This window comes from Haliotis cracherodii, unplaced genomic scaffold (genome assembly GCF_022045235.1).
Source record: "Haliotis cracherodii isolate W230 unplaced genomic scaffold, xgHalCrac1.p SCAF_3, whole genome shotgun sequence".
NCBI classification, from domain to species: Eukaryota; Metazoa; Mollusca; class Gastropoda; order Lepetellida; family Haliotidae; genus Haliotis; species Haliotis cracherodii.
In genome coordinates, this window is record NW_027266286.1 from 64727251 (window position 1) to 64799339 (window position 72089).

General features: G+C 44.2%; 2 protein-coding genes across 2 annotated transcripts; both read left to right on the plus strand.

Annotated features, from left to right (window-relative positions):
• Window positions 1-25886: 25886 nt before the first annotated feature.
• LOC139475627 (mucin-12-like) lies at window positions 25887-27389 on the plus strand. Its single transcript, XM_071258815.1, has one exon. It carries the CDS (start codon window positions 25887-25889, stop codon window positions 27387-27389), a length of 1503 nt encoding a protein of 500 aa, XP_071114916.1.
• A 113-nt stretch (window positions 27390-27502) lies between these two features.
• On the plus strand, window positions 27503-28402 carry LOC139475629 (MAGE-like protein 2). Its single transcript, XM_071258816.1, has one exon. It carries the CDS (start codon window positions 27503-27505, stop codon window positions 28400-28402), a length of 900 nt encoding a protein of 299 aa, XP_071114917.1.
• Window positions 28403-72089: the final 43687 nt, after the last annotated feature.

Below are 72089 nucleotides of genomic sequence, written 5' to 3' on the forward strand. Positions count from 1 at the left end.
ACATACCAAACACAAAGGTTAAGATGAGTGAATAAGTGTTGGTTTACGCCGCTTTGAGCATTATTCATGCATTTTCACGGCGGGGGACACCAGAAATGGGCTTCACACATTGTACACATGTGAGGAATCGAACCCGGGTCTTCGGCGTGACGAGCCAACGCTTTAACCACTAGGCTACCCCGCCGCCTGTGGTTAAGATTAACGCTCTGCCAATTCGACATCTAATTGTTGGAATGGCTAGAGCTGGAACAACATCAGTCGACATTTCAACGACAGTGTGAGAACAGCCCAAAGATATGAAACAATCCTTTACAAATGACAATATTCGGTCACTCCCAAAAAGCGCCAAGACCGTCCTAAAAAGACCACAGTGAGCGATGCTCGTGCGTTGTACCGTCTTACAAGACGCAACGGACGTTTATCAGGATTTCCACTGACGAACAGATGAGGAATTTATATTAACTATACAAACAGTGAATCGCAGTTGGATTGCGAGGGAATCTGGGGTAAAACGCCCTGTCCGTCAACCGTTTTTGACGATTTAACATACACTTTTTTAGGTCACCGGAATGGAGACTAAAACAATGGCGTCACGTCATCTTTTCAGATGAATCACGTGGCCTGCTCCACAGGGTACGCCGAGTGACTGATGTTCAATGATGGTTGTGATGGAGGTCATGTCACAGAGGCAGTGTCGCGTCACGGATGTGTAGTTGTTTTGGGCGGTACCCATTATAAAGGCAAAGCAGTACTTTTAGTACTCAAGCACAACGTCAATTAGCGGTCGTATACAGACGTGTTTGGGGGACACCTGTCTACCACATGCTGACGGGGTGTGTGGTAACCACTTCATTCACAGGACGACAATGTTCGACCCCAAGAGCCAGGACTAGCCTTGCTCCATGTCTGTCCTGAATGATAAAAGTCCATGGATGTATGTTAATTCTATCCTTTTAGTAGGTCTAGGTCTATATATCCTGATAACTTATAAGTTTTGATGTTTTATGAGAGGACAACTTGTCCCTGTTATTCATATAATCTACGAATTATTATTTAAGCTAAATAATAATTGTCTTAGTGACTTGTGCAAGTCTAAGTCAGGACCATTAATGACTTTTAGTCTTTTTGCTAGTCGCTGAAATGAACATATATATAGATGAAAATAATTGTTGAAATATAGGTATGAAATATAATAAAAAGGAGCCAAGAGGCTTTCTTCATTCCTGACACTGCAGTTATCTAGACTTGCTAAGTATTATGGACTTGCATGGGCTGTATTGCATATATTTGTTTCAGATTGTATGACAGATTAGCAGGCAGAGGTAGTTGACACACAATGATCCGCATAAAACCCTCATATGAGGTGAGGTGAAATTGGTTTTAACGTCGCGTCCAAGATTATTGCACTTATATAGCGACGTTCATGCACGTGTGTGTGTGTGTGTGGCTGCTTGTACTAGTCCGGACTGATGCCGATTTATAGTGCTAGCTCACTGAGATACCATGGCGCAGTTTAACATGAATACCCCATTCAGACACAGTATACTGACTCCGAGCCGACCTGTCCTTGTTTTAGCACCTTAATGCCGAGCGCCAGACAGGGTAACAACAAGTACCATCTTTTAACGTCTTTTGGTATGACGCGGCCGGGTATCGAACCCCGGAACTTCCGCTCTGCGGACAGACGCTCTACCACTAGACCACGGAGGCGGTCACCCTTATATGAGTCCAATATAGCATGCTTGTGGCCGTCTTGAGCGTTCTGTCACGCATTACCAGCAAACAATGTGGCAGCATTGGGCGATGATGCGCTGGGTCAGAGCATGACACCAGATGGGCTCGTGACATGTTAGTCGCCTTATTGACAGTATGCCCAGACGGATCATCTCCCTTGTCGAGGCGCGTGACGCTCTCCCGCTAGACCACGGAGGCGGTCACCCTTATATGAGTCCAATATAGCATGCTTGTGGCCGTCTTGAGCGTTTTGTCACGCATTACCAGCAAACAGTGTGGCAGCATTGGGCGATGATGCGCTGGGTCAGAGCATGGGACCAGATGGGCTTGTGACATGTTAGTCGCCTAATTGACAGTATTCCCAGACGGATCATCTCCCTTGTCGAGGCGCGTGATGGCGCAACACATTATTAAACTCTTTGATGCAGTAACTGATGTGAGTGAGTATGGTTTTACGCCGCTTTTAGCAATATTCCAGCAATATCACGGCGGGGGACACCAGAAATGGGCTTCACACATTGTACCCATGTCGGGAATCGAACCCGAGTCTTCGGCGTGACGAGCGGGCACTAGGCTACCCAACCGCCACTTAATGAGGTAACTTCGCTGACTTTATCTGATTGTGATCACTGTAGACTGACTCATACTTTAATCATACACACAGCTTTCGACGTCTTCTTTTATATGGACAATAACTGTGGTTCGCGTTACTCAAACAACCTGTTTTGGGATTCATTGGTTGTGTATATAGTTATTCTTGTGGAGCAGCTATAACAGCTATTTAGCAAACTCCCGTACAGAATGTTTAGCCTTTAGCTGAATAAATGTGTTGACGACAGGGCGTTGACGATTAATATCAAGCGATAATAGGATAGAATAATATGATTTGTTTTTTATTCATAATGCTATGATTTAGGAACAGAATGTGTTCTAAATATATATCGACTAATATAAATGTTCAATACATTTTCTCTACACGGACGATCAGGATTTTGGTTTGGTTTGTTGTTTTACGCCGCACTATTCTTGTTGTAAGAGGCGACTAACGGGATCGGGTGACTCGCTGACTTCGTATGTCATCGTACCCCAATTGCGTATATCGATGCTCATGATATCAATCACTGGATTGTCTGGCCCAGACTCGATTATTTACAGACCGCCGTCATGTAGCTGGAATATTGCTGAGCGTTAAACAGCAAACGCACAAACAAAACCACTGTACTTAAGGATTCGAACCTGGATTCTGTACGACGAGTGAACGCTCCACCATTGAGCTACCCCATTGCACCTTAATGTAAGAACAGTATCGATCTTCGCTAAACCATCGGTGTACATCGGAAACGCGTCATCCTAACATGCCATGGCCTCTGCTGACGGGAGGAAACATGCGGCGGACATTGTAACACAGTACAGTAAACTACGGTTATAACGAACTCAAAGGAACTACTAATTTTAGTTCGTTATAACCGTAATTCGTTATAAGCATATATACAGTATAACTACAGCAAATAGTCGGGACAAAACAGTTAGTTCGTTATATCCGTTAGTTCGTCATAAGCGTGTTCGTTATAACCGTAGTTTACTGAATCGTAGCACTGTATTCAAAAACATCGGTAAGTAAAAAAGGACGTCACATACACGGCATTTCAGTTGGTATCAAGTACATGTCGGCGGCGGTGATGTCGTAACACCGTCCATGCTGAGGATGTCATAATTAGTGCTGCCGTTATCCCTTCTACGTGTTTCTCTACGTTCCTGTTTTGTCCCGGGTCGGGTGATGTTGCTACACCGTTAACGGAGGCGTCATCTATTTCTGCCTATGTCAGATGAAACTGACCTTCAGGAGACATGATGACTCACGTTGATTGTGTCAGCCGGGGACATCTCCGAGGTCTGTGTGGGAGGGAGTCGCTATATCGATAAAATGCATTACTGGGTATTGAGAAGAGGGAAAGTTGTCACGTCATCCTTGAATAGTTTGTCATACTTTCTTTACATGCAATTGGATCCCGTCGCCATTCCTTATATGATTATTTTTCAAAATTTTTGTTACCTACTCGTGTCCTTTAAAAGGGGGTCGTCAGAAGTCGGCTCATGTTCGTGTAGTTGTCAGGATCGATATGTGTGAATATATGATTATATTTCAGGATGAAATAACAAAGGCACCCCGATACTGAGGGTTTTGTGGGTATGGTGACTCCATGTTCACACGATCTGACGCTTCCCGCCCTTCCCAGGAGAGAGAGAGAGAGAGAGAGAGAGAGAGAGAGAGAGAGAGAGAGAGAGAGAGAGAGAGAGAGAGAGAGAGAGAGAGAGAGAATTCGCCATGCAGGACACTTTCCCCTGACCGCATCAAACAACACCAATTTCACGACGTAAGACTTCGGTGACTCGCACACAAATTACGAAAACGAGATGTATTGATACGTCGATGTAAATTTCCACGGTGTACGTGCTGAAGTCAACGTCGTCGCTTCAAGATAGGTCAGTTCACTAACTCATCTCGGCCGCTCCGTCTTCGTCAAGAAACAAAATCGATGTCGCTCACTCGCGCCGGCGTCATGGACGTGCGTCAATCCTATTGTACAAGTATGTTGAGGCCCAGCAGTTAGTCACCAATCTGTAAAGAACTACACACTAATGATAGTTATCTACCGCTATCTGTTGCGAGAGCAAGGCAATATTTGCCACATGCCTCTACATAACAACCTTCCTTGTCGTGTGTACCCTCCGACCCTTTCTCCTACGCCACACAGGTCATTGGGTACAATACATATCTATACTTATATCTTACATACATCTGTCTGCGGTCGTGTCAAGTCGCCTTCATCCATCACCCCCTTCAGGTTCGGAAGGCTCTACACTCATCACTGTGGATCCGTAGTTGAAATTGACATAATGATTAAATAAACAAAACTGTCGCTCCATGTCGTGGAAATTTAGTTTCTCATCGCGTCTGCATACCGCAGAAATTGTTTTGGTGTCACATTGCTACATCACGATTTTGTCATATAACTGACAAAGACACACACACTAACACAAACACTGAAAACGTTTGTATTCACAGAAATTACAGTAAATAATGGAGCCTGGACCAGACAACCCAGTGATTGATATCATGAGTATCGATCTACGCATTTAGGATACGATAACATGAATCAACCAAGTCAGCCTGAACTCTTACGACAAGTATAGTCGCCAGTAAATATATTGAATACTGTATATATTATTAATAAAATATATTTTTTATATTGATATTTATTTTATATATTTCTAATGTATAGTGTGTGCGCGTGAGTGTGAACCCGAGGGGATTCTGGGATACGCTCTTCACGCCGAAGACGTGTTATATATAAATAGCTGTTATAGCTGCTCCACAAGAATAACTATATACACTACCAATGAACCCCGAAACAGATTGTTTGAGTAACGCGAACCACAGTTATTGTCCATATAAAAGAAGAAGTCGAAAGCTGTGTGTATGATTAAAGTATGAGTCAGTCTACAGTGATCACAATCAGATAAAGTCAGCGAAGTTACCTCATTTAGTGGCGGTTGGGTAGCCTAGTGCCCGCTCGTCACGCCGAAGATTCGGGTTCGATTCCCGACATGGGTACAATGTGTGAAGCCCATTTCTGGTGACCCGCCGTGATATTCCTGGAATATTGCTAAAAGTGGCGTAAAACCATACTCAATCACAATCAATCTTGGATACGCTTTGTCCCCAGCAACCTATGCTATTAGTAGAAGGGGCGACTTAATGGATCGGGTGGTCAGGCTCGGAGACTTGGATAATGGCCTGTCAACGTACTACGATAGCCTATCGCTGTTATCATAATATCAATCACTGGTTTGCCTGGTCCAGACTCGATTATTTACAGGGCGATACCATTCAGCTGAAGTGTTGCCGAGTGTGGCGTTAAACAACAAACAAACAAACACATTGAATAGGCGTGGTTGATGACGTCTGTCAACGCCTCTCGCGTACAGGTATACGCTGTCGACTACCACGCCGCTGTACACAGACCCCGTTCGTCTGGTGAAGCCGCCGTCATTATGTATATACCTATAGAATCCTTACCACGCCTCCCTCTCGAAAACACGGTGTCTTTGACTTTCCCAACTCCATTAACCGGAAAGCCCTATTTAAGCAAAAGCAAAACATATGTGTTTGTGTAATACTTTGCTTTCGTCGTTCCTTCTTTCGTTTGTTCGTTCGTTCCCTCGTTCGTTCGTTTGTTCGCTCGTTACGCAATCCCGTTCACTACTAGTATACACAGAGAGCTCGTTCCATTCCATTCCATTCTGACAAATACCTCGGACCCATTCACTACTATAGATTCGTTTTGAGCCCGAACACGACACTAAAAATAACATTCCAAATAAATTTCAGGAGAGAGAGACATTCTTTGCTATGTTAATAATGTGAGAGATGTTGTTTATTTTGTTTGTTGTTTAACGCCGCACTCAGCAATGTTCCTGCTATTTGACGGCAGTCTGTAATTAATAGAGTCTGGACCAGACAATCAAGTGATTGATATCATGAGCATCGATCACGCAATTGGGATGCGATGGCATGCATCAACCAAGTCAGCGAGCCTGACTACCCGATCCGTTAGTCTCCTCTTACGACAAGCATGGGTTGCTGAAGACAATTCTAACCCGAATAGTCAATGATATTTGACATATGTAGATAATGACGTCACATTCGAAGCGAATGTTTGATGGCGAATACCTTTCCAGCTTTATCAAAATAGAATGGATATATAGTACCCTGGATAATGGAGGATTATTCTCTCCTGTGACCAGCTGATTTAATAGTTGTGTAGCTGTATATCACGTCGTCCTAAACTAGGGGTCAATAGTGTGAGCATCGATTTTGCTGTTTGTCTACGAACATACAAACAGGTCACAGGCCTGGTGATTCCTTGTGGTTTCTTGAGGTCATTCCTCTAAAAACAGGCACTTCCGTTTAATGAGGATCTCACGTCACTATCAGAACAGTTTGTTGTAGCACTGTGCAAAGTTGCGCCCCTTTGCTGCATGCCAGGATCCGTGGGTTCGTATGTCAGATTTGTCTCAAAAGCGTGGTAAATGTAGGGACAGACCATTTGATAATATGGGGGTTTGGGAAGGTAGTTTGTATGGAGTTTAGATATTTTTTTAAGCAACAGCTACAAAGATAGATATTATTAGTAGTAAAACTATTAGCTTAGATATTTGGATTTATTTGGCAACAGTCTGAAATATGTTTCAAGCACATTCTGGGATGATTTATCCAAACCCACCCCACCCCACCCCAGAATATCAAATGGTTGGTCCCTTACGACCTCCGTCAATTGGGCTTTCCAATCACAAATATGAAGTGGCACAGCATGATATGAATGATATACTTGTCATAGCCTTAAACAAGTACTCACTGACTAAACCCTATAGCTCAGATAGTGATGCCTAAATAATGCCTTCTCCCTATTTTGGACTGGGTCCCGTATCACAAAACGATCTTAACGCTAAGACGATCGTAGCTCCCGTACTTTAACACAGACATATGACAATCATTGCGCTAAGATCACTTTGTGAAACTGGGCCCTGGATTGTAAAAATTATACTCAGCGACACTAGTGTAACTGCTTCCCCCCCCCCCCCCCTCAACCCCAACCCCCCTTCGATTCCCATGTTAGTCACCTTGTGACAAGTGCGAGGTGACTGACTCCTAGGACGCTTTCCTGTTACACCACCTCGCGTATGTGTACTGTGTCGCCTGTGGTACACAGGTGTTAGCCGTCAGAGACCATAATGGGGGCGTGTCGTTGACAATGACGGGTATTACCTATCGTGTTTATTCTAGATGTTGATTGTGTTTGTACCGTTAAGAGTTTGCATTAATTTAAGTCATAATCTGCTAGTAATCTACCAACACACCAATCTGGACTCCTCTGTGTGTGTGTGTGTGTGTGTGTGTGTGTGTGTGTGTGTGTGTGTGTGTGTGTGTGTGTGTGTTGTTTAACGCCGCACTAAGAAATATTCTATCCATAAGACGGCGTCATGTAAATAATCACGTCTGGACCAGACAATCCGAAAATTGATTGATACCCACGCCGTCGGAGTAAGATGAAATGCAATCAGCCAAATCAGGAGCCTGACCATCCGATCCATTGTGTCGCCTCTTACGACAAGCATAGGTTAATGGGGACCTATTTTAACCGGGGTTCTCAACATGGATGTGTGTTAGTATAAGCGTCCTGTGTCCGGTTACTGTAATGCCGTCTCACTCCGCGAGTTATTCTGGGATATGGAGGATATCTACGTACAGTGCAACCTCTTTAATCCGGAATACACCTTCTGGACGATTACTGTTGGGGGCGTCTTAATGTGAATAAAAGGACTTGCTGCATACCCACAATTCGTTAATCCGGCGAATCACTGGCGAACCGTCCGGATAGACAAGGTTCCATTATATACAGATATGGGGATACCGCGGACGAGTGGTAATTATAGTTGTTATATTGATTTATGTTTTTCGAACTGACATATTTAATTACACATTGTAATTTGTCACAATTTCTCACTTTTCGGGGTCTAGTATATAGAATATTCGTCTTGAGTGAAAGGGGGTGGTCGTTTAACCTAGTGGTTAAAGAGTTCGCTCGTCACGCCGAAGACCCGGGTTCGATTACAGACATGGGTACAATGTGTGAATCCCATTTCTGGTGTCCTCCGCCGTGATATTGCTGGAATATTGCTAGAAGCGGCATAAAACCAAACTCACTCACTCATCACTTGAGTGAAAAAGTTGCACAACTCGAACTGACCACTGACCAGTGGTCAAAGTCTCTGCACAGGTGTTTCAAGAGGCGTTAAACCCATTCTCCTTTCCTCCATACGTGCCCATAGGCAGAGTGTAACACTGGTGTCCATGTGGTCTGTCTCACAGTCCCTAAACCATATCATTTATCTCTCGCCTAGCCCTTCCTGTAATCCTGTAGTCCTAAATGAAGCAAGTCTAGATTTTCCACAGGTTCTGAATCTCCCATCTCACCGGGTATCCTTTTCAATTTAACTTTCGCCGTTCGTTTCTATCAAACTTATATATCTTCAGAGATTAAGCATTAGCTAGTGTGGAAACTTATGACCACTAATAGTATAAGAGATCAAAAAGGCCTTTCTAAATTGGTGAATTGTAATAGTATTCACGTATCTTATTTGTATTATTATTGTTAAATTACAATTGTATATATTGGTATCTCATGAACCACCGTGTGTGGTTTTCCTGAGAAAAAAGGAGCGGTGGGGTAGCCCAGTGGTTAAAGCGTTCGCTCGTCACGCCGAAGACCCGGGTTCGATTCCAGACATGGGTACAATGTGTGAAGCCCATGTTGCTGGAATGTTGCTAAAAGCGGCGTAAAACCATACTCATTCACTCATTCTGAGGTCAAATGAGTTTGAGGCAGCAGTTAATCCACATTCAGGGCAATTCCTGTTTTGAACGTCTACATCTAGTCAAGTGTTCATAAATCCGCACACCAATAATCCGTTAATCAGAATAATGTTCAAGGCAATGACACTTTCACGGAACTTTGCCCTGTTCTCATGATGTCTGGTATGTCCCTCAATCGTGCTCAGGAAATATCGGTACAAGAAGTTCCGCCCTGAACCGTTCATTCACGAAGTCAGTCAAGGACCCACTTGAATAGGTCCCCCTTCAGCTGAGAATCTGTGTAATGGTTTGTATGTCCGTCCATCAATGAACAATGCGGTGATGTGACAACGAATACGTCACAAAATACAGTCAATCATATTCTGCTCAGCCAATATTTATTTTAACAAAACAACGGATATTCTGATTCATATCATAAATTTTTTTATAAACTCATGTTGTGTCGTTATCAATGCAAATAAAGTTTTTTTAAATACTTAAATTAAGACCTGTTGAAGGTTTGAGAAAGTATTTTTTCATTATATTCTTTATATTTTTTCGACCTACCGACCAGAATTTTGGGTCCAAATTCCGTAAACCAAAAAGTATTAAAAAAAGAAAATTATTTTATTTTGATGTCACATTTGTACATGTCACATATATATAGTTCATTAAAATATTCATTGTTAAAAAAATGTAGAATATCCGGTTAGAGGACCTATGATACCCCGGCTCAATAATAATAATAATAATAATAATAATAATAATAATAATGATGATGATGATGATGATGATGATGATGATGATGATGATGATGATGATTTTTATTATTAAAAAGTAATGTATCACAATCTTGTCACATTGTGGCCAAAAAACACCACACACGTAATATTGACGCACAAAATCAGTCACACACCAAACATATCAACTCGTACCTCTCCTCCATCCATTCACATCATCGGCGAAACGTGTAATCCGTCCACTTAAAGGGAGGGAAATCTGCCCTAAATTGTCAGTACAGCACTTCCAGCCGTTCGAATGTAAGCGTCGAGTAATGCTCCATTAATTACCGCCAAACCCCCTTTAAAGAAATTGTCAACTTTGGGCTAAATTTTTCAACTTATAAACCAATTTACCAGTTGTATACATGGACGTTTTACTTGTTTACCTGAACGAACTCGACATGCACTGACTGAAGGCTGCGGAAAAAAGCAAATTAATGTTTTTTCTTGGCCTGATTTATTACACTTTTAATGTTCAAGTATGCTTTTAAAGCACAGGTCCAACAATTATCATACATTAACAATGTTTTGTTGGAAATTTGCTGGCAAAATAAAGTTTATTCATCCGAACGTATCTATATTTATATTAATAATGGACCCAATATGCATATTAGACACAGAATTCCCTTTATTTTCAAGAATACGACATGAAAGCCCATACAATCACTCAGACAGTATGCGTGGAGATAAAATATGATGACGTTATGGTTATTCAGGGGTGTTTCACACATCGGTTTGCGAATGAAACGCCTGCAAATAAAAACAGCTGGAAAATTATTTGATGAATTTCCTATGTCAACTTTGTACAACCTTACGGCGACATTGGGCTGGCGCCACGCCCTCTGGCGAACCGTTGGCAATCAGCTGGCAGGCCATCAGCTGCTCGGGGCAAGTGCCGGTTTCCGACCTTAGAGATCGCCTACCATAGAGATCACGCCATCGCATACGTACCGTAGTTACCCCCAAGTAATAAGCTGTTAGAATGAAAGAACAAAATGATGTTTACGTCGCTTTTACCACACTGTGCAGCTATTTCGTGATAAATAGCGGCACTGGACGAAGCACGGACCTTCTGAGGAACGGACGAGCGCACGTGATTAACGCGATACCCCCAACGTATCATATCGAGTATCCATTGTATTGCATCTCTATTCTGTCCCCAGCCGTGGTATTGCTGGACTATTGCTAAAAGCGGCGTAAAAACTTACTCATTTAATGTTGGATAAATACCCTCGATCCATTCGCTTCACCTGCATCGGTTTTAGTCCGATTCGAAAGACAAGCCAACATGCTTGTCTTATTAATGCCATCAAGCTGACTTGTGTTGTTCAAGCCATCGAGCTTATTTGTGTGAATCAAGCCATCAAGCTTATGTAATCAAGCCAACATGCTTGTGATAACTAAGCCATGATGCTAGTGGAAAAATAGCCCTCAAGCTTTTCATGATCAAGCCATCAATCTGGTGATAATCAAGCCATCAAGCTTAAGTAATCAAGCAATCATGCTTGTGTTAATTAAGCTAGTGGAAATCAAGCCATCAAGCTTGTAGTAACCAAGCCATCAATCTTGTGATAATCAAGCCACAAGCTTGTGATAATCAAGCCGTCAAGCTTGTGGTAATCAAGCCACAATGCTTGTGTTAATTAACCGACAACGCTTGTGATATCAAGCACTACGCTCCTGATAATCAAGCCATCAAGCTTGTGATAATCAATCCAGCAAGCTTGTGATAATCAATCCATCAAGCTTGTGATAATCAATCCAGCAAGCTTGAGATAATCAATCCATCAAGCTTGTGATAATCAATCCAGCAAGCTTGTGATAATCAATCCAGCAAGCTTGTGATAATCAGTGCTCGGGCCAAAATATGCATGATTTGCACAAAAGAGAGAGTTAATTGGTTTGAGTGAGTCAGTGGGTGAATTGTGTTTAATGCCGCTTTGATGAGTATTTCAATTATTTCACAACGTGTCAACTTGATGGGGAGGATAGCCCAAACTGAGGCATAACATCAGTGAGTGAATATGGTTTTACGCCGCTTTTAGAAATATTCCAGCAATATCACGGCGGGGGACGCCAAAAATGGGCTTCACACATTTTACCCAGGTTGAGACTCGAACCCGGGTCTTCGGCGTGTCGAGCGAATACTTTGATCATTGGACTACCCCACCACCCCGATCCTCACGTGACAGATTAGGTTCGAAATAGTGCAGATATAATTCAGGCCATTTATCGTGTCTGGACCTGGCAAACCAATCGTTGATATCGTGAAGAACGATCAGTGATCCTCTTTAGAGAAGGGTGGTCGGGTAGCCTAGTGGTTAAAGCGTTCGCTCGTCACACCGAAGACCCGGGTTCGATTCCCCACATGGTTACAATGTGTGAAGCCCATTTCTGGTGTCCCCCGCCGTGATATTGCTAGAATATTTCTAAAAGCGGCGTAAAATCATACTTGCTCACTCACTCTCTCACTCTTTGGCGAAAATACAACTAGAGTTACCTTCTAAGTTAACTGTCTTCCCAGGGCTCTGTGGAGAGATTGTTTTCAGTAAACTGCTTTATCCACAGATAAAATACATAATTTTCATGGCATATTCGAATTTAATAAATAGTTGAATTTGATATAATTTACCTGGGACCTTTACACTATATACGGTATATGTTGCTGGGCAGTGGACCCTTCACGCCAGATTGACGCCGCGAACGCTCGTTGCTGTCAGGTGTGCTCAGGTGTAAGGCTGGCCCTTATAGTCAGTTTCTCTGTGTTTTGTCCCCTTGTCCGTTCAGCCAATGACTCGACACTGAACCATTACCCGATACGCCACCGGTTCATGACGAAAGAATGTTTGCACAACACTTTCGCCAGCTTCAGTGCATCAGGTATATGAATTCTGAAACGCACACTTGTATCTCCCTGTTGCTAATTAAGGCGGTCTTTGTGCGTAGAGCTTTCAAAAGTACGAATTATCAGTCAAATTTAAGTGTATGTGTCGCTACATTAAGGACGATGACTGATGTTGTGTTTTCGTATTCTTTACTTGCATTTATGCTCCGTTTAAAGAAAATATGTTAATAATTAACTGAGGTATTCAGTTCATCCAGGTGAAATTTATCCAGGTGAAATGGCCTATAGATCGGAATCTCGCTGAAGCAAACTCAGCAGTCTTTGTCCAGGTAGGAAATATGAAACTGTGGCTAGTTCGCTCTGCAGTGACATGACCTACTTTGAGGGGTGACCGGGTTGAGACAAAGGAGAGACGACGGGGGACCAACTCTACCCACCCCCCACCGTACCCTACCCCCGCACCCTACCCCAACACACATGTACAACGCATACCTCGTTCTGGCAGTTCAGTTATTTCTGAAACGGACCAAATAATGATTAGAAACTTGAAATTATATTATAACATATGCATATTGACCCAGGACAACGACTCATTTATGTCTTTACTTATGTATTTGTTTGTTTGTTTGTTTGTTCGTTTAATAGTTCGTTCGTTTATTAATTTATTTATATCTTAATTTGTTATTCATTCGTTCGTTCGTTTATTTCTTCACACACTCATTATGTATCATATTTATTTAATCTATTTATCGCTATTTCATCGTTTTATTCCAGTTTGTGTCCAATTTGATTTCGTTTTCAAACGTCCTGGTAAAATATGCACATTCGAAAAACCTATCCTTCCTTTGTTTACCCATATAATTACGTCTAATGCAGCGCAAGTGAGGTCTGTTTGCTCGTCTTCACGCCCGGAGAGCCGCAGAGACGCTGTCATATAGCATGTATTGGGTGAGTGTGCGGAAGGATTTGTGGCATTCAGGATGACAGAGGAGACGCTAATTGTTGGCTCATTTGAACAACTGCCTCCAACATCCATTATGTATGTACATGTAGATTTGCTTTACTCGACAACTGAGAGCAGCGCCGCCGAGGTGTGACGCCATTTACGTGTCGAACACTTTCACCATCAGCCTGTGGCTACATTCGCCCGGGTTACTGAAATTCACATATCTACATATTATGTTAACTGACCAATAACGAGTTCCTGTGCTCTGGAATCCTTGATATACGGACTGATGTCGACAGCTGGACATCTAGGCAAAGGGCTAGGCTCTCTCTCTCTCCGATTATTGGAGGCATGTATTTAATTTAAATAAATAATATGTTCCCGAAAACGCTGGAAGAAAAACCCATTCTGTCTCCAATAAGACCTTGCACAACCGCCCCTTTCCCCGGCCCCACCCCCACGCCGTCTCTCTCTCTCTCTGTCTGTGCTTGTGTGTGTGTGTTGTGTGCGTGCGTGCATGCGTGTGTGTGTGTGTGTGTGCGTGTGTGTGTGTGCGGGCCTGCCTACCTGAGTGCGTGCGCGTGTGTGTTAGTAGGGGAGGGGAGGGTGCTTGCCTAGACTAACGCTTAGTATCTGAAAATATAACATAACTTAAATGGAGCCAGTGAGATGGTATCTGAACCTGGGGTAAATCTAGACTTGCTTCTTTCAGGGCTATAGCATCACAGCAAGGACTGGGTGAAAGGGGAAATAATACTAGCCCAGGGACTGTAAGACTACTGGACATCTTGTATTTGGCGGTGTCGTCTAATGATCTTACGTATGTCAGCATGATGTGTGAAGGACTGGCACCATCAACTCGTGTTATTCCGACCGGGTTCCGTCTTAGCGGAAACGGGCATACCTAAAACAATTGTCAACTCGTTCCGTAATTGCGTAATCGTTCACATATATTTCCCCATACATTATATATATTTCAGATGCATTTTAAGGCACATCTGGACATGCGGAATTATACAGTATGATTGAACACATTTAACTGTGTCTTGGGTATATTTTTAGATGCAAGAATCGAAAAATTATTTCTGAGGGATTCTTTGACGAGGAACTTGAAATCATACGCGCATTCTGATTGGTTTGTCGTATTTTCGCACATAACATTCATCGATAGGGGGACGAGTCTTCTGGTTCAGAGAAGTTAACATGCGATCTCAAGTAAGCTCGATGCTGGCTTACAATGGCGATTATCTATGTATACTGTAAACGTATTTTAACACAACTACAGCTTGGAATCGAACCACAGCCGTCTGACGTAATCCCGCCATCTAAGATGTTTTAGATATAACGACCGCTTGACCCGCCCCTGACTTAAAAACGCCGCTTTACGCCGCTTTTAGCAATATTCCAGCAATATCACGGCGGGGACACCAGATATGGGTTTCACGCATTGCACCCATGTCGGGAATCGAACCCGGGTCTTCGGCGTGACGAGCGAACGCTTTAACCACTGGGCTACCCGACCGCCCCTTTAGAATCAAGAAGGATATTGTGTAACATAAGATTTCATAGACAAAATGTTAGTCTAGTGAAAGACAAGCCGTTAATGATATCTACATGTAGGGCTGAGCGACTTGGGTTTTAGCTGGATTGGTTAGCACTTAAGTGAGAAGAGGTATCAGCAACCTTGGATGGTCGTGAGAGCAAGGAGACCCGTGGGGTGCCGGGATAGAATAGATCTCCAACAACCTTTGATGGTCGTGAGAGCAAGGAGACCCTTGGGGTGCCGGGATAGAATAGATCTCCAACAACCTTTGATGGTCGTGAGAGCAAGGAGACCCTTGGGGTGCCGGGATAGAATAGATCTCCAACAACCTTTGATGGTCGTGAGAGCAAGGAGACCCGTGGGGTGCCGGGATAGAATAGATCTCCAACAACCTGGGATGGTCGTGAGAGCAAGGAGACCCGTGGGGTGCCGGGATAGAATAGATCTCCAACAACCTGGGATGGTCGTGAGAGCAAGGAGACCCGTGGGGTGCCGGGATAGAATAGATCTCCAACAACCTTTGATGGTCGTGAGAGCAAGGAGACCCGTGGGGTGCCGGGATAGAATATATCTCCAACAACCTTTGATGGTCGTGAGAGCAAGGAGACCCTTGGGGTGCCGGGATAGAATAGATCTCCAACAACCTGGGATGGTCGTGAGAGCAAGGAGACCCGTGGGGTGCCGGGATAGAATAGATCTCCAACAACCTTTGATGGTCGTGAGAGCAAGGAGACCCGTGGGGTGCCGGGATAGAATAGATCTCCAACAACCTTTGATGGTCGTGAGAGCAAGGAGACCCGTGGGGTGCCGGGATAGAATAGATCTCCAACAACCTTGGATGGTCGTGAGAGCATGGAGACCCGTGGGGTGTCGGGTTAGAAGAGATCCCCAACAACCTGGGATGGTCGTGAGAGCAAGGAGACCCGTGGGGTGCCGGGTTAGAAGAGATCCCCAGCAACCTGGGATGGTCGTGAGAGGCGACCCGTGGGGGTGTCGGGTTAGAAGAGATCCCCAGCAACCTGGGATGGTCGTGAGAGGCGACCCGTGGGGGTGTCGGGTTAGAAGAGATCCCCAGCAACCCAGGATGGTCGTAAGATACGACTAAATGGACCGGGTCTTCATGTTCAGTGACTTGGTTGATTGCGTGTCATCGTTCCTCGACGACGTGGATCGTTGCTGACTCTATTCATCACTAGATTGTCTGGTCCAGACTTGATTATTTACACGCAGCCGTCATATGTGGTAGTGCTGTAATGTATTTTGTATGATCTGTTTACACACTTGCTTGAATAATCACAGCTCTCTACTCTCTTGTTTCAACAAGAGCTCCCAATAACTGATCCCCCATATCCCCCCGTATTTTGAATAACTTCAAAGCTATCTAACCGAGTACGATGTCAAACAACAAACAAGCATTAGGAACAGATCACATTCTATATGATTTTACCGTTAACGGTAAATCATTATTAAATCAACTCAGCATGCAAATATATATACAGTTACTGTATATTTCCATTGTATTAGGGGCCGGGGGCCTGAAGTGCCGAATACATGTGTCTGTCTGTCACATTCTATATCTAGTGATCTAGATTTTTCCCAGAACTGTTGTGAAAATAATTTAAAAAATAGTAGAAAATCAATTCTTTACTGGACATGTTGAATGTTTTGAAAATCATGTGTCCAAAACAATTGAGAGAGATAAACTCAGTCTTGAAGCCCTGAAAAGCATCATGTCTTGAAGCGGAAACAATAAAAATATATAGCAAAACATGATAATCCTAACAGCGCCTTGTTCTGTATAACAAGAAACATTACAGGGTCATCGGCTGGACAGAAAACTCCTTAAAACTTCGAGTTCAGTGAGCAGGTTAGACGTGATCCCAGCCACATCATGTACCTCTGGCGGAGTGGCCGCTGTTTTCACCTTATCACCCTGTTGAGAGTTGTCACCGCCCCTGGCGGTAGATGCGGGTTGTTTATGTGTTTTTCATGACCTCACAAATCTTGTAAATCAGTGAATAAAGACGGCAGTGTCACCATAACACCTGAGACAGCCTCAGTCTAGTGATAGAGCGTCCGCCCGGAGAGCGGAAGGTCCGGGGTTCGATCCCCGGCCGCGTCATACCAAAAGACGTTAAAAGATGGTACTTGTTGTTACCCTGTATGGCGCTCGGCATTAAGGGGCTAAAACAAGGACTGGTCGGCTCGGAGTCAGTATACTGTGTCTGAGTGGGGTATTCATGTTAAACTGCGGCATGGTATCTCAGTGGGCTACCACGATAAATCGGTATTAGTCCGGACTAGCACAAGCAGCCACACGCAACACACGTGCATAAGTGCAATAATCTTGGACGCAACGATAAACCCAATTTCACCTCACCTCACCTCACCTCACCTCACCACCTCACCTCACCTCACCTCTCCTCACCTCACCTCACCTCACCTCACCACCTCACCTCACCTCACCTATCCTCACCTAGAGGTTTAGAAACATCACCCCATCCCTTCCAGGGCTCACTTGCACAAAGCGATCTTAGCGCTGAGATGATCGTAACTCCAATACTTTAACATTGGCTTACAATAGTCTTAGCGTTAAGATCGCTTTGTGCAAGTGGACCCAGGAATTGAATAGTTATTCAACCACAGGATTGGGTAGCCTCCCATCCACCCCATCAACCCTGGCACAGCAAGCAGTATCTCTTCCTTCATCCCTGCTAGCAGTATCTCTTCCTTCATCCCTGCAAGCGGATACCCCACATCCCAGCAAGGCAGGGCAGTGACCGCGAGCAGAGTTTCCCAACCCACCCACCTGATCCACAAATATAAATATATTAATTAACGAGCTTTATCCATATTTTTTACACTGGATCAAAATCGTCCCCTCTCTATCGCTGGCATATTGACTACAATCATCGACACTTCTATCATGTTTTTTTTCTATCTCAACACCCCTCGGATAAAGAGTCCCACAATGATCTTCAATCAGTCACCATAGGTAAATCTCCTACCCACAATACCCCACGCAGTTCTCTTTCTGTACAGATGACCGCCTCCGTGGTCTAGTGGTAGAGCGTCCGCCCGTAGAGCGGAAGGTCCGGGGTTCGATCCCCGGCCGCGTCATATCAAAAGACGTTTAAAGATGGTACTTGTTGTGACCCTGTCTGGCGCTAAAACAAGGACTGGTCGGCTCGGAGTCAGTATACTGTGTCTGAGTGGGGTATTCGTGTTAAACTGCGGCATGGTATCTCAGTGAGCTAGCACTATAAATCGGCATCAGTCCGGACTAGTACAAGCAGCCACACACACACACACACGTGCATGCACGTCGCTATATAATAGCGTGCAATAATCTTGGACGCGAAGTCAAACCCCATTTCACCTCACCTTACTGTACAGATGGAAATCATGTCACCCAAACGCAGCAAGTAGGGGTATGCTTTTAGCGAATGAAGTCTCCAAATAAAGATTGATTTGCCCATATAAATTTGACATTTATCTGTTCAGGTCACTATTTAGTCATCTAACTGATCACCTTCCGCACCGAGCCGTTACAAGTAACGAGAGCCAAGCTAATTGATCGCGTTGAACATGGTCACGTGTCAAGGACGCGCCGCATCCAATCCGAAATCCAATCCCGATTAAGTGACATCTGGCATACGTTTCATCTCTACAGTAACCTGCTGAGGTAAATAGAAACTTGGCACTCAACAGTACACATCGTTTCGCCTACCTGCTCTTCGAGTGACCTCGATGTTTAATATTTGATAACGTGCGTTTAATTGCGCCAAGGTCGCCGACGTTCGACAGGCCAAGAGGCCGCCATGTTGGTCAGTGCAGGTCAGTGTGGCCTTGCACGTGCAGGAATTTTCCCCGGACGTAGGGCGAGTGGTTTTCATCACTCCATCAAATTACTGACAGATGCGCGGATGTTAGAGCTCGTGACATGTGTTCCGTACACTGTGCAGCGGTGCCGTTCCAACGTATTATGTTCCTGTAGCTGTAGGTGCACGTGTGATGTGGAGCCAACCGTAGGCCGCTACCTGTTAACATGGTAATAAAGTGCTCGACTAACACACATGCACCTGTAGTGTACATAACATCTCTCTATTTTCCCGGAGATTAAAATTATGGTCGTTTATCGAAGACCCGGTGTCCATTAGAAACATGTCTCTATTTCTACACGGGAAATTACGGACAATTCCTTCTGTGGTTTGTTAACGGGAATCATTCATAAATTTGGTACTGAACTCGGCGCCAATTAGAGAGCCAGCCTCTGTATTCTTCCGATTATTGGAGGCATGTATTTGTTTTAAATAAATAGTATGTTCCCGAAAACGCTGGAAGAAAAACCCATTCTGTCTCCAATAAGACCTTGCACAACCGCCCCTTCCCACCCCCACGCCGTGTTCTCTCTCTCTCTCTCTCTCTCTCTCTCTCTCTCTCTCTCTCTCTCTCTCTCTCTCTCTCTCTCTCTCTCATACCAAACCATATTTTGGTATTTTGACATAATAAATTCTATAAATAAAGACATAATAATTAATAATTCCCTGTGTAAATTTCATTTTGTCCTTGGGCGAAAAGTGATATCCTGTAGGGAGCTTCGCGATAATCTGAAAATTCACAAAGTTTTGGTTGGCAGTAACACAATCATTGGTTTAAACATAATAACTATAATCATCGTCTGTTCTATCATGTATTTTCTGTCTCAAACACTCCTCGGATAGAGTCCAAGAATAATCATGACCAATCAGGCAAAATAGGTAAGTCTCCTGTCGACCATTGCCCTCTCGATGCAAGCTGTAACGGCCGAACCTCTGTTATGTATTAACAGTTATGTGTCGTTTCCCATGTAACCATGGTAACGTTAGTCGCACATGGTAGAATAGGACGCTGACGTGAACAGAAAACAAAGAACCCCTTTATTACAACTATTAAAATACATACAATGTATTCAACGCAAGTTTTGTTCACTGGCATTTATTTATTATATCAGCGTGCCGAAAGACGGACCCACGCACGTGCAAAACGTGAGAATAAGTTTCACATCGAAATTTCCCATAACCATAATAGATGTTGATCTACTGTGGGCTAGACGCTACCGTGGTTAATATAAAGAACGCCCCACGCCATCCCATGACATGCTATCAACCAAGTCAGGTAGCCTGACCCCCCGATGCATTAAGTCACCTCTTACGACAAGCATTTGTTTGTTTGTTTGTTTGTTGTTTAACGCCGCAATATTCCGGCTATATGACGGCGGTCTGTAAATAATTGAGTCTGGACCAGACAACCCAGTGATTGACAACATGAGCATCGATCCACGCAATTAGGAGCGATGACATGCTTCAACCAAGTCCGCGAGCCTGACCACCCGATCCCATTAGTCGCCTCTTACGACAAGCATAGTCTAGTCGCCTTGTAGGGCAAACATGGGTTGCTGAAGACCTATTCTACTCCGGATCTTCACGGGTCGATAATGATGATGATGATGATGATGATGATGACGACGACTACGATGATGATGATGATGATGATGATGGTGTGGAGACATTCCAAGCTCTTCCGGTGGAACCGATTTCGGACTCGGACTGTATACGAATAAACACATTGCATGTGCAACTTTGCACACTTCTATTAGGAAACTTTAAATTTATTTCGTACCCTACCCCGTCTTTGGTCTGAGAGGATGGGTCGGGTCCTAGGGTCGCATATGATCTTATCAGGAGAACTTACTTGTATTTGGTCCTAATCCTTGCCACTGAGTCACTGCCAAGTGCTTGCGCGTGGGAGTTGCTGACGTCACAACAACTTCAGAAGGATAACAGTCCTCGTGAACCTTCTCGACGGGATTAGTATTTGTGGTATTGCTCTGTTAATCTCTCTTGACAGGGGAACACAATGCGCATCAGCTGACCTCATAAGGGAATAATACATACTGATATAAGTAGGTTAAACATGCATAAGCCGTGACAAGCATTGGGGAGATTTGACCGTTCACCTCCACAGTAAATGACCTGTTCGACTTGTGCAGGGTTCCGTCCCACAAAGCGATCGTACCGCTACGACTGTCGTAAGTGTATGTTAAAGTATGGGAGTTACAATCGTCTTTGCGCTTCGATCGCTTTGTAGAACGTTAGAGCCCCGATCGAAGAGATACTGTTTGGTAGAACGAGGCCATGCCGACTCCAGTAAGTCAGTGTTAAAGTATGAAAGTAACATAAGTCGGAGCAACGTGTTACAGCGTTTGTGTTGGTCGTAGCGCGTGTAATATGCGACAATCGTAACGTCATGGGTACTTTGCGGCAATGGTTTCTATCAGCGTTAAACGTTGCCTATGTCGTAAACACAACAACATTTACGTTTGTCGTGATGCTGTGATCACTTTCTGGCACAAGTTCCTTTATTAGCCTTGTGTCATTGTCGTAACACCGATATCTTTTTGTGAAACAGGGACCAATTGCAATTTAGACGATTCGATTGCCTTTACCGCCTATGCGTATACATAACCCTTAGCTTATATATACTACATGAGTTGATGTCGCATTTGGGAGCAGTGTCATAACAGAGCTTGATCTGGTTGTAGGACTCGACAAAGGTCATAGAGCTCAGTTTATCCGGAAGTGCTGTGTCAGTTGGCAAGACCTGTGTTTTGTACTAGGGAATTGTAAGCATTGATATGATGCAATGAACCGTCAGATGGCAGAATGGTTATTGGTTGAAATACATCGAAATACTGAAACATATAAGCTGGTTTATTTTTTCCCACAGAGTTGTCCTGATTAAGGACTGGTGATTTATTATAGGGGGGTTACGCTCCCAGCTACTGACATATTGCAGACCAGGCTCCCAGCTACTGACATGATAGTACAGGCTCCCAGCTACTGACATATTGCAGGTCAGGCTCCCAGCTACTGACATGATAGTACAGGCTCCCAGCTACTGACATATTGCAGACCAGGCTCCCAGCTACTGACATGATAGTACAGGCTCCCAGCTACTGACATATTGCAGACCAGACTCCAGCTACTGACATATTGCAGACCAGGCTCCCAGCTACTGACATATTGCAGGCCAGGCTCCCAGCTAATGACATATTGCTGGCCAGGCTCCAAGCTACTGACATATTGCAGACCAGACTCCAGCTACTGACATATTGCAGACCAGGCTCCCAACTACTGACATATTGCAGGCCAGGCTCCCAGCTAATGACATATTGCTGGCCAGGCTCCAAGCTACTGACATATTGCAGACCAGACTCCAGCTACTGACATATTGCAGACCAGACTCCGGCTACTGACATATTGCAGACCAGGCTCCCAGCTACTGACATATTGCTGGCCAGGCTCCCAGCTACTGACATATTGCAGACCAGACTCCAGCTACTGACATATTGCAGACCAGGCTCCCAGCTACTGACATGATAGTACAGGCTCCCAGCTACTGACATATTGCAGACCAGGCTCCCAGCTACTGACATGATAGTACAGGCTCCCAGCTACTGACATATTGCAGGTCAGGCTCCCAGCTACTGACATGATAGTACAGGCTCCCAGCTACTGACATATTGCAGACCAGGCTCCCAGCTACTGACATGATAGTACAGGCTCCCAGCTACTGACATATTGCAGACCAGACTCCAGCTACTGACATATTGCAGACCAGGCTCCCAGCTACTGACATATTGCAGGTCAGGCTCCCAGCTACTGACATGATAGTACAGGCTCCCAGCTACTGACATATTGCAGACCAGGCTCCCAGCTACTGACATGATAGTACAGGCTCCCAGCTACTGACATATTGCAGACCAGACTCCAGCTACTGACATATTGCAGGCCAGGCTCCCAGCTACTGACATATTGCAGACCAGGCTCCCAGCTACTGACATGACAGTACAGGCTCCCAACTAATGACATATTGCAGGCCAGGCTCCCAGCTAATGACATATTGCTGGCCAGGCTCCAAGCTACTGACATATTGCAGACCAGACTCCAGCTACTGACATATTGCAGACCAGGCTCCCAACTACTGACATATTGCAGGCCAGGCTCCCAGCTAATGACATATTGCTGGCCAGGCTCCAAGCTACTGACATATTGCAGACCAGACTCCAGCTACTGACATATTGCAGACCAGACTCCGGCTACTGACATATTGCAGACCAGGCTCCCAGCTACTGACATATTGCTGGCCAGGCTCCCAGCTACTGACATATTGCAGACCAGACTCCAGCTACTGACATATTGCAGACCAGGCTCCCAGCTACTGACATGATAGTACAGGCTCCCAGCTACTGACATATTGCAGACCAGACTCCAGCTACTGACATATTGCAGACCAGGCTCCCAGCTACTGACATATTGCAGGCCAGGCTCCCAGCTACTGACATATTGCAGGCTAGGCTCCCAGCTAATGACATATTGCTGGCCAGGCTCCAAGCTACTGACATATTGCAGACCAGACTCCAGCTACTGACATATTGCAGACCAGGCTCCCAGCTACTGACATATTGCAGGCCAGGCTCCCAGCTAATGACATATTGCTGGCCAGGCTCCCAGCTACTGACATATTGCAGACCAGACTCCAAGCTACTGACATATTGCAGACCAGGCTCCCAGCTACTGACATATTGCTGGCCAGGCTCCCAGCTACTGACATATTGCAGACCAGACTCCAGCTACTGACATATTGCAGACCAGAATCCAGCTACTGACATATTGCAGGCCAGGCTCCCAGCTTCTGACATATTGCAGACCAGACTCCAGCTACTGACATATTGCAGACCAGGCTCCCAGCTACTGACATATTGCAGGCCAGGCTCCCAGCTAATGACATATTGCTGGCCAGGCTCCCAACTACTGACATATTGCAGACCAGACTCCAGCTACTGACATATTGCAGACCAGACTCCAGCTACTGACATATTGCAGACCAGGCTCCCAGCTACTGACATATTGCTGGCCAGGCTCCCAGCTACTGACATATTGCAGACCAGAATCCAGCTACTGACATATTGCAGACCAGACTCCAGCTACTGACATATTGCAGGCCAGGCTCCCAGCTACTGACATATTGCAGACCAGAGTCCAGCTACTGACATATTGCAGACCAGGCTCCCAGCTACTGACATGACAGTACAGGCTCCCAGCTACTGACATATTGCAGACCAGGCTCCCAGCTACTGACATATTGCAGACCAGACTCCCAGCTACTGACATATTGCAGGCCAGGCTCCCAGTTACTGACAGATTGCAGGTCAGGCTTCAAGCTACTGACGTATTGCAGGCCAGGCTCCCAGCTACTGACATATTGCAGACCAGGCTCCAAGCTACTGACATATTTCAGTCCAGGTTCCAGCTACTGACATATTGCAGGCCAGGCCCCCAGCTACTGACATATTGCAGGCCAGGCTCCCAGCTACTGACATATTGCAGACCAGGCTCCCAGCTACTGACATGATAGTACAGGCTCCCAGCTACTGACATATTGCAGGCCAGGCTCCCAGCTACTGACATATTGCAGGCCAGGCTCCCAGCTACTGACATATTGCAGACCAGGCTCCCAGCTACTGACATGACAGTACAGGCTCCCAACTAATGACATATTGCAGGCCAGGCTCCCAGCTACTGACATATTGCAGACCAGACTCCCAGCTACTGACATGACAGTACAGGCTCCCAGCTACTGAAATATTGCAGACCAGTATCCCAGCTACTGACATATTTCAGGGAGTGTGGAGTCCTGTCACCTGGATATGAGTGAATGAATTTAGCGCAGCTTTTTTAGGGGTGAGGATGGGGTGGATCTGAAGTCATGCAGATCGTAGACCAAAGATGTACACTTATTCCACGAGCCCCTCTTCCAGCTTTACTGTCACATTAAGTACATGCTGTTCATATTTTCTACATATGCATAGCCGGGCTGTAGGCGCGCCCATGGGCAAGGTCGGCGTGTCATGAATAATGTATAACTTGTCAGCACGGAACGCCTGTAGATAAACTCAAATCAGATCGAATCAGCCTTCGGGCAGTTGTCTAAAAGTGAAGTCATCCATTGTGTGTCTGTGTGTGTGAATGCGTGTGTGTATTTGTGGCTGTGTGTGTGTGTGTGTGTGTGTGTGTGTGTGTGTGTGTGTGTGTGTGTGTGTGTGTGTGTGTGTGTGTGTGTGTGTGTGTGTGTGTGTGTGTGTGCGCGCGTTCGTGCGTGTCTGTGTGTGGGAGAGGGGGTATGTAGAGAGCAGGTGGCTGTGGCTGTGTCTACTACGAACAAAACAGACTGTAATGTCGGTTTTATGATGCCAGCCCATTGAGATACCCCACAGTACACTGACTCCGAGCCGACCAGTCCTTGTTTTATCCCCTTAATGCCGAGCGCCGGGCAGGGAAACAACACGACCCATCTTTAAACGTCTCCTGGTATGACGCGGCCCTGGTCGAAACCCCGACATTCCGCTTTCCGGGCAGACGCTCTATCCACTCGACCAGGGAGGCGGTCGATGTAGAAAGTTAGGTTAAGGATGTGGGATAAGGCTGGGGGAAGGTATTGGGGATACAGAGAGTGATTTTAGTGTAAGTGAGGGGTGGGTTCAACGACTCCCCCACCAGGCTCAAAGGCTCCTCACCATGCTCAACGACTCTCCACCAGGCTCCACGACTCCCCCACCAGGCTCCACGACTTTCCACCAGGCTCCACGGCTCCCCCACCAGATTCCACGACTATCCACTATGTTCCACGACTCCCCCACCAGGCCCCACGACTTTCCACCAGGCTCCACGACTCCCCCACAAGGTTCCACGACTCTCCACTATGTTCCACGACTCTCCACCAGGTTCCACGACTCTCCGACAGGCTCAACGACCCCCGACCATGCTCAACGACTCTCCACCAGGCTTCACGGCTCCCCCACCAGGCTTCACGGCTCTCCACTATGTTCCACGACTCCCCCACCAGGCCCCACGACTTTCCACCAGGCTCCACGACTCTCCACTATGTTCCACGACTCTCCACCAGGCTCCACGACTCCCCCACCAGGCCCCACGACTTTCCACCAGGCTCCACGACTCCCCCACCAGGCTCCACGACTCTCCACTATGTTCCACGACTCTCCACCAGGCTCCACGTCTCACCACCAGGCTCCACGGCTCTTGCACCAGGCTCCACGTCTCACCACCAGGGTCCTCTACTCTCCACCAGGCTCCACGACTCTCCACTATGTTCCACGACTCTCCACCAGGCTCCACGACTCCCCCACCAGGTTCCACGACTCCCCCACCAGGCTCCACGACTCTCCACTATGTTCCACGACTCTCCACCAGGCTCCACGACTTTCCACCAGGCTCCACGACTTTCCACCAGGCTCCACGACTCCCCCACCAGGCTCCACGACTCTCCACTATGTTCCACGGCTCCCCACCAGGCTCCACGACTCTCCACCAGGCTCCACGACTCTCCACTATGTTCCACGACTCTCCACCAGGCTCCACGACTCCTCCACCAGGCTCCACGACTCCCCCACCAGGCTCCACGACTCTCCACTATGTTCCACGACTCTCCACCAGGCTCCACGACTTTCCACCAGGCTCCACGGCTCCCCCACCAGGCTCCACGACTCTCCACCAGGCTCCACGGCTCCTTCATCAGGCTCCACGACTCTCCACCAGGCTCCACGACTTCTCGACCAGGCTCCACGGCTCCTTCATCAGGCTCCACGACTCCCACCAGGCTCCACGGCTCTTGCACCAGGCTCCACGTCTCACCACAGGCTCCGCTACTCTCCACCAGGCTCAACGACTCTCCACCAGGCTCCACGACTCCCCCACCAGGCTCCACGACTTTCCACCAGGCTCCACGGCTCCCCCACCAGGCTCCACGACTCTCCACCAGGCTCCACGACTACCCCACCAGGCTCCACGACTCTCCACCAGGCTCCACGACTTCTCGACCAGGCTCCACGGCTCCTTCATCAGGCTCCACGGCTCCCCGACCATGCTCAACGACTCTCCACCAGGCTCCACGACTTTCCACCAGGCTCCACGGCTCCCCCACCAGGCTCCACGACTCTCCACCAGGCTCCGGGCAGACGCTCTATCCACTCGACCAGGGAGGCGGTCGATGTTGAAAGTTAGGTTAAGGATGTGGGATAAGGCTGGGGGAAGGTATTGGGGATACAGAGAGGGATTTTAGTGTAAGTGAGGGGTGGGTTCAACGACTCCCCCACCAGGCTCAAAGGCTCCTCACCATGCTCAACGACTCTCCACCAGGCTCCACGACTCCCCCACCAGGCTCCACGACTTTCCACCAGGCTCCACGGCTCCCCCACCAGGCTCCACGACTCTCCACCAGGCTCCACGACTTCTCGACCAGGCTCCACGGCTCCTTCATCAGGCTCCACGACTCCCACCATGCTCCACGGCTCTTGCACCAGGCTCCACGACTCCTCGGCCAGGCTCCACGGCTCCTTCATCAGGCTCCACGACTTTCCACCAGGCTCCACGGCTCCTTCATCAGGATCCACGACTCCCACCATGCTCCACGGCTCTTGCACCAGTCTCCTCGACTCCCCAACAAGATACCACGAGTGCCCCGTCATGCTATACGACGCGGCTTGGCAACCTTGTCCAACTCTCCTCCACCAGGCTCTACGACTTCCCACCAGGCTCCACGGTTCCACCATCGGGCTCCACGACTCCCACGCCAGGTCCACGGCTCCCCAACCAGGCTCCACGACATCCCACCAAGCTCAACGACTCCCCACCTTGCTCCACGACTCCCTCACAAGGCTCTAGGACTCCACCACAAGGCTCTAGGACTCCACAAGGCTCCACGACTTCACCACAAGGCTCCACGACTCCACCACAAGGCTCCACGACTCCCCCACAAGGCTCCACGACTCTACCACAAGGATCTAGGACTCCACCACAAGGCTCCACGACTCCACCACAAGGCTCCACGATTCCACCACAAGGCTCCACGACTCCACCACAAGGCTCCACGATTCCACCACAAGGCTACACGACTCCACCACAAGGCTCCACGACTCCCCCCACAAGGCTCCACGAGTGCCAAACCAGGCTCCACGACTCCCCCGTCATGCTTTACGGCGCGGCTTGGCAACCTTGTCCACGTGTCAGCCGCCTGAAGGTCTTATCAATCAACTCAATCCACCTGTGTCAGCAGATTTTCTTTCCTCGCGTATACAGAAGCCAGTCACGTTTCGTTATCTTAGAAGGGAAGAGAAACTTTGAAAGTTTTAGAAATATTTTTATCACACACAAAACTAATACTGTGATCGTGTGCCCGACTAAATAAGATTTACGTTGAAAGAGAGTATCATTAATATTGATTGGTATACATGTTTCATAGGTTCATTCTCATCCAGCTCAAAATCGTTCCACAGCAGCTCAAGGTTAGCCACGTGTGATGAAGCGGTTTATTGGCATTGCTATAGCCAATTTAGCTTAAGTCCATATCACACTACAGCTCTGTGGCTGTAAACATATAGCCAAGATATTGTTGAATGAGTGAGTGAGTGAGTTGGGTTTAACGCCGCTTTTAACAGTATTCCAGTTATATCGCGGCGTGTCAACTTAATGTGGGAGGAAAGCAGGTCTCAGACGTTTCAGACGTTTACCACTTCGGTGAGACCCACGAGCACGGGCATGGTGCTGACAAACCTAGAAATATAATCGGGGCGAACCGGGATTCGAACCCACAATCATAGGTTTCTGGCGTACCAAGGGACGCAACTCTGCACAGCGAATCGCGGCGCCTGAGACGACTGGGCCACCCGTGCCCCCCTATTATAGGTTGGGAAGGGTGGGGTGGTGTGTTGGTCAAGGAGAAATCAGTGGAGGGTCACAAAAAAATATGACGGTCTCACACAGGCCGTAGGAAGTAATATACATATTCTGAGAGGGTCTTGAAACAATGGCCAGTTTTACAAACTAGAAAGTTCATTAGCATTTTGTTTTTTCAGGGAGGGTCATAAAAATGTACAAGGACTTGGGGAGATTCATCCAAAATTTGACAAGACCCTTTGAACTCCCTCCCCCGTAAAAAAATGGCCGGTCCTTTTTTATAACCAAACGCTCCGCATTTTACGGCAAGCATGGGTTGCTGTAGACCTATTCTACCCCGGATCTTCACGGGTCTCCTCGTCTGTAGTTAGCTCAATTTGAATAGTAATAACTGAATGAATATATACCTCCGAATTGACCACAGTGTCAAGATGAGGACAGTTCGAGTACAGACTATAATCCCCAAGCCCTAATCCACTTCATTCCCCCGAATGAGAACACCCCGTTTCATATAAACGCAAAAACAGAGAGTACCGTTAACACTGATTGGTATATATCAACAAAAAGAGAGAATGAGTATTATTAATGATGATTGGTACCTAAATGTTTCACATTGACAGAGAAAGAGAGAGCATACACACTGAACCACGTGAAATAAGGATGTTCTTAGACTCAATGAACCAGATGAAATGAGCAAGTTCTTGGACACCGTGAACCAGATGCAGTAAGAATGTTCTTTTACTCAGTGAACCAGATGAAAAAAGGGTGTTCCCGGACACAGTGAACCAGATCAAATAAGGGTGTTCTTTTAAACAGTGAACCAGGAAAAATAAAGATGTTCCGGGGAACAGTGAACCACGTGAAGTAAGGATGTTCACGGACACAGTCAACCAGATGAAAATGAAAAAAAAAGTCTCAGTGGTTTTGCTTTCCGCCCAAATCAGATAATTCAATGAATATTTGTGAGAAATATATATTAATTTTGACAGTTGGCGGCTAGCTTGAAATTTAGTAACCATCTAGAATTTTTCGGTTGGGTTAGTCTTTTTGTCATTAAATCTTCCAATAGGAACAGAGATGATAGGTGTTCTCCTTGTATCACCATTTCAACAATTCTGATGTATTTTGCACTTCATCTTCTCTATGTATACGTTCTTTGAGCCTGCTTCAGCAACCCATGCTTGCTGTAAAGGGCGACTATGCTTGTCGTAAGAGGCGACCAACGGGATCGAGTGGTCAAGCTCGCTGTCTTGGTTAATGCATGTCATCGTATCCAAATTGCGGAGATCGATGCTCATGATGTCAATCACTAGATTGTGTGGTCTAGACTCGATTATTTACAGACCGCCGCCCTATAGCTGGAATATCGCTGAGTGCGGCGATAAACAACAAAGAAACAAAAACTCTTTCAGGGGGCAGTTTACTCCAGCCAAGCAGATCAACAGTAAGTTTGACAATACAATGAGCTGAATCAAATTTGCGTTGTCAATATCGAAATACATAATTAAAACAATAAAGCGATCTTTCATGTGAGGTAATAACTCTATACGACAGCATTATGTTCTGATGATATGTACGTACTGTACAAGACCCTGATGTTGAAATGGGCAGATGTGTAACACAGTGTACTGTTATAACTGCATATGACGTCATGTAGGTGATAAAGGTTATAACACAGTGTGACAGATGGGACTCTCTAATTTCAGCCACAGCAGCCTCCTCATCTTGGATGACAGGAGCCCCGGCAAAGGAAACAGACACTTTAATGTTAAATCAATTGTAATTTAAAATATTATCACGACTATCCAGTTACCGTATTTCCAATAATAAACACAGGTTATCTCATAGGCGCCGAGTACGATGCAGCGAAGACGATAAGAGACGGGTATGTTAGACTTAAATTACGTCTCGCTGGAATAAATAAAAGGTTAGACTAATAGCGACTGTAGCATTTTCAACATCGTAGTTAAAATACTAAGCACGGGTCTCTAGTTACCGACGGCCGTCCATTATCCATAAGCTTGTTCAAAGAATAGCGCCGGAGCGCTTATTGGAGGAATATCGGTGACTATGGTGCTGTTGTTAATGATTGAATATTTGTGAGAAGATAGTCGGGCGAACATCGCTGTACACGTGGACAATACAGTGGAAAGTATTATGCAGTGAAAACTCTCGTTTCGTGGATCATCGGAAATAAAATATATTGAGGTTATCACGCCAGTGTGTTTTGGAATGGTAAATATCCTGTATTAGGACTAAACATTGCATTTAACGAGCCCTGTCGAGTAAAATACGTGACGTTTATTCCAGAGAAAGGATATTTACTATCCAAAAACACGCCAGCGTGATAACCTCGTTATCAGTTAACGTCATTCTTGAATTTATAGTCGAAAAATGTTTTTTCATCTCCCACAAACGGTACCTCAACATTGCAAGAACGTGCGCATTAATATATTACGTCACAAGGTCAGTGTTTAGTCAGTCGGACAGTGACAAGAGACAATATAGTTTTATCTTGTTTTATCTTTTAAGCATTGATTTTCGGTCTTATACTATTATTTTGATTATGAAAACAAACACGTGACATGAGGTAACAAATCCTACACGATCATCGACAGACAGGTGACCCCATGTTGGTTTGTAAACACTGAAAGTAGTACCTACCTGACCTTTTCTATTTGCATATTTAAGGATAATTAATGACCAGCGGATGCCGTTTTCATCCATTGACTCGATCCTGTCGAGAAACCAACACAAAGTACGTTCAATCGAGAAATACGAGCGTAGATATTCATCACCTGGGACTAAATGGGTTCTGCCTGGACGATAAATTTACATCCTTAAGTTGTTGACGATGTTTCATTCAGCGTATAGGAATATTATGAAATATATAAGTTCATGGTCGCATAATTGCCCCTCGTGACCAGGAAGCAGGATTTATGTAATGATGCTAACCCCACAGGCATTCGGCTTACGGATATTTTTCAACAACCGCTGCAACATTATAGATTTTTGACAATCTATAGTTGTTGTTTTTTCTGTACTGGTTCTCTTCCTCTTACAGGCGCTACTACTCAGTTTAAGCATCAAAAGGTGCGGGAAACATCAACATGTTAATAATACAAGCGCTGCATCTGAAAATATCCCCCACCACTTTGAAAATCACACACTTGTAATTATTACCTGAATCTAGATTAAAACATTCTATAAACCCACGCGGACATGAAATCGGGGAATCATGAATTTTGTAACATCGTTAAAACTGAAGTTGCTCCACGTCACTAGAACACATTGGCCATACGTGTGATCATAAACTAGCACTAGAATTTGAAATATAATTTCAAAAGCCCATTTAATCACCGCACGATAAACTATGTGCGACATCTGTTGAAATACAGGTCTTCTAATCACAGCGCGGAATGTAGGAAATGTACAACCTGTAGCATGAATCATACATGTGATTACTATCACCATCTGGTTATCTGTTTGATTTTCGAACCCAAAAAACAAAACATTTACTTCCATTGTATTATTATATTCCAAATATTTTCTTATTACAACCACTTCCTAATACCAATAAGGTAATATCCAAGGCAATCTGTACCTGTGTATCTTGTTTATCATTTTGACATCATCAATGTCACTTATCCTTATATAGTATATAAATGTATGTCCTTATATGCACCTTCTATGGTGTGGTTGGCACCTGAACACAAATTAGTTCACTTGAGTTCACTTCAGTCAGTTCAATCCAGTTCACTTCAGTTCAGTTTACTTTAGTTCAATCCAGTTCAGTTCAGTAAACTTCAGTTTAGTTCAGTTCAGTTCAGTTTAATCCATTCAAGTTCAATCCAGTTCACTTTAGTTCAGTTTAATTAAGTTCAATCCAGTTCAGTACAGTAAACTTCAGTTTAGTTCAGTTCAATCCAGTTCAGTAAACTTCAGTTCAGTTTAGTTCACTTCAGTTCAGTTTAGTTCACTTCAGTTCAATCCAGTCAAGTTCACTTCAGTTCAGTTTAATTTAGTTTAATCCGGTTCAGTTCAGTAAACTTCAGTTTAGTTCCGTTCAGTCCAGTTCAGTAAACTTCAGTTCATTTCAGTTCACTTCAGATGTTTCACCAAACAAGCACGCTTTATAAACATATATGCCAGGATTTCATTCCTCAAATACCCACAGTCGTTATTACATTAATTTCATGTCACTTATATTTAAGGCTACTAAATGAATCAACCATATTCGTAAACACGCTATCATGTAGTCATGCACCACGACTGTGGAATATATATATTTTACGGGGGGGGGGGGGCGTAAAATATATATATTCCACAGTCATGGTGCATGACTACATGATAGCGTGTTTACGAATATGGTTGATTCATTTAGTAGCCTTAAATATAAGTGTGTGTGTGTGGGGGGGGGGGGGGGGGGGGGACAAACTAGAAACGTTTACAAAAGCAAATCTTGCTATCTCTACCTAGCTCTATTCCACAACATAGGGAACATTTTTATATATTTTTAGAGTCAAGAAGGATATGGTGTAATATAAGATTTCATAGACTAAATGTTAGTCTAGCGGCCATGCTGCTAATGTGCTTCAACGAATGACACCAGCGCTTGCACTAGGCACTGTCAGGCTCCGGTATTACAGTGTACGTGAACAGAGGTTTGCTGACTTTGCAATCTATTAGTACACGAGCGAATGATTTATGAACTATCTCAATCCTACCATGTACCGAGACAAACGGTATCTTGAGATTCGTAAACATTAACTGCCGGGCAAAAGAAAGAATGCACTTGAAAACTGAATTTGACCCAAAAAATACAAACGTTATCAAAACATTACTAGACTGAAAACAATCGCCGAAACACTGCAAATAACAGCGATACAATATAGAGAATTTGTAGACAACTACTTTTATCGTACATAATAGCGACGTTTAGGTTTTCATCCTTATACCGTTGTCAAGACTGAATAATTAAATGTCTTCAAACAGTTCAAGAACTATGACATCCGTATCAAATGTATCACCATAGTAACCATTTCTTGTTCGTTTTAGTTTCAGCCATCATCAAACATGCCTGTATACTTTCTTTTGCCCGGTACTGTTTATTCGACATCCTCATCCATAACCTCACACAAACACTGTATTTCCAGATAACTATGTCTTTCTGACTTTTAAATAAAAATATTACTCAACACATTTCTCAATTCAAATATACACGCATTACATAGAAGCGGATATGAGTGCAGTATTTAATCTTAGCTTAAGCTTTTAAGCTGAAAACGCGCTGGCATTCACGTATGTTCCATATATATATTTGATAGTTGCTATTTTGTACGGTTAAACTCGTAACGGGGACTGTGTGTTCCAATGTATTGATCTCCAGACAAGCCAACCTCAGCCGATGAAAGGTCACGATGCTCTTTTAAAACCTTGCGGAAATACTGCTGGCCTGATGAGGCAAACTAACACGGAGTTGTGACATGACCCAGGCGGTGACGGGGACGTGACATTACGTTGTTGTCACCGACGACGACCCAGACGGGGGCTGACTTTTACCCACAACATCGACTCACATCACAAACCTTCCCTGACTTGGGCTTCAAGAACGCTCACGTGACGGGGGACAGGTATTTACTGGGAAAACTTCCTGTGAGGAAAACCTGCTGCGTCTTATCAAGGATGTTCCCGAGCAGGTCAGGGGTCGTGCTGCACTTGTACATGCGAAGTGACACCGTTAAAAATACCGTTATTATTGCCTTGCTTCTCGGTCGTAACTTAGGGCTTTGTTTCGTAACCACGGAATATTATAAGGATGACATATTAAGATAAACAACTATAAAATGGTATTTCCTTTTACACCTGTGTAGTATATAGTACTTTTGCAATTTCCTTTAAATAAGGGGCGGTCGGGTAACAGTGTCCGCTATGCCCGCCGAAGACCCGGGTGAGGTTCCCCCCATGGTGTCCCCAGCAGTGATATTGCTGGAATATTGCTAAAAGCGGAGTAAACAATTCTCAGTCACTCTTTTAAATACTTATGGATGAAATATCCTAGCGGTTACAGCGTTCGCTCGTCACGACGAATGACTGTGTCCGATTCCTCACATGGGTATAATGAAACCAATTTCTGGTGTGCTGGGATAGTGCCAAAGGCGGCGTAGAACCAACCTCACTCACTCAATTGTATAAAACAGGATCGTTTACACAGGGATTGCTAACTTGAGTGAGTGAAAGTGAGAAAGTAAATTTCTAAGTGAGTAAAGCGCTGTTAGAATATTTCCACGAATGTAAATCACGATGAGAACAGCGATAATACCAGACACTGGCTACTGTGACCATGTGGAGAATGGAACATGTTCGACACGACGAGCTAACGCTTTAAACACCCGGCCACACAATGCAACTGAAATTGAAAGAAATGTTAAACTTGATTTGGCTGATTTAAGCATCACTGTTCAACAACAGGTTTTTTTTTAAAAAAAGCTCCATACAGCTTGGTTATTTGTGTAAGCATAGATAGGTTCAATGAAGACTGGGTGAGAAATGAATTTGCAACTACATGAACCCTACCATGTTTGAAGTTTTGTAAATTTCTGCCGAAGAAAGCAAATTTATCGATTTTCAAAGATAAGATGTGTCTTAGATACCCAACAGCAATTGTATATTAAGTTATTTTTTAATTTTCAAATGTTTTAAATCAAATTATATTTTTTGAAAAATAAAACCATGTTGAAGTATTCTTTGGGTGTGGCACAGATTGTTTAACCTATATCATCTAGTGTTAACGCTCATACTTGCTTTAAACTAAATCCTGTTACCAACACCCTATCTACACCGTGCATTGTACGTTGTGCGGCTATGCACATTTTATAAACATATTTCCCTTACCCTTGAAGTACGAAGCACAAGTGTTTGTGTTCTTCCCTCCTTCATCTACACTGAACCCCACTTAGTCCGGAAACCCCGCCTACCGGACACTGACTATACGCACCCTTTATTTGTTAATCCGGTACATTTAAGTGGGTGTAGTCCAGATTAACTGTATATAACTCCCGACGCGGTACACAATTGCAAAGAAGACATTTCAAGATACATTTCACATGAAGGATATAAGCATATTTTCACCTCTGGTTGTAAGGGAATGTCTTCCGTTTTAAGGTTGAAAACACATCAAGCGACTAAGTCAGATTCGGCGCAAATACCCATTAGTCAACACGCCTACCCCCTTTCGTGGTCTCCGTGGCCAGTCGCTGTAGCTTGTATTTCTATACACCGCTCATGGTCATATACAGCTGTAAGCTATGCGAATTTATTCATTTTTTAATTTCTAAAAGTTTTAAATCACATTGTATTGTTAAAAAAACACATGCAGAAGTATTTTTTTAAATAGAATAAAAGTTTTGGATATTAGATCCCTAACTTCGCTATTTTCAATTGAAAATCAAACACATGATAAAATCAACTGAGAGGGATTGTTTGTTTTGCTCTTCAGTATATGTTCTTCGATCTACTGGTGAAAAAAACCCTGTGTTACCTAAGGATTACCGAAACAGCCGAGTCGGATCAATAATATATGTATTTATATAAATACACAGGTAAAAGCCAGCAATATGTCACACTGACTCCTGCCTGTCGTATCGTCAATCAGGCTCACCTGTTCAATGTCGCCTGCAGGTAATTAAAGAAATCGGGGATGTCTGCTGATGTGTCTATGATTACCTGTGTCAAGTTTCTAATCTGTGTCCATATATCAGATCAGGTGACGATACACACACAACTTCTTTAAGCGGCGTTTAGAAGATGGTATGATGAACAAGGTGAGATAGCTCTAGGGATATACAACTTCTTTTTTACAATGAATGCGACGTTTCGGTGTAGATACAAACACAGTTTTTTTCAAGCATGTGGTGTGGAGAAGGTGGAGTGGAAAGGTTATAGACATGTAAATAATTGATGTTTTTGCAAGATTGAATATATAATCATATACAGCAGATGAGAAACATGGTGTCAATTATGTACTCCGTGAGTAACTATGTGAGTGAAATATACGTACCGTATCACCTACGGATCCGATCGTGTGCGTGCGTGCGTGCGTGCGTGCGTGTATATGTGTGTGAGTGCGCGTGCGTGCGTGCGTGCGTGTATGTGTGTATGCGTGCGTGCGTGTATATGCGTGCGTGCGTGTATATGTGTGTGCGTGCGCGTGCGTGCGTGTATGTGTGTGTGCGTGCGTGCGTGCGTGCGTGCGTGCGTGCGTGCGTGCGTGCGTGCGTGCGTGCGTGCGTGGAGGAGGGGGATTCTGGGTTAGAATTGGGAACCTATGCTGGTGGCTAGCAGCGACCAAATGGATCGGTCGGTCAGGCGCTGACTTAGTTGATAACATGGCATCGTAACCGGTTAGGTGTTCACAATATGAATCACTGATTTGTCTTGTCCAAACCACCGTCATTTAGCTGGGACATCGCTGCGGTGAACCACAAACAAACGTTGATTGTAACTGCTTCGTTGATTTCCTGTACTTAACACCAATGGACTGTCCAATTATCAACTCTTGTGTGGTCATGTATGCTGTATATTCAGAACACACACCATCAATGCACTGTCTGAATAACGGCTGTTCATTGTATGCAACACAATACAAATGTCAGTCTGGGGAAGTGTGTGTGTGAGAGAGAGGGGGAGAGAGACAGGGAGGATGGGAGGGGGGAGGAGAGGGAGAAGGGGAGAGAGGGTAAGGGAGGAAGGGAGAGAGAGAATGGGAGAGAGAGGGAGGGAGAGAGAGAGGCAGAGAGAGTGTGTGTGTGTGTGTGTGTGTGTGTATGTTTGAGAGTGTGTGTGTGTGTTTGAGTGTGTGTGTGTGTGTGTATGAGAGAGAGAGAGAGAGAGAGAGAGAGACGGACGGCGTGGGGGTGGGAAGGGGCGGTTGTGCAAGGTCTTAATGGAGACAGAATGGGTTTTCTTCCAGCGTTTTCGTGAACATCGAGAGGGCAATGGTCGACAGGAGACTCACCTATTTTGCCTGATTGGTCATGATTATTCTTGAAATCTATCCGAGGAGTGTTTTAGACAGAAAATACATGATAGAACAGACGATGATTATAGTTATTATGTTTAAACCAATGATTGTGTTACTGCCAACCAAAACTTTGTGAATTTTCAGATTATCGATAAGCTCCCTACAGGATATCACTTTTCGCCCAAGGACAAAATGACATTTAAGACCTGATGGAATTTACACAGGGAATTATTAATTATTATGTCTTTATTTATAGAATTTATTATGTCAAAATACCAAAATATGGTTTGGTATAAGAGAGAGAGAGAGAGAGAGAGAGAGAGAGAGAGAGAGAGAGAGAGAGAGAGAGAGAGAGAGAGACGGCGTGGGGGTGGGGGCCGGGGCAAGGGGCGGTTGTACAAGGTCTTATTGGAGACAGAATGGGTTTTTCTTCCAGCGTTTTCGGGAACATATTATTTATTTAAATTAAATACATGCCTCGAATAATCGGAAGAATACAGAGGCTGGCTCTCTAATTGGCGCCGAGTTCAGTACAAAATATACGAATGATTCCCATTAACAATCCACAGAAGGAATTGTCCGTAATTTCCTGTGTAGAAATAGAGACACGTTTCTAATGGACACCGGGTCTTCGATAAACGACCATCATTTTAATGTCCGGGAAAATACTCGCTCGCAAGGGGTGTCTTTTCGAGGAATTACGGTATAACCCGTTTCGTCTTCGACCATAGGGTGCCGTTATATATAACTGTGATATGGCATACAAAAGACAGAGTCCGGTTTGGAATAGATCCCCAACAACCCATGCTCGTGGTAAGAGGCGACCAAGTGTATCGGGTGGTCAGACTCGCTGACTTGGAGTCATCCTATTGATCACTGGATTGTCTGGACCATGCTCGATTATTTACAAGCCTAGTGCGGAGTTAAACAACAGACACACAAACAAATCATTCGGTTTCAGTTAAATATCCGATTCTCAAAATGTTACGGATTCTAATTCTAGAGCTTGTGTGAATCGCTACCATATTCCGATATTTATCATGTTTTTAATCCTTCACTCTTTTGGAAAACTACTTTATTTTGGGATGTTTTATCATATCTTTAGAAATTTAAAATAAAATTAACCGTTTGAAAAATATTTTCAAAATTCTAAATATTGCTCGAACCAATGACCTCAATTAAATTCAATATTTTTACAAAATGAAATTTGTTTAATTTTTAGTCATCTACACACGAACAAGCCGATTAATCATGAACATCTTTGGATTCACAATATCTCTAGGCGATCATTGTGTTAATGAGTGAATGAATTTAGTGTAACGCTGGTTTGAAGACGATGTCAGCTATTTCACGGCGTGTCAGCGAAATGTGGCAGGAACGCGCGAAGTGATCAAGGTCAAAGATGTTTACAACATTGGTAAATCCAACGAACCAAGGTATGGTACAGACAAACCAACAAATATTATCAGGAGCGAACCTGGATTGGAATCCAGGATATAAGGGACTCTGCGAATTGCGACGGCTTGGACGACTGGGTCACCCGTTTGTCTTTGTGTGAATACTTGACCATACAGATTAATACACGTGAGGGGGAGCTCCAGTAAATATTATTCCACACAATGTACCAGTTTTATTAATGTTACTGCTCTAAATGTCATGATATTAACCATTTCCTCGGATTCTTTGAAAGTAGATTACCAGGAGTATATTGCCCGTAGCGCCATTACCTGGCCTGGATGGTCACTACGCATGACTGGAATGTGACGAGGGTTATTAGTGGACGTTTAATTATTTACCTCCATATTTGGATGTCAGCCCGTAATCCGGGGTGTTAGTTGCCTGACAGGTGACAGCCGCCTGGCACCAGTCCAGCCGAGTATGTGTACATACATATGTTGCCAAACCAACAGTACACGCCAAATCACATTTACACCCACCAACACCAAAAACAACAACAACAACAACAACAACACTACACCATCACACTACACCACATTACATCATAATACACATCTCACTTCACTACACTGCACTGCACTGCACTGCACTGCACTACACTACACTACACTGCACTGCACTGCACTGCACTGCACTGCACTGCACTGCACTGCACTACACTACACTACACTACACTACACTACACTACACTACACTACATTACACTGCACTACACACTACACTGCACTGCACTGCACTACACTACACTACACTACACTACATTACACTACACTACACTACACTACACTACACTACACTACACTACACTACACTACACTACACTACACTACACTACACTACACTGCACTGCACTGCACTACACTACACCGCACTGCACTGCACTGCACTGCACTGCACTGCACTGCACTGCACTGCACCGCACCGCACCGCACCACACCACACCACACCACACTACACTAAAGCTAGTTTTAAAATTATAATCTGTGATGTTATTGCCGGTTATTTTGCTGTCCTTCGACGACAGTTTTTATATATGCTATAAATGTTTAACTTGTTCAAGTCACGATATGGCTAAAATATTGCCGATGTGACTTTAAATATTAACTCACTCACTCACTCACTCACTCACTTTCTTGTGTCCCCCGCCGTGATATTGCTGGAATATTGCTAAAAGCGGCGTAAAACCAATCACTCACACACCCACTCACACTACACCACATCACATCACATACACCACATTCACCAACCGCCACACAACACAACGCACCATACCACACAACACAAAAAATACACAATACATACTGCAAAAAAACGCACACATACTACACACATATATTACAAAACACACACAGAGACCATGAAATCAATCACACACACACACACACACACACACACACACACACACACACACACACACACACACACACACACACACACACACACACACACACACACACAAAACATACACACATATACCACAAAACACTTATACTACAAACATACACACACATACCGAAAAACTAAATACGCAACAAACTTACAAACGCATACCACACACCTACACACGTATACCACAAAACACACACGCATACCACAAACCTACATACCACAAAACTACACACACATACTACAAAACTACACACATGCTACAAAACTACACACACATACTACAAAACTACACACAAACCACAAAACTACTGTATGAAACACAACATAATCAGACGGGATTACAACGAACAAATAAAACATATTAGTTTTCACTGATTCCTCTGAACTGATGTCTCTTTAAAAGACATCCAGTTTAATTCGGGTAATACCTGTAGCACTGCCTTCTGTTAACTATGAGTTATTACTGCATCGCGTGCAAACACCGAATCCTATAGCGAAGTTCAGTGATATAGTTTACAAGTGCCTACACAGTACAGTGAAGTGGTCTTCACGTACAGCTCGACGTAAACATGTTGTTAGACTCCAGTGGAGGGAGATCACCGACAACCTACGGGAACAGTGGCACTGGGTCATCACCAGATATACTGCAGCAGCACGCCACGCCTTGCAGACCGTGCGGAATGTTTAACAAGCGCAGCAGTACATCTACATCACACATTGGCTTTACGAAACGCAGCAGTAAACGCACACCACACACAACCAGACGGTAACGCACCACACACTACCACACCACACCACACCACACCACGCCACACCACGCCACACACAACCACACCAGACCACACCACACCACACCACACCACACCACACCACACCGAGCCACACCACACCACACCACACCACACCACACACAACCACACACAACCACACCACACCACACCACGCCACACCACACCACACCACACCACACCATGCCATGCCACACCACACCACACACAACCACACCACACCACACCACACCGCACCACACCACGCCTAACCACACCACACCACACCACACCATACCACACCACACCACACACAACCACACCACACCACACCACGCCACACCACACCACACCACACCACACCATCCCATGCCACACCACACCACACACAACCACACCACACCATACCACACCACACCACACACAACCACATCACACCACACCACACCACACACCACCACGCCACGCCACGCCACGCCACGCCACGCCACACCACGCCACGCCACACCACACCACACACAACCATACACAACCACACCACACCACACCACACCACACCACACCACACCACACACAACCATACACAACCACACCACACCATCGTATACCGATTGCGTTGATCGATGTTAATAATATCAATCACTGGATTGTCTGGTCCAGACTCGATTATCTACAGACAGCCGTCACATAGCTTGAATAAGGCTGAGCACGGCGTTAGACAACAAACAAAAAACACAAAACGTAAACGTCCACAACCTGCACCATTTCGACATTTACTTCCTCGCACATAGAGCTGAGACAAGGGCAAGGCGGCACAAAACACATAACCTCAAAAATATGTTTATTATACTGACAAAGCATTCAATTCATCTGCGAACACTGTTGAAAAATATATTCTCTGGTCGATGTAACCTTCGACCAGTCCAGCAACCCTTGGACACAGCAAGAGCGACACATCTGGACAGGTGATCGCCCCGAGGTAATTGCAGTCCAGTTAGTAGGCTATAAAACTAGACCCATGTCTATTATTCCTTCTTTAAAGGATAAACATCCAAGAGTGATTGCTGAAGATTGTAGGAGGTTTCAAAGCGAGTGGGCCAAGGCCATGTAGAGATGTATTACCAGTGTTACCAACTCTCGCCACGGTGACTTGGTCTGACCGACTTCAGCCGAGACAGAAGTCGTTGACCGCGTCCGAGATATACGTCACTGAAGCAGGTTTATGTTGAACGTGTGGTGGTACATCCAGGGTTAACATAACGAAACCCTGCACAGTCGTTAGTTTGCGCAATAGTGCTCTGTGTGTGTCTTATTCTTATGTCTCCAATCTCCCTTTCTTCCCTTCTCTCTCTCCCTCCCTCGCTCTCTCTCTATCTCACCCCGCTCTCTCACTCCCTTCCCCTTCCTCTCCCCCTCTCTCTGTCCCTTCTCTCTCTCCCTCTCTTCCTCTCTCTTTCTCCCCTTCTCTCCCTCCCTCCGCCCATCCCTTCCTTTCTCTCTCTCCTTCTCTCTCTCTCTTCACCTCCCTCCCTCTCTCTCGCCTCACCCCTCCCTTCTTCCTCTCTTTCTCTCCCTCCCTCTCTCTCCCATTCTCTCTCTCCCTTCCTCTCTCTCCCATTCTCTCTCTCCCTTCCGCCCTTACCCTCTCTCCCCTTCTCTGTTTCCTCCCTCCCTCCCTCCCATCCTCCCTGTCTGTCTCTCTCTCCCCTTCCCCATCTCTCTCTCTCTCTCTCTCTCTCTCTCTCTCTCTCTCTCTCTCTCTCTCTTCTCCAGACTGACATTGGTATTGTGTTACATACAATGAACATCCGTTATTCAGACAGTGCATTGATGGTGTGTGCACTGAATATACAGCATACATGACACACAAGAGTCGATAATTGGACAGTGCATTGGTGTTGAGTACAGGAGATCTCTGACATACGCGATACACAAGAGTGTGAACTGGTGTTGCATTGATCACACCTACCATCATCTGTGAGACAACGTATTATACAATACATGTCACTGGCCTAATTGAAACGATGTTGCGTAAGCTTTGTATTCAGCAGCTGCGTCTGACGTTAAGTTCAAATTTATCATCCTCTGTGATGCCCCATCAAGATCATCGACCTGAAAATATACATACACAGCAGATATGGTGAAGACGTGGGTTGTCATTGGCATATTGCTGGACTATACCAGATGGCGTACTTGATCATAATTATAGTCGACGTGAGTTGTCAAGGGCATATTGCTTATACTTGACCATGTAGTCGACGTGGGTTGTCATGGGGATATTGCTGGACTATACCAGATGGCATACTTGATAATATAGTCGACGTGGGTTGTCATGGGCATATTGCTGGACTATACAGATGGTATACTTGATCATATAGTCTACGTGGGTTGTCATGGGCATATTGCTGGACTATACCAGATGGTATACTTGATCATATTTTCGACGTGGGTTGTCATGAGCATATTGCTGAACTATACCAGATGGTAAACTTTATTATATAGTCTACGTGGGTTGTCATGGGCATATTGCTGGACTATACCAGATGGCATACTTGATCATATAGTCGACGTTTTTCGGTTTTTCGGTTTCTGGTTCATTTCATGGTTTGGTAGAATGAAACCTGAGGACAAAAAATCTATTTGTCCAGTTCCGTACAACCTTCACATACCATCAATGCCAAGCATCAATGTACGATCCAGCACACGGACAATGTGGGTCGAGACACACCACGGTCGCTCTGCCAAATATTTTGAATCTTTTTAACGACACAAGGAAATATATGTTCAAATATGTCATACAACCAATAATTCCAACCGTGGAAGGCAACAGGAACACCATTCCTACTTACAGACATACCTTACAAGCAAATAAATGGTTCAGGAATTCTTTGAATATGTTTTAAATTTATTCATATCTTACTTATTTGCAAAGTACTATTTATGACCCGCAGAATGTATTAGATGTTGAGATGGAAAACAACACTGCTGGCGCCAAGATGTCAAGGTCGGAGTAAATCGACACCGTATGTCCACACCAACTGCACCCCGGGAACAATAGGTTTGTGGGGGAGAGGCTGGGAGAGGTTAGGGGAGAGGGTGGGCTACTCTGTCGGGAGGGGCAGGCAGGCACGCGCAGCTAATGGTTAATGTTATTTATTCCACATGTGCATATTACTGTATTGTTCAAGGTCATTTGGTTCGTAATCGATGATGTTCCTTGTGGTATAGACTAACATCTAGTCTCTGAAATGAACATATCGTACAGAAAAAAAATAGTTGTTAAATTATCTCAATAACAATTTAATTAAAAGAAGCCCTGCGACTCTGCAGAAATCTAGACTTGCCAAACATTATAGACTTGCATGGGCTGTATTTGATATATTTGTTTCAAGATCTGTAAGACTAGCTGTGGTACATCTGTGTGCTGTACACATTCAGTAGACTAACACTTAGGCTATGACATCTTATATTACACAATACTCTTCTCTCCTCTAAAATTAAACAAAAAGATTTCCTGAAGTGATTTCTGAATTTTCATAAAATAAATATATTCCACAGTCCTGGGACAGGACTATACATGCAGTGATGTCATCATCTGAATTGACGTTTATAATTGGTTATCCATCGTTTGATTAATGTCATTTAGAAATAAGAGTGAGTGAGTGAGTGAGTTTGGTTTTACGCCGCTTTTAGCAATATTCCAGCAAAATCACGGCGGGAGACACCAGAAATGGGCTTCACACATTGTACGGTTTATAACCCATGTCGGGAATCGAACCCGGGTCTTCGGCGTGACGAGCGAACGCTTTAACCGCTAGGCTACCCGACCGCCCCTTTTGAAATAAGAAACAAAGAAACTTCCGGAAACATTTAATGTCTAGGACCGGTTCATCTGGACGGCAGCGTCTGAGCGATCGTTTGACAAACCATTCAACAGGCCATTTGACAGCTCATCTAATATCCCAATGGTAGGATTTGGGTTTCAGACAAAATAGTTTTTTTCATTCAGAGCGCCAAACATGAAAGGCGGAATCAAACAGTATTTTTGGACTTATCATATTCTCTAACACAAACATGATATACAAACGGAGGTTACGATACCCGTGGAGAACAGATTTAGAAACAAGGTTGACACCACCGAAGATCCGGGTTAGAATTGATCTTCAGCAACCAATGCTTGTCCTAAGAGGCGACAAACGGGATCGGGTGGTCAGGATCGCTGACTAGGTTAATGCATGTCATCTTATCCCAATTGCGTAAATCAATGCTAATGATGCTATGTCTGGATTGTCTTGTCTAGGTTCGATTATTTACATACCGCCGCCATAAAGCTGTACGGTGTAAAACAACAAACAAACAACAAACAACGTGTCTCCAAGAACCATAGAATAAGGTCTTCAGCAACCCATGCTTGTCGTAAGAGACGGCTATGCCTGTCGTAAGAAGCGACTAACGACATCGGGTGGTCAGGGCCACTGACTTGGTTGATGCATGTCATCGTATCGCAATTGCGTGGATCGATGCTCATGATGTCAATTACTGGATTGTCTAATCCACACAGGATTTTTACAGACCACCGTCATATAGCTAAAATATAGCTGAGTGCGGTTTTAATCAAAAACAATATGAGAACCATCACACTATAACTGTGTTGTCACCACGTTCTTACAACCTCGCCACAACATCTTGGCGTGCTTCAGACGTCATTGTCTTTGCATTGTTGAAACATCATTAGCATCTGCTAGTCTGGGATAACCGTAATTAACAACCCGTGACGGGAAAACAACGTTACACGCTACCTTGAGAAGTCATTCCGATACAATCGTACGCTGGAAGACAAGGCGTCTAGACGAGCCATGTCCACATGCACTTATATATCAACATCACGTGTTTGCAACAGTCCGACAGGCGGCGCTTTGTGTCAAGCCATATATGTAGTCCGCCCAATGTAAGGAAAGCTAACATGCTCAAAAACACATACATCTCATTGACACTGCCTTGTCACACATTAACAAAAAACATCGCCCCCCCCCCCCCCCCCCCCCCCCACGGCCCCTGGATTTTCTTTATAGAAAACAGCTTTATTTGAATCATGAAAATACAAGTTGGGGACAGGTGATACAAATAATTGCACCCATCCAACCCCACACCCCACACCCCACACCCCACACCCCACTCCCCACCCTCCGTCAAAAAAGGTTAACTACGGCCTTGCTTTCATGTTTCAAATGTTAAGAATTATATTTATCAAGACGGAACGTATTATATTTAAGAGTAATACACTGCCGAGCAAAAGAAAGTATTCACTTGAAAGTTGGATTTGACCAAAACAGTACAATCGTTATGAAAACATTACACGGTTGAAAACAGTCGCCGAAACACTGCACACTTCAGGGCAAAACTAAACTGTTATACCCGTATCAAATACAGCCCATTTTTGTTTTGTTTCATGTTTAGCCACCATCAAACATGGGTGTATACTTTCTTTTGACCGGTGATTTTTAGGTGTCTGAGTCTAACATGTTTGTTTGTTTGGTTTGATTGATTGATTGGTGTTTTACAGCCATATTCCTGTACATAATATAGGTTTAGCCACACAAGCACGTGGCCACAGCATGACCAACGTCCAACGCTGTCAGGGTACCCTCTGTCCAAACACTCTGTCCAAACACACTGTCCAAACACACTGTCCGTCCAATCCCTACCCAACTCAGACACAGCTCGGAAGAATACATATCCTGATTCCCCACAGGGAGTAGTACATGTGTACTTAATCCGACCCGATTCAAGATTCAAGATTCAATACAAATGGCAATAATGATACACCTTTGCTCCACAATTGATATCCAGTACTTCTCGGTAAAATAGAAGTTATGTCAAGACATAAAATATGCATGTAAACATTGATTGATTCACTGTCCAGCCGCAAATATAATGTCAATCAGAAGACATATTATTATCCATATGGACGAAGTGCATATAGCTCAACTCAGATTTATGAACTAAATATTCCGATCTGATCTGTTACAAGTGATGTCAATAATGACACAATGTTGTTACAAGGGATGACAGTGACAACTTCCGGTACAGGTAGTTCATGGTCAGGAGGGCGTGGCTCACGTGACGACAGGGCCCATTGCTGGTTGAAGTAAACAAAATGGGGAAAGGCAGCGTAGCGGGCAGGTTGAAACAAAATATGCACCTTACCATTGACGTCATTTCCGGTGAAGCTAACATGTACAACAGATGTTTAGCGGCCTCAAGGCCGGGAAAGAGCGCGGGAAGGTCGAGGCTTTAGGATTGAATATATCCGTGTTACCTGGCTAGCATCAATACGAGGCGATTGTTTGGGTTTCTCTATGTTTCTTGGTATTTGGCCAGCCTGATTTGAAACGGCCTTCGCTGACTTCCTAAACATGTGGCTATCTCCATATCATAGATGAGGAAATGCAGATAATCGCCTGCTCAGTATCTGTGACCACACACAATGCGGTGTACTTGACGCCATGAGACCTATGTCCACACACAATACGATGTACGTGACGCCATGCGACCTGTCCACACAATCAGGTGTACGTGACCCCATGAGACCTGTCCACACAATGCGGTGTACGTGACGCCATGAGACCTATGTCCACACAATGCAGTGTACGTGACGCCATGAGACCTGTCCACACAATGCGATGTACGTGATGCCATGAGACCTGTCCACACAATGCGGTGTACGTGACGCCATGAGACCTATGTCCACACAATGCAGTGTACATGACGCCATGAGACCTGTCCACACAATGCGATGTACGTGACGCCATGCGACCTGTCCACACAATGCGGTGTTCGTGACGCCATGAGACCTATGTCCACACACAGTGCGATGTACGTGACGCCATGCGACCTGTCCACACAATGCGGTGTACGTGACGCCATGAGACTCATGTCCACACAATTCGATGTATGTGACGCCATGAGACCTGTCCACACAATGCGGTGTACGTGACGCCATGAGACCTGTCCATAAAATGTAGTGTACGTGACGCCATTAGACTTATGTCCACACAATGCGATGTACGTGACGCCATGCGACCTGTCCACACAATGCGGTGTACGTGACGCCATGAGACCTGTCCATAAAATGTAATGTACGTGACTCCATGAGACTTATGTCCACACAATGCGATGTACGTGACGCCACGCGTCCTGTCCACACAATGCGGTGTACACGACGCCATGAGACCTATGTCCACACACAATGCGATGTACGTGACGTCTTAGTTGTGTATGACGACATTTTACGCCAGACCGCGGTACGATATTCGATACGCAAAACTGGATGAAATACAAAAACACCAAGAAATGTCTGCACCTTTGTAGTGATTGCATGCAAGAAGCGAAGGATAATTTGTTGTGCTGATTTTGTACATAGGAATGATTAGAATACCTCAGACAGAAATAGCTCTTTTCAAAGTAAATGATATATTGACAGACATGACCAAGGTTTTCGGAATGTGTGTGTTTTGAGGTGAGGTGAATTGGGGTTCGATGTCGCATTCTTGATTGTTCCACTTGTATATCGACGTGCATGCGCGCGTGTGTGTGTGTGTGTGTGTGTGTGTGTCTGCCTGTACTTGTCCAGACTAAAGCCGATGTTATAGTGCTAGCACACTGAGATAACATGTCGCAGTTTTAACATGAATACCCAACTCAGACACAGTATACTGACTCCGAGCTGACCAGTCCTTGTTTTAGTCCCTTGATGCTGAGCGCCAGACAGGGTAACAACAAGTACCAGCTTCTCAGAGTATGACGCGCCCGGGGACCGAACCGCCGACTTACCGCTCTGCGGGCGGACGCTCTACCACTATACCACGGAGGCGGCCGTGTGTGTTTTGAAAGAGTTCAGTGCAGGTAGCATGTACTCTTGTGTGATGCAAAACCGTCCCTGTCCCCGTGTTGATGACGTCACTGACCATTTATTATCGCACCAATCACCAACAGCATTCCTTGTTAGAGCGCCCAAAGAACGCGAGCAACGCGGAGAGCCTAATCCAAGTGCCAATGCAGCTCTCGTAACCCATGTGAACTGCTCCGAGCAAAAACATTCCGATGATATATTATTGCCACTTCCAGGCTGTAACACTTAAGCATCCCTCTGCATCTGCTGGATGAATCTGTCAGAACAGCGAGACAGGTTTATGTAGAAATGACGAGTGCAGATACCAGGTATTGCACAAAACGACATTCTTCTTGAATGTGGGAACTGAAATCTCTGCGTTTGTTTTTAACACAGACTCAAACGGAATCTCCTGTTGTTAGATCAGTGGATGGAAGACTACGGGCTTGTCTCGCAAACTGGTATTCATAGATCATCAGTGTGTGCGCGTGTGCGTGTGTGCGTGCGTGCGTGGTGAAGGGGTATTCTGGGTTAGAATTGGTTTTCAGGAGCCTACATGTATGCTGGTGGCTAGAGGCGACCAAATGAATCGGCTGGTCAGGCTTAGTTGATGACATGGCATCGGAACCCAACGTCGTATATCAGTCACTGGTTTGTCTTGTCTGTACTCGATTAATTACACACACCGTCATATAGTTGGGACATCGCTGCGTTTAATAACAAACAAACGATGGTTGTACTGCTTGATTATACTGCTTCGTTGTACTATTGATTTTACTGCTTGATTGTGCTGTTTGACTGTACTGTTTGACTGTACTGTTTCATTGTACTAATTGACTATACTGTTTGACTGTACGGTTTGTTTGTACTGTTTGACTGTAGTGCTTGATTGAAGTTTGATTGTATTGCTTGATTGTACGGTTTGACTGTACTGTTTGACTGTAGTGTTTCATTGTACTGTTTCATTGAACTGCTTGATGTACTGTCTGATTGTATTGTTTGATTGTACTGCTTAATTGTGCTGTTTGATTGTACTGCTTGATTGTACTGTTTGTATACATTTGATTTTATGCATTTGATTGTTTGTTTTACTTTTCGTTGTTGTCAGCTTAAAATAGAAAACAATACGATCTCCTGTACATATAAACAGAAACTGGCCGGTCATTAATGGGTACAGAGAGTATATCTTTGTGTCGGGCAATCTACGGAAGAATCGACTCATGACAAAGTGCAGTTCACAGCCTCTGCCAGCAGATCTGGTTTTATTGATATTATACAGTCGTCTGGTGTCTAGTTGGGGCCGTGTGCACTCGTTCGTCTGACAGGGTGCGAGTTGTTCTCATCGACCAGACAGTGAAACAGGTTTTACGAGTGTTTTTTCGCAGTTTGGTTCCATATAATGGCTGTCAAGATCCGAAACCTGAATGTCCGGATTAGCACTTCAGATTACTTTGCAGATATTTCGTTCCCAGCAGTTGACACCGTACAAGATAGAAACAATATATGAAACTCCAAGCTAAAATAATAAATACGTTTCGCCATCGTTTCAGTAGAATTTATTCCGTGAACTTCATCCGCACGTTTATAGTATACAATATGAAAATGTCACACAAATACAATAACATCCACTGAAAGGAAGCTAATTACTGCAACTTTGGTTCGCAAACTTTTGGCTATGAAAGTGGCTGTTCACTTACAACTAGGTGTGTCCTTAAGTGCACAAAAAGTCTCTAAATATTTATTTCAACATTAATTCTAACTGTTATAATTAATTCGTGTCTGGAACATTTTGTCGTGAGAATGAAAACACTAACATACAAGAATCCCATGCATGTTAAAAAAATTAAAAAATATAAAAATCAACTTTGGTTCTTATTGTTACAATTCACTGGGGTCTGGAATTGTCGGTTGAGAGAACGAACACATTAATATGCACAAATTCCATACATATTTTGAAAAGAGCACCTGTCGCCGTAACCTGTCAATCAAGGGATCTTCACTCCTGCTTCCTCGTGCAATGTGTGACAGTAACCGAACACGTCCTCCTGTCGGGCCGTGACCGCAGATTGGGCCGCATTCATAATGCTGACTGTGATTGACGAGACACCGTAAATCAGTTCGGTATCAAATTCCATTATCTTTCAATTATATTAATTAAAGTATTTAGCATGGATTCCATATTTATGGGTTTTTTTAATAAAACTATTATATTGTCATATTGTCGGGTATTCATAAATAAGGGTCAAGGTTCAGATGTTGTTCGATGCGTACCCTTCTAGGGACAGTGTTCAGAGGTTGATTTTTTCTGAAGCAGATGGTTCTGTCGTCCACATAGTCAAGGGATGCACGTCACCAATGGTAACCGCAACTGCAGTCTTGTCAAACATCATGAAGAATATGAACAACTGTTCCAGCATGTATCTTTTGTTTGCTTTTTTCAAGCTAACTGCACATCAAACCTTGACGGAGCAAGTTCTTCTTGAGAAGAATAGCGGAGCCCCCGCATTCTGGACGAGATTGCTGTCAGTTACGCCATGTCATTGGGACCGTTTGCAGCACGACGGGGGACTTTCCACAGCACGAGGTCGACCAGCCATGCACACACGCACATACACGTGAATTACTCATCATTGTGCAATATAATAATACGTTTGTAGATCTCCGTCAGTAGGTGAATGTCAAGGCCAAGGTTGAGCGTGATGTCAGCGCCACCTGGCGTGACATTATTGTGGACAAGTAATGGAGCCTACTGCTGCGTTTGGGCCACCAAGATTGACATGGACGTGTGTTCGCTGCCATTAATCACACACATATTCGTCATACACTGACATTCATCCCAAATTCACCCATATATCTTGCCTCAAACTCGCCTTACATTGCCTCCCCCTGCGCAAATCCACCCCACCCATTTCTGGTGTCCATCGCCTCGATGTTGCTGGAATGTTGCTAAAAGCGGCGTAAACCATATTTATTAACTCCTACACATTAACGACAAAATAGCCACAACTGCGATGCACTTGGTGAGGTGAGGTGAAATGGGGTTTAACGTCGCGTCCAAGATTATTGCACTTATATAGCTACGTGCATGTACGTGTGTGTGTTTGTTTGGCTGCTTGAACTAGTCCGGACTGATGCCGATTTATAGTGCCAGCTCACTGAGATACCATGCCGCAGTTTAACATGAATACCCCACTCAGACACAGTATACTGACTCCGAGCCGACCAGTCCTTGTTTTAGCCCCTTAATGCCGAGCGCCAGACAGGGTAACAACAAGTGCAATCTTTTAACGTCTTTTTGTATGACGCGGCCGGGGATCGAACCCCGGACCTTCCGCTCTCCGGGCGGACACTCTACCACAAGAACACGGAGGCGGTCCCGATGCACTTAGGACAGACCTCAGCAGCGTCTACAGCGACATCCAACAATTCTTAGAAAGGCGGCGCCCACAAAGGGTACATGGCAGTTGAATCGGATTCGAACTCAAGTTTAGGTTCATTTGTGTCAGACACATGACTTCAATAAATATACTACTCAAAAGATGTTTAGGACCACCGGATTCTTTCATATTACTATATATATATAGTCAGTTCAGGCCATGACATATTATCTGTAGTAATATGAAAGAATCGGGTGGTCCTTAACTTCTTTTGAGTAATATGCATTGATACCAACTTGACTTTCAGAAAGACGGTGTACAGAACACGTCAAGGGGCCGGTACCACAAAGCGATCTATGTTAAAGTATAGGAGTTAAGATCACCTTAACGCTAAGATCGCTTTGTGGAACGGCTCCCTGGGCCCGGTTCCCCAGAGCCGTCTTAGCGATACGACATTCGTAAGTCTGTGTTAAAGTAAGGGAGTTTACGTACGATCCCTAGCCCCGGGCCCCGCTCAACAAAGAGCTCAGCGTTAAGATGATGTAAGTTCTATATTTTAATATAGGCTTAGGATAATCGCTTTGAGGAACGGGACCCTGAAGACAAAACGTTTATTTTTAATAAAATCGATTTGAAGATGTATTTCGTGACAGCAGAAAGGATAGGAAGGGTTCAGGAAAGACGCCTGCATACCAAAAGCAAAACAACCTCGGTCTGAAAAAAATGGTAGATCTATAATCTGAGGCTTCGAATTCTATCAAAAGTCTAAACCGTCCAACATTCTCGAGCTCCCTCTCTAGTCAATGAGTGTACCAATTTATGTTTGAAGTTAACCTTCTCACTTGAGATAAGAGATTTTTATTTATATACTTTCCAATTCCAGGACGTCGGCTCCTGTCTAACAAGAAGACAGGTTCGTGTTTTATGTCCGATGCATGTGTTGCTTCAAAGTATATTGTAAATCAAAACGGTTTGGTTTGGAGCAGGATAATCCCCGTGATGTGGAGCAGCAGCAGAAGGGTGTTTATATTTAGTAAAGAAAGCTTGAGAGATTCTGCGGGAACAGTTTCCCATCATCCTTACGCCATGAGTCATGACTGGTGGAACAATTCTGAACCGAAGTCAGCCTACCTTGTAAACATATTGATGCACATGCTAAAACAATCGTATGGCCGTTTACTTTATTAGACAGTGTTGTCTATTAACTAAATTAGGCTCTATTTCGTCATAATTAGTTTCAGTTATATTATTAGTTGTTTAAATTATATCTAAGTAGCATTAAGCAATAATATTTTTTTCAGTTTTGTTCAATGCATAAATCACATGTTATTACCATATACGTGTACACCGTGAATATTCGTTTCTAATGACCTTGTTTTATTCGTGGAATCGGTGCTGTAGTCAATTCGAGTCACTTGCGACGTGGACGCCGGGGGTTCAGGGTTGGAGTAGGTCCCCAGCATCCAATGCCGGTCGTAAGAGGCGGCCGCAAGGATTGTGGCGAGGCTCGGCGACCTGGTTGATGGCGTGTCTTCGTACCCAAACGGCGTGGATCGATGCTCACAATATCGATCACTGGATTGTCTGGTCCAGATTTGATTATTTACAGACTGGTGTGATATAAGCTTGAATATTGCTGACTCCGGTGTTACTCAAATTTTACTCACTCTTTAGCGATATATAGTAAGTCATCGAAATCTTTGACCACCAGGCTGACCCGAGGGCGTTTGAAACATCTCCAGATACCAACAAATGCTAACAATTATGATTAAAACTTCTTCCAAGTTCCAGCCGGGATTATCCAGTGTATTACGTCTCCATCCTCTTATGATAAACAGTAAATATTTGCCACCACTGTCTCGTTTTGAGCCCGTTTCGAATGACAAAATAGCCGTCCAATCAAGTTAGTTACATGAGCGAGTGAAATTCTGTGCAAAGTAAATGATCTTGCAGTTGGGGATAGAGACGTCACATCCAAATCGAAGGTATTATGATGAATGGATCAAGGGCTCCGTACCACAGAGCAGTCTTACATAGACAATATCCCAGTGCTAATATCGCTTTGTGGAACGGGTCCCAGGCCTTAACAAAGTGGAAATACGAACTGGATAATCGGGGATGCCTCAAGCCTTGTATAAACCGTGTTTCGGTCGTACGTCCCTGAGCGGCGTATTGCAGCATAAAAAATCTAGCCTAACCATAACGGCTGGTCACTAAGCCCCCACAAAAAGAATAGACTGACTGCCTAATGGATATTTGAGCCGTAACTGCCTTGAGTCGTTTCTGTGTTGAAACGAAAGACATTCCTTGACAACCAGAGTGAGTGAGTAAGTGAGTATGGTTTTACGCCGCTTTTAGCAATATTCCAGCAATATCACGGCGGGGGACACCAGAAATGTGCTTCACTCATTGTACCCACGTCGGGAATCGAACCTGTGTCTTCGGCGTGACGAGCAAACGCTTTAACCACTAGGCTACCCGACCGCCCCCGGACAACCAGAGGAGGAAATATGCAAATATCCTTCACCTGAAACCCACCTTGAAATGTTTTCTTTGTGTACCCCGTCGGGGTTCCCGGTGAGAAGTGGTCACCAGTAACCTATGCTTGTTGTAAGAGGTGGCTTAGTGGATCGGGTGGTCAGGCTAGGCGTCCTGTTGATTGAGTGTCAACGTACCCTTACTATAAGGAACGTTGATGTAGATTCCCCCAATGTGTTTTCATATACAATATCTTCTCCATTGTACCAAACTAATACAGTAAAATTCCCTTAATCCGGATCATTCGCAACTAAAATCGTTCGGATTAACAAATAAAGGATGCGAATAGGCGGTGTCCGATATGCGGGGTTTCCGGACTAAGTGGGGTTCAGTGTAGGTGACAGGGGGAAGAACACAAACACGTGTAAATCATACTTCGAGGGTAAGGGAAATATGTTTTAAAAATGCATTGCTGCACAACGTACAATGCACGGTATAGATAGGGTGTCGGTTACATGATTCAAAACAAGTTTGAGAGTTTACTCAAGATATTCTACTTAAAAGAAGTTAAGGAGCCCCGATTCTTTCATATTATTATAGTTAAGAAATTTATGACACGCGTGGATTCGTATGAACTATATAATGTTTCAAGATAACTTTTCACAGATAAGATCGCTTTGTTGACGCAGGGTTGGAAGTGTATCGCTGTTTGTATTTGATCTCAAGGAGAATTGGGACACGAGTGCGTATAGAAATCTACAGTTCATATATCAACAGTTCGTGAAGTTGTAAAATATTCTTCGAGAGGTGCAATAAAGGTTCAAGAAGTCGTTTATATAAAAATATACGTTGCTATTTTTCTGTACGAAAGACCGGCGCATAAAGTTCTACTAAATCACAAGGATGTCAAATTCTTTAGATGCCCTCTTAGTCAACAATAAAATATATATTTGGCTGTGAAGATTAAGTGTGTTTTCAGATTGCGACTGGCGGGTGAAGGAGCCGGCTGTATTATATGCCGGAAACGTCATCTCTGGTCATAAAACCCCACTCAGGGAAATGAAGGGATGTGTCACCCCCGGGGGGAGGGGCTTGGGGGGTGCAGATATTTAGGAGACACTTCAGTTTCAAGGTCATCGTGAAGCACCGTATCATTGACATGTCGGACTCAGGAAACAGCGGTTTTAATTTCAGGATAAGTCTGGCCATATAATATACACAACTATTTCGCGTTTTTATATATATACATGTCCGCAGATAGACGATGTGTGTATATTCCTGGGGGTCCCGTTTTAACGCGCAAAGTGGTAAACGTCTAGGGCCTGCGTCTCTTCAGATATGGACCGCCTTTGTGGTCTAGTCGAGAGAGCGTCTGCCCGGAGAGCGAAAGGTCGATGGTTCGATCCCCGCTCGCGTAAAACCAAAAGACGTTACAATATGGAACTTGTTGTTACCCTGTCTGGCGCTCGGCATTAAGGACTAAAACAAGGACTGGTCGGCTCGGAGTCAATATACTGTGTCTCAGTGGGGTGTCCATGTTAAACTGCGGCATGGTATCTCAGTTGACTAGCACTATAACCCGGCATTAATCAGGACTAGTACAAGTAGAACATGCGCACCCACGGACGGACGTGCATTCACCTCACTATATGATTGCGATAATTTTGAAAGCGCCCAAACCCCATTTCACCTCACCTCGCCTCGGCCAGTGGGTTAGCCTGCAGGTCAAACTGTTCCATGTCTGACACGCCATACAAAACAACTTGCTGCGATCTTATATTACTGCCGCAACGTTGCTTAGGAGTGCTAATATTCAGCAATATTCGGGCTATATCACAGCGGCCTGGAAATAATCATGTCTTGACCAGATAATCTCGAGATTAATATTGTGAGCAAGGATCCACGCTGTTGGGGTACGAGGACACGCAATGCATCAAGTCACATGACCACCCCCACCCCCACCCCCACCCCCACCCCGCATCGGCATAGCGACGAGTTGACATATACACAGGTGAGTCATGCATACAAAATTATATTTAAAAACAAATTTGTCAAACATATTTGGGCATAACACTATCATTAATACAGTTGAAAAGACGAGCTATGGGCCACCAGTAACCAAAGCTAGGCCACCTCGCTGGGGAGCATGGGGACTAACGATGCCTCAGATTCCTGCACGATACCCCAGCAGGACTTACGTCGACACTTTAGCTACTGGCGGTTGTGCACAATACTAGCCAATATTAAAAAATACTCAGCAATGAGTACCAGCCTAGATTGTTGGGGACCTCTAACCTAGAATTTCCAGGGGTCTACGCACAAAAGGGCCCGGTAACTCGCAATTAATCAGATCAGTCAATATTTAAACAACATAGTCATAAAAAGCCTGCAGTTACCGTCAAAACCGAATTATTGTTATACAAGGTCATGATGACATGTAGGGGCGGTGGGGTAGCCTAGTGGTTAAAGCGTTCCCTCGTCACGCTGAAGGCCCGGGTTCGATTCCCCAAATGGATACAATGTGTGAAGCCCTTTTCTGGTGTCCCCAGCCCTGATATTTTTGGAATATTGCTAAAAGCGGCATAAAATCATACCCACTCATGATGACATGTAGGGGCGATGGGGTAGCCTGGGTTCGATTTGTCACATGGTACAATTTGTGAAGCCCCTCGCCGCTGGAGCTTTTCTAAAAGCGGCGTAAAACCATACTCACTCATTCACTGAGGGCATGTGGTCCATATGTACGATAGTGTCGCGGTATGTGGTTCACGCAGTACAGCAATAGATACAACAATAGATACAGATAGGTATAGATAGCCATCGATTGGTATAACGTAGGTGACAGCCGCCAACGACTACTGAAGTGAGGAACAACGTCATTAACACCCAATCGTCGGACGAAACCAGATTTCACAGACACCAGCATAAAAAAAGGAAAACTATTAGAATAAGAAGAGTGAACCGTGCTCGTGTCTTTCACCAAATTGATAAACGTCTGAGACTCGCATCACTTAAATTCCGGCTTTGCCCCTGCAACCAGCTGACACGTAATGAGAAAGAACTGGAATACTGTTTAAAGCGGCGTTAAACACAAACTCACTCAATTCACTCGGGGCGGTCGGTTAGCCTAGTGGTTAAAGTGTTCGCTCGTCACACTGAAGACCCGGGTTCGATTCCCGACATGGGTACAATGTGTGAAGCCCATTTCTGGTGTCCCCCGCCGTGATATTGCTGGAATATTGCTAAAAGCCGCGTAAAACCATAATCACTCACTCACTCACTAACTCATTCACTCACTCACTCACCCATGCACTCATTCACCCACCATGCACTCACTCACTCACTCACCCACTCATCCACTCATCCACTCACTCACTCACCCAAACACTCACTCACTCACTCACTCACTCACAGAGGTAAATGTCTTGTGTAATAAAAGATTCCACAGAGTGTATGTCAGCCAAGTATAGATCGCCCCACAACATGATGTGGTTGAAATGCTGCTTAACGAGTCCATCAGCTTCATCTCAGCCATACCCCATCACTCCCGCCACTGCCTCCGTATCTAATGACGTCAGGTTGACACTGCATGGGCTCGGCAATTTTACCAATACCTCCTGGGGTTGTATTATAAGAATTAAGTCGTTCTATAACGTTATAAGTATAAGCCAGACACCGATATGGCAGCCGATGTCGGTCGCCCTGCACAGAGAGATGAAATCAATACAACGCCGTTGGTGTGCTCCATTGTGGATGTCGACGTTCCCCGCGACGACGTCAGGAAAAGTGCTGCAGGGGAAACCGGTAAACGGGATCTTTATGGACTACAATACCACGAGTATATACGAAAGCTCTTGGTTGAATGCGCCAATGGAATATGTAGACATAATTAATGTTTGTTTGTTGTTTAACGCCGCACTCAGCAATATTCCAGTTGTGTTAGGGCGGTCTGTAAATAATCGAATCTGGACCACACAATCCAGTGATTCACATTATGAACATCGATCTCTGCAATTGAGATACGGTGACACACATCAACCAAGTCCGCGAGCCTGACCACCGGATCCCGTTAGTCGCCTCTTACGAAAAGCAAGGGTTGATGAAGACCGATTCTTACCTTTATCTTCACGAGAGAGGCTTTAGTGTGTGAGTTTGTCTTAATGCCGCTTTGAAAAGTTATTTGAGTTAATTACTACGTGTCAAATATGGCTCTGACAAACCTAGAAACAAAATCAGGGCGAACCGGGATTCAAACACGAAAAAGGGACACAACTCTGCACGGTGACTTTCGGCACCTTAGTCGTGTCCCTTCATGGAGACATCAGATGACTTCGAGATATGTAATATGTCGATACAGCCGTATTTGTCATATCTAATGATTAGATAAAACAGATTTACGGCCTTTGAGCAACGTAGCAAGGTTGTTTCTTTGAAAGATGGAAGACAAGATCGACATTGCAATGCCTTCTTAGACACGGGAGCAGTACGAGAAGTGTGTAAAATGGAGATTGTTAATATACAATGGATGCAGAAAATGGGCAGAATGTGAAGAATTCCACTTAAAATACCAAAGGTCTTATATTCCTGGCCTTTCAGTGGGTCATCCTACCATACACGACGTGGGTCGATGCTAACAGTGCGGGTTTCCGTGCTCCGAGTTGGATCATAATATATACAGCCGTAGTAAATACTTATCATATTACTGACTGCGGCGTATAACACTATTCACTTACTCACGAGACCCGTGAAGATTCCGGGGTAGAGTAGGTCTTCAGCAATCCAAGCTTGCCTTTACGTAAAACGCGACTATGCTTGTGGTGAGAGGCGACTAACGGGATCGGGTCAGGCGGGCTGACTTGGTTGATGCATGTCATCGATCCCAATTGTGTGGATCGATGCTCATGATGTCAATCACTGGATTGTGTGGTCCAGACTCGATTATTTACAGACCGCCGTCATATAGCTCGAATATTGCTGAGTGCGGCGTTAAACAACAAACAAACAAACTAACTCGCGCTGACTCAGGATCAATGAGGTCGTACATTGTCCCGCTCTTCATCCAGGCTGCAGATACAAGAACGAATAGAAGGGGTATAATCTGAGTCAGAATCCCCCGGGTGATAAACACTGCAGAAAGAGAGAGACAAGTAGATTGGGATACACACCACCAATCTTCCATTCATCAAACCTGACTATTACGATCGATCTCTGCGTCCTCTCAGTTGATTCATCAAGATATAGAGCCCCGTTTCACAAAGAGACCGTCATACTACGACCGCCTCACATTGTTAAACATAGATAAGACATAACATAGAGCTAAGATCGCTTCGTGAACCCGGACGAAGGGCCCAGTTCCACCAAGCGATCTTAACGCGAAGACGCTAATGTATGGGAGTTACGATCGTCTTTGCGCTACGATCGCTTTGTGGAACATGGACATAGCTCCCCTTCCACAAAGCGATCTTAGGGCTATTACTATAGTAAGCCCATGTTTAAGTATGGAAGTTAAAATCACCTTAGCGCTAAGATCGCTTTGTGGAACAGGTTTTTAACCTATTCTTACACAGTGAATAACAAATATATTTCATAGGTATATATACAGAATATATATATAGAATACATTATTCAAGTTGCAATTTTTAACCTTGAAATGTTTTGGTTTTTTATTTCAAGCCATTAGTATAAGGAAAATAGAGATAGGGGATCGCGAATGAAGTAAGTTTGCATACCACCGCAAGGCATTTCGCCGACGGGACTTACACGCTATCTGAATATATTATTCGTATATAGCTTGTGTGTCTGGCCTTGTCTTTCGTATGGGGTGGCCGGCGGGGGGGGGGGGGGGGGGGGGGCATATAATTATCATATAATTTACTAACGCAATAAACAGTATCAGGCAGTGCCGTAGACAGCCGGGGGGTAGATTTAGTCATAGAAAACAGTTTTATTTGAATCAAGTTGGGGACAAGTGATACTTGTGGCGGTAGGTAGACCAGACACCGGGTGAAGCAGCAGGGCCCATTTGCACAAAGCGATCTTAGTGCTAAGATGATCGTAACTCCCATACTTTAACATAGGCTTACGATAGTGTTAGCGCTAAGATCGCTTTCTGCAAGTCGGCCCTGTACTGACTGACACTGGCGGAAATAAAACCAGCCGAGAAATTTATTGATCAAAATGACAAAAATCTCCACAACATCAGGCCTGTATGTTGCATAGATGAATCATACACCTCTGAATAAGGCGTATTTCGTCAACAGCAGGCAATGCCTTTACTCTGGAGTTTGCAAATGAAGCTAATACGAGGGAATGTGGTTTTAAATTTATATACGGTACTGCCGTCGTCGCTGTCATACATCAACCGACATACGCAACTAGGAAACTAGACCTGGCATGCATCCTGTCATGGAGGATAGGAGTCTAGCCGCAGCATGCATCACTATGTCAAGGAGACTTGTCTGAGTATGCATCACTATGTCAAGGAGACTTGTCTGAGTGTATGCATCACTATGTCAAGGAGACTTGTCTGAGTATGCATCACTATGCCTAGGAGACTTGTCTGAGTATGCATCACTATGTCCAGGAGACTTGTCTGAGTATGCATCACTGTGTCAAAGAGACTTGTCTGTGTATGCATCACTATGTCAAAGAGACTTGTCTGTGTATGCATCACTATGTCAAAGAGACTTGTCTGAGTATGCATCACTATGTCAAAGAGACTTGTCTGTGTATGCATCACTATGTCAAGGAGACTTGTCTGAGTATGAGGGACATTGTACAGAATATATATAGTAGGTGGAGAATTAATAGTAGAGGATTAACAGTAACACTTGCATACAGAGAGGGATAATATGAGTAAGTAATTTAAAAGGGAGGGGTCCAAAATATCAAAATCCTCTCCCTACATAATTTTACTGGCTACAACATACAAAATATGGTTTTCAAAACTAGACTAGCATGTACTCCCCGGAGTTATGTATTAGGCTAAATAAAATAATTATACAAAACACTCCAGTTTTGAGGAACCCTAGTCCTGCACCATGACCGTGGATTATATTTATTTTATGAAAAGAAAATCTAGAAATGCATACAAAAGCAAGTCTAGCCAGCTCAAGCTAGCTCTATTCCACACCCTGAAATCAGAATAGGGATTTTTTTTTTTTAAAATTAGAGTCAAAAAGCATATTGTGTAATATAAGATTTCAGAGACTAAATGTTAGTCTAGAGGAACCCTTGAGCGTTTAAATACCACGCAGATGAAAAGGTGATGAATGTAGGCAGCAATAGCCTTGATCTAAGGCTGTACTGAGTAATAAATTAATGGACGTATAGTAATCATATCCTTATAACAGTCAAGCCTAGATAAGCGCACATCGAAGAACGCCATTCTCTTCTCGGGACAACTTGTTCTTCTTATTTATATAATCTAGGAATATTGATTTAAACTAATAATCATTTCCTTAGAGACTTGTGCAAGTCTGAGGTTGCGAGAGAAGAGGTGAAAACGTATTGGGGGTACTTGTTATATAAATAAATACACTCCAGGGTCTGTCAGAGACACTTAAGCCACATTACTAGGCACACACTTTAACTCATGTGGGTACTTATGTCGAGAATAATGACCACTGTTATAGCTTTCGAGCGTAGCCATCTGGACAGATAACCCTTCAGAATGAACTATTCCTTCGGCACGCCAGAAACCTATGATTGTGGGTTCGAATCCCGGTTCGCCCCGATTATGTTTCTAGGTTTGTCAGCACCATACCCATGCTCGTGGGTTTCACCGAAGTGATAAACGTCTGAGACCTGCATCATCCTCCCACATTAAGCTGACACAATAAAAGCGGCATTAAACCCAATTCACTGATTGAATGAACTACACAATAACCTGATGACACGTCTATGGCAGCCCGGCAGAGGGGCGCTATTCTGCATTCAGTCACTCAGCCAGTAAAAGACTGATTACCCGCTATGTATAAACTATATCGTTTCTTTGTCTCCAGTACATGTATAGCAAGGCTAGGAACACATTTCACATCCACATTTCCAAGAAAGGAGTCATTATATTCTATGCATATCCAGAAGAAAGTTTTGGTGAAGTTTTTTACTGACTGGTGTCAACAGTCAAAATTATATGATGACATAAAGAAGTTCAAATTAATTTGTATTTGCCCGATCGCTCTATATTGGATTTGTAAAACAGAAGCAACTACAAAAAAGATAACAAAATATAACGACTGATAACTTTTGAAATACTCATTGTCCCAAAAATAATGCATTTGAACCATAAATTTAGTCTATTTTATCAAAGCTAGACTATTGCATACATTTCATAAGAGAACAAAGCCTTATCTTATAGAATTAATTTCAGAAACGTTTTACTTTACGAACATTAAACATGCAGCAATTTAAAATAAATCAATCAATCTGACCAATTCAATCAGATATATGCAAATACATAAGCGTTTGCTGAAATAGAAATTACGAAAAAGTCATTACAGATACAGGCAGTAATTGCGTACTAGACATTCCATTACTTGTAAAGCCTTGCGTGGATGTATCTCTTGATTGGATGTTTGTTGTTTAACGTCGCACTCAGCAATGTTCCAGCTATATGACGGCGGTCTGTAAACAACAAACAAACAAATACTTAGAGTGAGTATATTTGTCTTGTGAACGCAACCGCGTATCTGTGTATGCTCTAATAGAGGTCAACAAATGTGCATCGATTCATACCTACGCACATCGTGTCACGCGTCAGAGGAGGGCAGCCGCCAGATGGCGATAGTCACTTTATGGATCAAGTCCACGGCTTGACAGACTTGGTCAAATTGACGAAGCTCTTCACAAAAATAAAAATATTCTTTCGTCAGGTTCTGAACCCACAGTTTCCATGACAACGTGATTCCAACCATTTATGGATCTTCCCCTCGTCCTTGTCCTAATCACTTGTCCTGGGCTAGTCCAGAACAATACTGTACACACGTAGCATGGAACATCATTTGACTGTGAAAAAAGGTACGATGACTGCTGATGAAAGGCGTATCATCGTGAGAGTAAGTGAGTATGGTTTTACGCCGCTTTTAGCAATATTCCAGCAATATCGCGGCGGGGAACGCCACAAATAGCTCGACACATTGTATCCATGTCGGGAAGAAAACCGAGAATAGGAGAGATATCCTGTATGCAAACTTTCACGTCATATAACACTCGTTACCTTAATCACACGTGAACAGATGGTAAAATATTTTTACACCATATGCGAAACTATTCACATGAGTCAAAGTCTGTATGTCAACAGTGATAGACTAACGCTTAGTCTCTGAAAATATATAATTTTGATGAAAAGAACAGCCCCATTTAAAGACCGTGAACGATGGAATTAGTTTCCCTGGGAAAAGGAGACCAATAAGGATCAGAGATTCCGAACCTGTGGAAAATCTAGACTTGCTTCATTTTGGCTGTAGCATTACCGTAAGGGCTGGGCGGATGGGAATATAATATGGTTCAGGGACTGTGAGGTAGGCTAGAAAGAGGGCTTAAGTCTGGTATTTCGTACACTAATATTCCACCATATCCTGAAGTCGTGAAGACAGAGCCGCGAATCTTGGTGGCAGACCAGGGACATTCCACACGAAGCACTGCGAGCAATGTCCCCAACTAAAACATCCCTATCCCCATCGTGCCAGCCATAACAGTAAATCTGACAGCAGCAACAAGGCAGCCTTTCACCTCCCTGGGTTTCCGTGGATCATCCCTCATTACGTTGAAGTCGAAATAACAGTGAAGCAAACATTATCTATGGAATACTGTAAGGGACATTCTCGCGATCTCGCATTCTCGCGATCTGACCAAAATCTCGCGTTCTCGCGATCTCGCATTCTCGTGTTTTGGGCATATTTAGCTCGTTTCCAAAGGTCCAGATCGCGAGAATGCCAGATCCCGAGAATGTCCCTTACAGTATTCCATAATTATCCCTACCATCATGGAACCCTTGATTCGTGGTCTTGATGAAGTTGACGCCTTAATTATGTATAACCGACAAAAAGATTCCTAAGAATTTTGTTAACAACAACGGGGAAACAAATGGGTTGTTATCCAAGGTCAAAGTTGTCTGGGGGCACGGCTTGCCCAGTCGTCTAAGGCGCCGCGATTCGCTGTGCAGAGTTGCGTCCCCTGGGCACGCCAGAAACCTTTGATTGTGGGTTCGAATCCCGGTTCGCCTCAATTATGTTTCTAGGTTTGTCAGCACCATACACGTGCTCGTGGGTTTCACCGAAGTGGTAAACGTCTGAGACCTGCATCACATTGGTCTTTCCTCCAACATTAAGCTGATACCTAGAAACATAATCGGGGCGAACCGGGATTCGAACCCACAATCATAGGTTTCTGGCGTGTCCAAGGGACGCAACTCTGCACAGCGAATCGCGGCGCCTTAGACGACTGGGCCACCCGTGCCCCCCTATATTGTTTCGAGTGATTCACCAAATTGGAGATAAAATAATTGTTTTAAAAGTACTATAGGTGTTTATGTGCCCGGCATCTAATAGCTTTCATGACAACACTTGCAAGTTTGGGACAGAAAAGCAATTCAAGTACCGTACGTGTTAAGGACAATAAAGTTCATGTTTGTGTTTTTGTAATAATCTAACAAGCGCTCGATCCAGAGATTTTCCAGGGCGGTGTAGACAGAAACAGTCCTGATATTTGGTAACAATTCCTACTTGGATCTCGTACTTGCCCATAGTTAACTTTTCCTCAGAAGTTTAGAAAATCGAGCGTTCTCACGTATGTTCGCCACACCCCTTTACTTCATGTTGTTGTAAGATGAAGGAGTAAACAAGAATGTTTACTGCTGATACACATTAAAAAAATTCTAATTTATATTTACCTAAACTTTTAGTGGGCCAAAAAGTACCCTTAAATACTTTGCCTTTAAACATATTTACTCGAAGAAGGTACGTTTACCTTGAGGGGGCACGGGTGACCCAGTCGTCTGAGGCGCCGCGATTCGCTGAGTTGCGTCCCTTAGGCAGGCCAGAAACCTATGATTGTGGGTTCGAATCCCGGTTCGCCCCGATTATGTTTCTAGGTTTGTCAGCACCATACCCGTGCTCGCGGGTTTCACCGAAGTGGTAAACGTCTGAGACCTGCATCACTTCGGGCTTTCCTCCCACACTAAGCTGACACGCCGCGATATAACTGGAATAATGTTAAAAGCGGCGTTAATCAAAACACACTCACCAACCACTTGGAAATGTGCGTCATGATATCAAGAGCTTTTTAAAATAAATCGTCTTTAATTCACAAGTAGACTCAATTTATGGATAATAACTGCTTTATTTACTGTAAAGGCGATGTTTTGGTAGAGATCCTTACGCCCTTGACAGTCTTGCTTGACAACGGTATAAGGATCTATACCGAAACGTCCCCTTTACTGTAAGTAAAGAAGTTGTTGGACATGAATTGTGTCTACTTTGTCAACCGTCACTTAGACCGCCTCCGTGGTCTAGTGGTAGAGCGTCCACCCGGAGAGCGGAAGGTCCGGAGTTCGATCCCCGGCCGCGTCATACCAAAAGACGTTAAAAGATGGTACTTGTTGTTACCCTGTCTGGCGCTCGGCATTAAGGGGCTAAAATTAAATTAAAATTAATTAAGTGGTATTCATGTTAAACTGCAGCATGGTATCTCAGTGAGCTAGCACTATAAATCAGCATCAGTCCGGACTAGTACAAGCAGCCACACAAACACACACGCTATATAAGTGCAATAATCTTGGACGCGACGTTAAACCCCATTTCACCTCACCTCATTTCACCTCGCGGCGTTAAACCCAACTCGCTCGCTCACTCATTCACTAATGTCGTCACGTCAAGCTGTAACATGTGCACAATAATCCCATTTCAATCAAGCTTGTAATATGCCAGTACTTCTCGAAAAAGGTTGAAGGACATCCGATTGTTTCATATGACTACAGTTAATCTGTCATGGCAAGTTACGAAAATCCGATTGTTTCATATGACTTCAATTAATCTTTCATGACAAGTTACGAAAACGCGATTGTTTCATGTGACTATAGCTAATCTTGCATGGCAAGTTAAGAAAACTCGATTGTTTCATATGACTATAGTTAATATGTCATGGCAAGTTAAGAAACCCGATTGTTTCATATGACTATAGTTAATATGTCATGGAAAGTTACGAAAACGAGATTGTTTCATGTGACTATAGCTAATCTGTCATGGCAAGTTAAGAAAACTCGATTGTTTCATATGACCACAGTTAATCTGGCATGGCAAGTTACGAAAACTCGATTGTTTCATATGACTACAGTTAATCTGTCATGGAATGTTACGAAAACCCGAATGTTTCATTTGACCACAGTTAATCTGTCATGGCAAGTTACGAAAACTCGATTGTTTCATATGACTACAGTTAATCTGCCATTGCAAGTTACGAAAACCCGATTGTTTCATATGACCACAGTTTATCTGTCATGGAATGTTAAAAAAAACGATTTTTTTCATATGACTACAGTTAATCTATCATGGCAAGTTACGAAAACACAATTGTTTCATATGACTACAGTTAATCTGGCATGGCAAGTTACGAAAACTCGATTGTTTCATATGACTATAGCTAATATGTCATGGCAAGTTAAGAAAACACGATTGTTTCATATGACCACAGTTAATCTGTCATGGCAAGTTACGAAAACCCGATTGTTTCATATGACTTCAGTTAATCTGTCATGGAATGTTACGAAAACTCGATTGTTTCATTTGACCACAGTTAATCTGTCATGGCAAGTTACGAAAACTCGATTATTTCATATGACTATAGCTAATATGCCATGGCAAGTTACGAAAACTCGATTGTTTCATATGACCACAGTTAATCTGTCATGGCAAGTTACGAAAACCCGATTGTTTCATATGGCCACAGTTAATCTGTCATGGAATGTTAAAAAAAACGATTTTTTCATATGACTACAGTTAATCTATCATGGCAAGTTACGAAAACACAATTGTTTCATATGACTACAGTTAATCTGGCATGGCAAGTTAAGAAAACTCGATTGTTTCATATGACTATAGCTAATCTGTCATGGAATGTTACGAAAACTCGATTGTTTCATTTGACCACAGTTAATCTGTCATGGCAAGCTACGAAAACTCGATTATTTCATATGACTATAGCTAATATGTCATGGCAAGTTACGAAAACCCGATTGTTTCATATGACCACAGTTAATCTGTCATGGAATGTTACGAAAACTCGATTGTTTCATATGACCACAGTTAATCTGTCATGGCAAGTTACGAAAACCCAGTTGTTTCATATGACCACAGATAATCTGTCATGGCAAGTTACGAAAACTCGATTGTTTCATATGACTATAGCTAATCTGTCATGGCAAGTTACGAAAACACAACTGTTTCATATGACTACAGTTAATCTGTCATGGCAAGTTACGAAAACGAGATTGTTTCATATGACTATAGCTAATCTGTCATGGCAAGTTACGAAAACTCGATTGTTTCATATGACTATAGTTAATCTATCATGGCAAGTTAAGAAACCCTGATCGTTTCATATGACTATAGCTAATCTGTCATGGCAAGTTAAGAAAACTCGACAAATTAACTATAGTCATATGAAACAATCGGTTGTTCTTTAACTTCTTTTGGGTAGTATACTTTATAACGCTCAGTGACCGGAGTCACGTCTGTCCGTTTTAAATACCACTTGTTTATAACAATAAATTCTGCCAGTGACCATATATGTTCCCTGCGGCTGTGTTGGCAAAACGAAATGCCATAACAGGGATAAATGTCCTGTCTAATTGTCCTGCATGTACACACAGTATTAACCCACATACGTACACATAAAACAACCTTCAAAGGACAAGAATATTCTAGTGTTATGCTGGCTAGTTAGCAAAGTGGCTTCTGTCAATGTTTCCTGCACATATCCGTTTGTCACGAGTTAGAAAACTATAATTGTTGTTTTGTTTTTGTTTTTTTGTCATTGAAACTGTGCTACTCATAGTGTTTACACGCCACCGATTTCAGGGGTTAGTAATCAAGGTCACGTAATTTGAATGGCATCCGATAACAAGCTAACAAAGGGACCCTAGCACGAAAAGGTCACCTCTGCTTTCCCGCCATTTGTAGCTATGTGTCGTTATCGCATCATCTTGCAATGATTATGCAGTTGGATCTTGGATCGCGGTTAATGTATGCAGGGTCATGGGTCATACCGATATAGCTGTTATACCTACATAGCACAGGGCAGCCGCGACTTGCTGGCTATATAAAAACTGTTATGTTGTAGTCGGTATACGCACAGTGTAGGAGGGGGAGGGGAGGTAGGGGCGGGGCTACTCGGGGGGGGGGGGGTGATGCTTTTGGGGGTGATGGATGGTGTTTTGGTGGAGCTCAAGCAACTGTTTTGCATCCCAGCAAATAGGCGTTCTCTGGTCTGAATTCAGCAAAACTCCCCTGGTAGGTTGGTACTACAATAGAAGATGAATTGGGATTCAACTATTAACACATGTTTAATCTACAACAATATCAGTATGTCGTTGGTCTGATGTGGTCGAATCATTGTCTTATTGATCTGCTGTGGTCAAATCAGTGTCTCATCGGTCTGTTGTGGTCCAATCAGTGTCTTGTTGGTCTGTTGTGGTCAAATCAGCGTCTTGTTGGAGGGTTGTGGTCAAATCAGTGTCTTGTTGGGGGATTTGGTATAAACAGTGTCTTGTTCTTGGATTGTGGTGAAATCAGTGTTTGTTGGGTGGTTGTGGTCACAGCAGTGTCTTGTTGGGGGGTTGTGGTGAAATCAGTGTCTTGTTGGGTGGTTGTGGTCAAAGCAGTGTCTTGTTGGAGGGCTGTGGTCAAATCAATGTCTTGTTGGTCTGTTGTGGTCAAATCAGTGTCTCGTTGGTGAGTTGTGGTGAAATCAGTGTCTTGTTGGGTGGTTGTGGTCACATCAGTGTCTTGTTGGGGGTTGTGGTCAAAGCAGTGTCTTGTTGGAGGGCTGTGGTGAAATCAGTGTCTTGTTGGGGTGTGTGGTCAAAGCAGTGTCTTGTTTGTCTGTTGTGGTCAAATCAGTGTCTTGTTGGGGGTTGTGGTCAAATCAGTGTCTTGTTGGAGGGCTGTGGTCAAATCAATGTCTTGTTGGTCTGTTGTGGTCAAATCAGTGTCTCGTTGGGGAATTTGGTCAAAACAGTGTCTTGTTGTTGGATTGTGGTCAAATCAATGTCTCGTTGGTGAGTTGTGGTGAAATCAGTGTCTTGTTGGTGAGTTGTGGTGAAATCAGTGTCTTGTTTGTCTGTTGTGGTCAAATCAGTGTCTTGATGGGGGTTGTGGTCAAATCAGTGTCTTGATGGGGGTTTGTGGTGAAATCAGTGTCTTGTTGGTGAGTTGTGGTGAAATCAGTGTCTTGTTGGGGGGTTGTGGTCAAAGCAGTGTCTTGATGGGGGTTTGTGGTCAAATCAATGTCTCGTTGGTGAGTTGTGATGAAATCAATGTCTTGTTGGGGGTTGTGGTCAAAGCAGTGTCTTGTTGGAGGGCTGTGGTCAAATCAGTGTCTTTTGGGGGTTTTGGTCAAATCAGTGTCTTGTTGGAGGGCTGTGGTCAAATCAGTGTCTTGTTGGGGGATTTGGTCTAAACAGTGTCTTGTTGGGGGGTTGTGGTCAAATCAGTGTCTTGTTGGGTGGTTGTGGTCACAGCAGTGTCTTGTTTTTCTGTTGTGGTGAAATCAGTGTCTTGTTGGGGGTTGTGGTCAAATCAGTGTCTTGTTGGAGGGCTGTGGTCAAATCAGTGTCTTGTTGGGGGTTGTGGTCAAATCAGCGTCTTGTTGGAGGGCTGTGGTGAAATCAGTGTCTTGTTGGGGGATTTGGTCTAAACAGTGTCTTGTTGTTGGATTGTGGTCAAATCAATGTCTTGTTGGGGGTTGTGGTCAAATCAGTGTCTTGTTGGAGGGCTGTGGTCAAATCAGTGTCTTGTTGGGGGTTTGTGGTCAAATCAATGTCTCGTTGGTGAGTTGTGGTGAAATCAGTGTCTTGTTGGGGGTTGTGGTCAAAGCAGTCTCTTGTTGGGGGGTTGTGGTGAAATCAGTGTCTTGTTGGGTGGTTGTGGTCACAGCAGTGTCTTGTTTTTCTGTTGTGGTGAAATCAGTGTCTTGTTGGGGGGTTGTGGTCAAATCAGTGTCTTGTTGGAGGGCTGTGGTCAAATCAGTGTCTTGTTGGGGGTTGTGGTCAAATCAGCGTCTTGTTGGAGGGCTGTGGTCAAATCAGTGTCTTGTTGGGGGATTTGGTCTAAACAGTGTCTTGTTGTTGGATTGTGGTCAAATCAATGTCTTGTTGGGGGTTGTGGTCAAATCAGTGTCTTGTTGGAGGGCTGTGGTCAAATCAGTGTCTTGTTGGGGGTTGTGGTCAAATCAGCGTCTTGTTGGAGGGCTGTGGTCAAATCAGTGTCTTGTTGGGGGATTTGGTATAAACAGTGTCTTGTTGTTGGATTATGGTCAAATCAATGTCTTGATGGGGGTTTGTGGTCAAATCAGTGTTTCGTTGGTGAGTTGTGGTGAAATCAGTGTCTTGTTGGGGGTTGTGGTCAAAGCAGTGTCTTGTTTTTCTGTTGT

Excerpts from the sequence above, each read along its gene's own strand:
- LOC139475627 (XM_071258815.1), top strand. The coding sequence starts at position 25,887 with ATGCTCAACGACTCTCCACCAGGCTCCACGACTCCCCCACCAGGCTCC.
- LOC139475629 (XM_071258816.1), top strand. The coding sequence starts at position 27,503 with ATGCTCAACGACTCTCCACCAGGCTCCACGACTCCCCCACCAGGCTCC.